The sequence below is a fragment of the Benincasa hispida genome, chromosome 6, assembly GCF_027475165.1.
Source record: "Benincasa hispida cultivar pf3 chromosome 6, pf3_genome.v1.1, whole genome shotgun sequence".
In the NCBI taxonomy this organism is placed as follows: domain Eukaryota; kingdom Viridiplantae; phylum Streptophyta; class Magnoliopsida; order Cucurbitales; family Cucurbitaceae; genus Benincasa; species Benincasa hispida.
In genome coordinates, this window is record NC_143483.1 from 43331086 (window position 1) to 43403174 (window position 72089).

Below are 72089 nucleotides of genomic sequence, written 5' to 3' on the forward strand. Positions count from 1 at the left end.
CCTTATTTTATTAAATATATAATTCGAATACAGTATGCAAACTACAAGAACTACGAGATTTATGACATCAACCCCAACAGTTATTAGTTTAGAATTTAAACTATTCTCTTAAAAATCATGGATTAAAACTTAAAACTCACATTTGAAAGTTCAAGGTCCAAATATGGACATGTTTGAAAGTTCCGGGACAAAATAGAATGAACTTGAAAGTTAAAAAATATATATATATATATATTCAAACCAAAATTTTAACATTGTTTAGATAAATTTTAAATGAAAAATACTTAGGTACATCATAGATAGCACCTATCTTTGTGTATCCTACCAAATTGTCCGATCATAACTTGTCATATGGTAAATTTTACTTTTTTGTTTTTTAGAATATTTTAATATTTTTTAATGTGAGTGGTGAGAGAAGGGATGCACCTAAGTGTTATCTAAATTGAATTCATATTGTGTCACAATCCATCGAAGAATGGGGGAGCAAAGTTATACTTTGTTTAAAACACTAATAATTTTGATTCATCTAAGCGCATATGTACTGTGTTTGCAATCTAGAAACAGGAGCCATAAAATGAATTGAGATATGAATTATTTGATTCCATGTTCATAGCCACCTCACAGTCACTGACGCAACCCATTGTCAGATCTTAGTTTCAAATCCCAAATGAATGCTTACATTTAGACATATATAAATCAGTTATCAATTGTGTAATGAATGTAAGGCAACTAGAACTTGAGCTTGAGAAGGAAAGGCATTTTGTCTGAGAAGGGTGGATCAGAATATTTCCCAGTGAGTATTTGTGATGACACATACTGATTTGCAGCTTCAGTGTAATGAATTCCATCCCAATTGATATACTCCGAGCTATCGTCACAGCCTTTTGCAGTGACCAACGTCCCATTCAACGTCTTCGTTTGTCCACAGACAATTCGACTGTCGTAGTTAAGAGGTGGACCTCCATAGCCACAGCAAGCCATTATAGGTTGTTCAAACCCTGCCATACAAACAAAATGGAACAAGTCATTAGATTCAACAGGATTAACAGAAAATTAGACTAATCTACAAAGAACAGCAAGATGGCCAACCCAGTCGTGAATAATTGGCAATAAGATTCGATTTTATCGAGTAGATATCAATGTATGTGATGTTGCCATCGGTATATTGGCCCTGCAGCTTTTTACAGAGAGCATGAAGCTGTAGATTGAAGAGCTTGGCTGCTTGGTTATGTGAACTGACGCATCCAAATTCATCAATCTTTGATGGGTCAGTTCCAAATTTAGCAACATTCTGAGCCAAGCATCCTAAGGGACCTGTGTTGTGTATCCAAAAATTCCTGGCCCCTTGGTCGTACAGTTTCTGAAAAATAGGCAAAGGGGATTATTATGGAATGACAAACAAAGAAAACAAAAAGCGTACATGTAGAAAGTAGACATACAAGTCTACAAGTGTACATGTAGAAGAGAGAGAGAACAGTTTATTATTAGAGAGAAAATATAAGATTAAAAATTCAAAGGCTCCTGTGCTTGGTCATTTGGAATGCTAGATAATAGATTCAAGGTATTCCAATAAGGATAATCAACATAAATGTAATATTTTGCAGCTATAAAGTCTTATCATATGATATAGAAAATGAAATTGAACTTTCACCGTCTCCTTGTTCTGTTTTCCCACATTTTACACATGGGGCAAGCAATACTTAAGTTTCAGCCTAACAGGTCAGATTTTATATTATATATGTTAGTGCCCGACCCCATTTATGTTCTCAACTAATCTCATAGAACAAGCACAAACTTTAGCTACCCTGAGGCCAATTAAGGATTAGTGGCTTAATATTTCTATAAAAGATGATTATTTCGACTAAAACCATCATCAACAGCCAAGCAATTATACAAAGTAACCTCCAAAAACACTAAAAATCAAGCTATAAAAATATCCAGATATAAAAAAAAGATACCTAAATCCAACACAAAATCAAGTAGTTTAAAAACACATCTAAAGTAAATTGCCATTGTGCAAAGATAACTTGAAAGAAAGCATTAAATCTAACCTGAACTCCACTCTCAAACTCAGCTAAAATGGTAGGTATTGAGGCAAGAATTTGGTCAAGAGTTTTGGAGTAAAATGCACCAGCAAGGTCATTCTGACCAATATCAAACATGTAAAGCCCCTTCTGGAAGTAATCTTCAGCTGGAAGATACTTATCAAGTTTCTTACCACCTAAAGAAAGCAACTGAAAAGATCTTTAAAAAAATTGTATGTTCTCTCCCGGATTTCAATCTTCATGTTCAACAAGATTACCAAAATACCTTTTCCTTCTCGAAGCTCAAGAACTCTAGCTTTGAAATGAAGAAACTGATTCACCTGAACCCCAAACGAAAAAGGGCTAACAGAGGTAGCAGTTGCTGGAAGAACAGTCGAGCCTGCCGCTGCATAGTTGCATCCCTTTCGAAAATTTGGCGCGCCAAGGGAATCAAGATACGGATTCAAATAAGGCATATCCATGGCATCCACTGCGGGAAATAAGATCGCAAAGAACATTGAAAAAGGTTAGCACACGATTGCAGAAAAAGCACAAGAATCTCTCGTATTGAAAAAGAGAGAACGGGGAAAACTTAAAAGAACAGAAAATTACTCGTGAAAATAACAAAACAGGGGAAGTGGGAGATGGGAGCGTTAAGAAGTGAAAAAAAAAAAAGAGAGAGAGAGAGAGAAAATCAACGAGAATCTAAGGCATCTAAAAAGGTGAAAAACAAGGGAAATACGAGATTGCAGAGACGAAAAACGAAAACCCAACTCGCAGAACAGAAAATTAAATGGAAAATCAACCACGGAACAGAAATTCCAGAGAAACCCAAGAATCAAAGTATCAGGAAAATGGGGAAGAAAAACAGGGGACATGTGAGATCGTAGAGTTGAAAACCGAAAAGGGTGGAAGCGAAACAGAAAATTACAGAGAAAATCAACGATGAGGCGGCCATCGCAGTATCTCCCAGAGGGATGTCCGAAGAAGCGGCGGCCATACGGGGGGTTAATGGTCTCAATGGCGGCACCCACAAGGCAGCCGGTGTCGGAGTTGGAGTCTCCGAAGTTGAAAACCGCCGGGCTTGAGAAAGGGTTGGATCTGGCAATGGGAAGGCAGAGGAGGAAGAAGGTGAGGATTTGGGTGAGAGCGGGCATGGCCGGCGGTGGAAGGGAGGAGGATTTGGGTGCGGCATTGATGTGGGGGTTGAATTTATATGGGAGAAGTGATGAGAACCCAGAAATGGAAGAAGAAAAGTGATGGCGTTGAAGGAATGGTTGGTAATGGTGGGTCAGTTCAGTGTGCAGTAAAAGCAAAAAGACGAAGGAAGGATGAGGAAGGGACAAAGCAATGGCAAGGGATACGGTTTTGTAGCGTAGCCGTAGGAATTTGCTGTGACTTGTGATTTTGGATGCCTAAAGCAGATGGAGCAATTTTATAAGCAGGGGACCCGCTTTAACATGTGAGAATTTTTGTCATGTGATGGAGTATTAATCATTATTTTTCAGTGTCGATTTCAAATATACAAATCAAAATATTTATAAATATAACCAAATTTCTTTACCTACAACAAATAGCCACAGATTATTATTTATATAAATATTTTCAGCTGTTTAGAATAGATAATTCAATAAATAGACCGTCATATTTTAATATTATTTATAAATATTTTCAAAAATTTTATCATTTAAAATAATTTTTCTATTTTTCATCTAAAAAAATAAGAAGTTAAATGATAGGAAGAATTAAATCTCAAACTTTAAAATAATAATAATAAATAAATTTAATTTATTGCTAGACTTAAACATACGTTTGTTGATGGAGTAGAAATTAGAAAACTTTAGGTTCTGTTTGGTAATCACTTTAATTTTATTTGGTTATTATTTCATTTTGGTTTATGGGTTTCTTAAAATAAAATATACTTTCTCTAAATTTCTTACCATTATTTGCATATTTCTTGAGGATAAGAGTTAATTGTTAGTCAAGTTCCAAAAATAAAAATAAAAACTAATGCTCCATTTGGTAACCATTTGGTTTTTTTGTTTTTGTTTTTTAAAATAAACCCTATCTCTCCACATTTTTTACCATGATTTGCATCTTTCTTAAGTACAATGGTTGAATTTTTAGCCAAATTCCAAATTCCAAAAACAATCTTTTGAAAGCTATTTTTTTAGTTCTCAAAATTTGGCTTGGTTTTTTAATCATTGTTGAAAAGTAGATAACAAATGAAGAAATTTGGAGATGGAAGTAGTATTCATAGACTTAATTTTTAAAAACAAAAACAAAAAATAAAATGGTTACCAAGCATGACCTTAATTTTTTTTAGTTTTCAAATTTTTGCTTGGTTTTTGAAAACATTAGTAAAATGTGGATAACAAAGCAATAAATTTAGACATAAAAATAGTTTTTATAGGTTTAATTTTCAAAAACTAAAAATAAAAAAATAAATGGTTATCAAATGGTAGGGGTGTTTAAAAAACTCGATGATCCAAAAAAATCGATCAACCCAATCCAACTGTGCGATTTGAGTTGGGTTATCAACCCATTTGAATTGGGTCGAATTCAAATAAATGATAATTTTGTAGATTGGATTGGTTCATAGATTCATCTAAAATAACCCAAACCAACCCAAACTTATTGTTAATTTTTTATTAAAAAAAAAATTTATGATACAATTATAGATACATATAATTATTTAAGTTTTTTTTATAAATAATTTATTATCTAATAACTTCTAAAAATAGTTTTTTAGTACTTTGGAAAGAAAAAAAATCATTATATAATTTGAAATTATGTTTAAATCTTAATTCAATATATAAAAATAATTAAATCAACTATTTTCATATTAACATCTTACTTTTTTTAAGAACATAAATTTAAATAAATAACCTTATTAACTCGAACCAACCCAATCCAAATGTTTTATGGCTTAGTTGGGTTGGGTTCATTGTTTTTAATAAGAGTCATCTAGGTTGAAGAAATTAATAACCGAACAATTGGATTGAGTCTAAAAAGCTTCAATCCAACCCAACCCACGAACACCCCTATCAAATGGGTCATTAGTTTTTTTATTTTTTATTTCTGAAAATTAAGTTTATAAACACTTCTTTCACCTCTAAATTTCTTGTTATGTTATCTTACTTTCTATTAGTGTTTTAAAAAATCAAGAACCAAAACCAAAATCAAATGGTACCAAATCAAAAACCAAAATTGAATTAATTTCCAAAAACCAAAATCAAATGGCTACCAAATGTGACTTTTTTCCTTCATATTTTCTAATAAACTATCTCCATTTTGCTAACTCAAATTTACATTGGTTTAGAAAATACTTTTGATCACTAAGGCATTCCTTGGTAAATATTTTTTTTAATTTTTAATTTTTAAAATTAAGCCTATAACCACCTATTCTACCCTTAAATTTATTGGTTTATTATCTACTTTTTACCAATACTTTCAAAAACTAAATTAAGTTATGAAAACTAAAAAATATATATATAGTTTTATTTTTGAAATTTTACTAAGAATTTAATTGAAATATGAAAAATTTTGTAAAATATTTTGAGAAAATATGTTTAATTTCAAGAAGAAGAAGAAGAATTAAATAGTTACGGGCCTAAACTTTTATAAATGCAATAAGTAAGTCATATAATTTAGATGGACAAAATACATATTTAGTTTTTGAGGTTTGAATTTGATATCTATCTAGCCCCTAACTTTTAAAAATGGCACCATAGTCTTCAAATTTTGAAAAATAATTCTACATGGTGTTTTGTGTATTTGTTGTGTAATGAAAAAGTATTTAGGCCCATTTGATAATATTTTGGTCTTTTGTTTAAATCTATTTCATCCACATTTCTTACAATGATTTGCATATTTCTTAATTATAATAATTAAATTCTTAATCAAATTTCAAAAATAAAAATAACTTTTTGAAAACTATTTTTTTTAGTTCTCAAAATATGACTTAGTTTTTTAAACCATTGATGAAAAGTAGATAACAAAAGAAGAAATTTAGGATTGGAAGTAATGTTCATAGGCTTAATTTTAAAAAACAAAAATAAAATGGTTATGAAACGGGGCCTTAATAATTAGGTTGATGATTATGTATCCCTGAGTTGGCAAATTTAGTAATTTACAACTATTTTTTTTTATTAGTGATTTAGCTCCTCTTTCTTTCATCTCCTCCTTCCTCTTTTCTTCTTCCTTTTCACTAATGAAGCTTGATGTTGTTGTCTGTTGCCCTCGCCCATCCCCGCTTCACACAACTGCAACTTCACTAAGCCCACAATGTAGCCAAAAACTTCCCATAACAGAGACACATTAAACAAAACCAATTTCGGGGACTAAATAGTAATTAGACAGCTCCTACTTTTAATTTTTGTAACAATTTCATCTTCAAACTTTAGTTTCTATCTATGCTTTTGAATGTGTAACTATTTAATCTCTTTGTGAAAATATTGTTCAAATTGATTCAACTTTCTTACCTATATAGATCAATAAATTAATTAGAAACGAAATATGTCTTTATGAACTACCAAGATTAAGTTGCTACAATATAGAAACAACACAAAGTTTTTCACTCCATAGGCCAAATTGTTTTTTTTTAAAAAATATATATATACTTTCATAAATATTGAAGGATCAAAAGTATTTTTTAATCTTTAATTTCTTAAAATTTAATACTAACATATATTTTTATATAGCGTATAAGTTGAAATGAAACAAACTTTAAAGTGTCATCTAAAAAAAAATAGAATTTAAATTAAGAAATCAATTTAATTTTGAAGATAATAAGGATGAATATTCCTCATTTCAATCCCATATTTGTTTCTAATTTCTAATCTATATGTGTGAGTAGAAAGTACTTTATTTAAGAAACAATGAACAACTTCGTAATTTAATTTTCTCTAAATTTTTGTTTAATATGCATTTTTAAAAATATATTATCATAGTGTGATTTAACTAATTTTATCTATCTAGAATTTCAAAACTCAAGGGATTAGATTGGAAATAAAGATTGAAAGATTGAGGATAGATAAGTATTTCAATTACCATTTTATCTTAATTGTTTTTTTCCTTAATTGTTAGATCAAAATATCGTAAGCAATTGAGTTATGTTTAGATTCACCGCATATTATCCTAATTGTTGTTGTTTTTTTTTTGTTCTTAATTTTTTTTTTAAATTATGACAACCAAATTGGAGATTTAAAGAAAATTTAAAACTAATGTCAAAATGGCTTGGAGGAGGGAAAATTATCTCTTCAGCCTCCGAATTTTAAAGAGTGTGTGTTTGGTCCTTAAGTTTTCAAAATCTAAATTTTGAGTGCTCGAGTTTCTATAAATAGGTCTAAAAGATCCATACCGTGATTTTTTATTATTTTAAATTAAAGAATAAAATGTTGAATTACCTCCTCTCTATTTTTTTTAACTTATTTTTTAATTCCAAATGTCATGTTTATTTAAATCTATAACAAAAAATTACTCTATGGACATTTTTTATATATAGAAAAGACTTTGTGAACCATTTAATTCTATTCTCAAAATTTAAGGGACTAAAAATGTATATTTTAAAAACTAAGGAACCAAATATACCTATTTTAAAAAATTCGAGACTAAAATGTATATTTTGAAAATGTATGGATCAAAGGCACCTATTTTTTTAAAATTCAAAGTTTTCCCTCAAAAGATAGAAAACCTTACTTAAACCCACAAGGCAATTCAATTCAAACATGAGGATCTTTTTATTAATAGTACAAAATATTAGTTTAACTATGTATATGGATGATTATTTTAATTTCAACACGAGAGTTACATACATAAACTTATCATTTGATCTCAAAAAAAAAAAAAAAAAATTCAAAACTCTTTTACGTCTAGATTTAACCTCAGAACAAGAACAATGATCATAAATTTTTGATACGTTGATAAAACTATGAAACAGCCTCAGACAAAATCAATGTTATCATCATTTTACTTCAAAATAATAATAATAATATTAAAATAATATTTTGATCCTTATTCTTTGAAATTATTTAATTTTAATTTATATATTTAGATAATGTACTTTAAATAAATCCTAAATTTAGTTCTCAAAATTAATTTTTATCAAAATTGATTAAATAGATATACAATTAAACACAATATGTGAATATGTTTTAAAATTTATAGTCGGATTGAAATTATAAAATAGAAATTTAATTAAATTGAAGGTTTATACAATAGAGACCATAATGATATTTTAATATCATAAAAAATCACGAAATTCAAGATTAACATGGAGAACGATAGAGCAGACACTAGAAATATATATAAAAGCGAGTGTCGAAAAACTTACTGAGAAAATCAACGATGAGGCGGCCATTGCAGAACCTTCCAGACGAAGATGTATTGAAGTAATTTTTTCCATACGGCAAATTCAGGCTAAATCCCTTGCCGGCGACGAGTTCGCCGGTGTCGGAGTTCGAATCGCCGAAGTTGAAGGCCGCCGGATAATCGTACGAACTTCCAACCCGGAAAACTGTCGAAAGCATGAGCGGAATCACGAAGGATTTGATGAAAGAAATCGCCATATTTGTCGTCCGATTATTCAGAAACAGAGTCGGAGGATTTTGATGTTCCGATGAGGAAGAATTATTCCGGCGGGGGAATTTATCGGCGGAGAAAGAAGGTTAGGGTTTAATTCAAGGGAAGGCAATGTGAAAGGTTGAAGCTAAGCTTTGTCTTGGCCGGAATATATACACTAACTCCCAACATTTTTGTAGTCAACAAGAAATTAAAAATTGGCTGTTTAACTAAGCCAGCAAATACTAACTAACTTGGATTTAAAAATTAATTTTAGACCTTTTTTCTTTATATTTTTATTAAGTTTTTATTTTTGAAAATTAAATTTACTTATACACACTATTATTACTTATACATTTGATTAATTGTTTTAAAATAAACTGTTAAATAGATTTGCGGTCTATTATTGATAGACAATATCATTTTGTCATATTTATAAAATGAACGAAATCAAACCAATTTTCAAAACTAAAAATTAAGTCTAGTATTTATGATTTTTTTTTTAGATTTTGAAAATTAAGTTTATAAACACTATCTTCACACATAAATTTTTATGTTTTTGTTATTCACTTCTTATTAATATTTTCGAAAATTAAACGGAGTTTTGATAACTAAAAAAATAAGTTTCACAAATTTGTTTTTATTTTTAAAATTTGACAAAGAACTAACGTGTTTCTTTAAAGATTGCGAATAGAAAAATTGAGAAGAAAGCAAGCATAATCTTCAAAAATAGAAAACTACAAATGAAATCGTTATCGCATGATGCCTAAGGCTCTAACTGTTTGGTAACCATTTGATTTTTAATTTTTTATTTTTGAAAATTAAGTCTATAAACACCACTTCCATCCATTGGTCTCTATGTTTTGTCATCTACATTTTAAGAGCATTTTCAAAGTCAAGATCCGAAAACTAAAAAAAAAAAAAATTAGCTTTCGAAAACTTGTTTTTTGGTTTTTGAAAATTGGCTACGATTTCAAATATTTACTTAGAAAATATGAAAACCATGAAAAAAAAATAGAGAGAAAATAAATATAAATTTCAAAAAAAAAAAAACCCCAATGATTATCAAACGAGACTTTAGTTTTCAAAAACTTATTTTTATTTTTTTAAATCTGATTAGAAATTCAAGCATTTCTTTAAGATAGATGAAAACCACGAAAGAAGAATGAAAAGACAACCATTTTAAATTTTAAATAATATATATTTATTTGGTATCTGAACTTTAAAAGAATGTTGTTGAATTGGGATATGTGAGCAGTACTTACTTTTATCACTCAATTTTTTGATTTCCTTCATTGCTGTTTAGGATTTCTTTTAAGATGTCACTTATCCATTAAGCTGAGTTAAAATAGTATGGCTAAGTAGTTAAACTTTAATAACTCAAGCATTGGTAAATAATGTGGCAAGTTATTAAAGAATATTTGGATTAGATTTTAACTTTAGGCCATTACTTTGGTCAGAAATTAAAGCAGAAAATATGGCTAAGAGACAATATCCATCAGATTTATATGTGTCATTTTTAGGCATAATCATATCTAATTTGTTAGATTGAGTTTTAATTAATCCTTGCCAATAAATTATAAGGGCTAAAAATGTAAACTGCAGTTAAAGTTACAATTAGTTACAAAAGACAAATATAATAAAATGAAACCAGATTTGATGGGAGAGCCCATTTTGCAATTACAAGTATATATAAATATATAAAGACAATATTGAAGTTAAAAGTTTTAAACAAAACTTTATTTATATATATATAAAAAAAGTATATGTATTTAAAGAAACTTTGCTAAGAAAAGAAAATTATCATTATGCAGTCAAGCAAAAAAGGGATGTTAAAAAATTTTCCTCTCTTTCATTCTCCATTGAGATACAAAATTTTAATTATTTTACACATTCCAAAGTGAGAAAAATCCTAATGGGAAAATTGTTTTACTTTAATTTAAGGGTCTTAAAAAGGAAGACAAAGAAAGAAGAGTGAACATGAAAACATTATATGGTATGTAATATGATTTTAATTTGAGAGAATTTCATAGGGTGAGAGGATATATATTTAAATCAAATTTCAATATTTGGTCGCTAATTTTTTTTTTAATATATATTTTAATTTTAATCTTAATATATTTTGAATAAAATTTACTAGATGTCTCTAACATTTATGAAATGCAACGAAATTGATTAGGGTTAGTGATATCGAAATAAGAAGTAAGATTGGACCAATTCCAATACTAAAAGGAAATTGATTAGAGTTAGTGATATCGAAATAAGGAAATTGATTAGAGTTAGTGATATTGAAATAAGAAGTAATTAAGGTCGATCAAATTCCAACTAAGATTTAATGTAATGTTGGTGTTAATGTTTAAAGATTTAGACATTTGGGGTGTTTTTTTTTCTTTTTTTGTGAGAAGTTATGTGGTCTGAATTAGATACTATAGCTTGTGTTTATTATAGTACATGGGTTATAATAGTCTATGTTTGAGGTGCAGATTATTTTAGTCTAGATTACAATTATAATAGTATGTATTTGGGGTACAGACTTGGATTATAATAGTGTGTGTTTAGGGTATAGACTATTTTAATTTGGATAAGAAATATTAAATATTGTAATAAAGAGGAAAAAAAAGAATATGAGTAAAAAAAATAGTAAAAACAATGTAACAATAATGGATTTGAAATGGTAATAATGTTGTTAATTGTAAGTTATAATAGTTGATAACATTAAATGTTCTAATTGGTAGGTGCCTCAAACATGGGGTTGACTATAATAGCTCACTCTACCAACTTCAAGTCGGTGACCCAAATACCCTTTAGAACGATAAGAGAGATGATTATGAAAAAAATAATATATATTTAATTAGGCAATACACCAATTAATAGGATTAATTTCCTATTGATTTTTTTATGTGGGTGTAATATTTTTTTATCATATTTAACATATGTTTGACTGATAATTTTTTAGCTATAAGTTGGAAGGTGTTTTTTTTTTTAAAAAAAATCTTTTTGAGTAATATAAGTTAGAATTTTAGGGTGGGTTTGGAGTTGTTTTGGGAGGGATATAAGTTATTATTATTTGTATTTTTTTTCTTGATAAAACATAATTAAATTGGTTAAACTCACTTTTAAAAACTCGTTAATTTTGCACCGATTTTAAAATCAGTTTCCTATTTTAAATTAATTTAAAATTTAAAATTTTTTTCATCTTCTAATTTTCATAAATTTGAATGCATCCACTTTTTAAAAAATTTACACTATATTGATTTTTTTTTAAATAAAACTATTTCCCTAGATATTAAAACTTAACCAACAACAAACAAAATATATCATCCTAAACCATAATTTAAAACTATAAATTATAATTTTTTTTAATAATAAGTATATTTTAGTTATTATATCTAAAAAAAATACTTTAGCATTTATTTATTATTTTATTTTACAGTTGATTTTTTTAAAAATACAGTTACCAACAATTATTTTAAAAGCCATGTATTAATTTAAGAAACAATTATTTTAAAAACTACAACCACCCCAAACTAAGTCTTAAGTAGGAGTTTCCTCTTGAATACTAGCGCATAAGGGCAATATTATTAGAGCTTCTTTTTTACCCAATTTAGTCTTACATTAGACATCCTTTACTTCAAAGCAAATTAAAAAAATAAAAATAAAAATTAAGGACTTTGATGATGTTTACTAAAATTAGTGCAAGAATATAATCTATTGGTAGGACTAACTGCTAATTTGAGAATTTCTACACACCATATGACCATAAGAATGGATAAAGCGAATGGCCAGAAATTAAAGCAGAAAAATGGTTGAAGCCTAACTAAGAGACAATGTCCAATTAGATTTATATTTATCATTTGTAGGTATTATCATATCTAGTTTGTTAGATTGAGTTTTTATTCATCCTTGCCAATAAAATATAAGAGCTAAAATGTAAATTGCAGTTAAAGTTACAAGTAATTATAAAAGACAAATAATAAAATGAAATCAGATTTGATGGGAGAGTCCAATAATTTTGTAATCACAAGTATGCACAAATATATAAATTAAAGACAATATTGAAGTTAAACAAAACTTTGCTTTCAGAAAAAGAAAAAAAAAATATATATATATATATAAAGAAAGTTTGCTAAGAAAAGAAAATGATCATTTTGTTTTCTAAAAAGAAAAAAAAGAGACCATTTTGCAATCAAGCAAAACTGGGTTGTTCGAAAATTTTCTTCTCTTTTTTCATTTTCCATTAAAATAAAATTTTAATTATTTTACCCATTCTTATTATTATGGGAACTTGTTTTACTTTAATTTAAGGGTCCTAAAAAGGAAGAGAAGGAAATAAGTATTAACATGAAAATATTATAGGGTATATAATATGTTTTGTTTTTGTTTTTGTTTTTGTTTTTTTTTTTTTCTAATTTGAGTGGATTTCATAGGGTGGAAATTTGAGAAGATATATACATAGACTTTATATAGTTGTATGAGTGTCTTGGAGAAATGTGTTATACTATATGTATACACAATTGTTATTGCTTTTTATTAGTTGTGTAAATTTTCCTTTATCGGTTGTTGGCCCTCATATCTTTGACATTTCGTTTGGATTGTTGTCCCGTTTTGACATTTTTCTCTTTTTGCCTTTCTTGGATATTGGTGTTTTTTTTTTCCTTTTGTAGTTCGTAGGTCTGTCTGGTGATTTGGGAGTGTTATTATTGCCCTTTTTAGTGCTACTATAAAAGGTGTTGTTTTGTATTGCCGCCGTGGTTTTTTGACCTTTATGTGTGTTCGTGCTAAAAAGAATATATTGAGGTGTTGGTGGTTTGGCTATTGATGTGTTTTTTTGACATTGTTATGGTATTGGTTCGTGTGGGTTATCTGAATGCTTTTGGCTTGGTAGTGGACATCTTGAAAATAAGAAGTATCAAGTTTAGGGGACCTAAACATACAAGATCTAACAGTAAGAAGCCTGAATTTCAGGGAAAGCTTGAACAGTACAAAGATCTTGAAACAATTATAAAAATATTTAGGAGGAGTCTAAACGTTTTATTTGTTTAGTTTATTATAACACAAGATAGTTCATCTATTCGATAAGGTTGTTTACTTGTAAACTTTTGATATTAGTGAATCTTCTTTTTAAATTGGGCTCTTAGCCCCCCACATGTAGGTGAAGTTACACCGAATTGGATTAACAATTCTTGTATTAATTCTTCTATCTTTTTGTTCGCATTGTTGGCAATTTTTCTCGTATCATTAGATCCAACAAGGTATCCCTTAGATTAATTTTCATTTTTCATTTGGTATTAGAGTGGGTTTCGTTGTTTATTACCTTGCTAGCTTCTCAGATGGAAACGTTTAAAGAAGGCGGATTCACTACCAGATCTTTAATGCTTGATGGGACTATCTACTTATATTGGAAAGCTAGAATGATTGTATTTCTTAAATCCATTGACGATAAGACTTGGAAAGTTGTTATGATAGGGTAGTCTCACCCTGTACTTACTGATAAAGATGGGAAAGAGTATCTCAAATACGAGAAAGACTGGATTGAAAATGAAGATGAGGCTACTCTGGGCAACTTTCATGCATTAAATGCTATTTTTAATGGAGTTGATAAGAATATTTTCAGACTCATCAATACTTGTGTGTCTACCAAAGAAGCTTGAAAAATTTTAAAGGTGGCGCATGAAGGAACCTCTAAAATAAAAATGTCACGATTGTAGATTCTCACTTCAAAATTTGGGTCCCTCGAGATGATGGAGGAAGAAACTATAGTTAACTTTAATGTTCTTCTAAACATTGCAAATGAGTCTTTTGCTCTCGGTGAAAAAATATTTGAAGAAAAGTTAGTTCAGAAGACCCTTCGGTCCTTACACGCTTTGATATGAAGGTAACAACTATTGAGAAAGCAAACGATATTTTCACAATGAAGATGGATGAGTTGTTTAGATCCTTGCAAACTTTTGAATTAACATTTGATGTAGAAGTTGATAAAAAGGGTAAAGACTTAGCCCTACATACAATTTACAATGTAGAAGCTTATCAGAACTTTTTCTCTGTTAACAAAGAAATTCAGTAAAGTTATGAAACGTTTAAACAAGTATTCTGATAATTATAATCCTCACATATCAGGGACATCAGTAACTCTTAGAATTAAAGTTACTAGTAGTTAGAAAAGACAAATAATAAAATGAAATCAGATTTGATAGGAGAGTCCAGTTTTGTAATTACAAGTATGTATAAATATTTGAAGACAATATTGAAGTTAAAATTTTAAACAAAACTTCATTTTCAAAAAAAGAAAAAATATATATATTTAAAGAAACTTTGCTAACAAAAGAGAAAAGGATCATTTTGCAATCAAGCAAAATTGGGTTGTTCGAAAATTTTCTTCTTCTTCTTCTTCTTCTTCATTTTTTTTTTCATTTTAATTAAAATATAAAATTGTAATTATTTTACACATTCTTAATTGGGAATCCTATTGGGAACTTGTTTCACTCTAATTTAATGGTCTTAAAAAGGAAGAGAAAGAAATAAGTGTTAACATGAAAACATTATATGATATATAATATGGTCTTTTTCTTCTAATTTGAGAGGATTTCACACGGTGGAAATTTGAGGAATATCTTACGACAAATATCCATTTATATCTCTAAATCTTGGGAGTTGTATAATTTAAACCTGATTAATAATTGTATTAATTTAAATCCTGAACTTTTATAAGTATATTAATTCAAACCTCAAAATAATAATTGTATCAATTTAAATTCTGAATCATAAATATATCAATTTAAACTCAAAACTTTTATAGGTATATCAATTTGAATCCTAAACTTTCACTATATCGAAATAAAATATAATGAAAGGTTTAAATTAATATACTTGTGAAACTTAAAGGTTTAAACTAATACATTTATGGAAGTTAAAGATTTAAATCGATACAACTGTTAATTTGGGGTTTGAATATAATTGATACACTCATGAAAATTTAAGGTTTAAATTGATATAATTATTAGGTTAAATTTTAAATTGATACAACCCTAAAGTTCATGGGAGTAAACTGATATTTTTTCAATACTTTATATAGTTATATCACATGAGTGTTGGATAAATGTGTTATACTATATGCATATATATAACTAAGTATATATTTAAATTAAAATATCAATATTTGATTCCTTAATTACATTTAATATATAATTTAATTTTAATTTTAATATATTTTGAATAAAGTTGATTAGACGTCTCTAACATTCATCAAATGGAAAAAAATGATTGGGATCAGTGACATCGAAATTCGAAGGTCGGACGAATTCCAACCCTGAATGTTATTTGGACTTTAAAAAAAATTTAATATAATGTTGGTCGATGTTGAAAGATTTGGCGAGTACTTTTCTTTTCTAATAGTGAAAATAAGTGTGGATGTCTTTTCCTTGAATAGACCAGGTTTAAAATATCGATGTTTTATTGAAATATCGAAGTCTTATTTATACGAAAATATTGATAGAAATATCAATAAATATTGATGTCGATGGATATTTTTAAAAGATTTATAAATTTAGCCATCTATTTTTGTCCGATCTTATTTAAAATAAATTTAATTAATAATTTAATTTTTCTTAATTTTGTTAATTTTAATTGGATGGTTTTCCACTTTTTTATGCTAATTTTTAGCTCTTTTTAACTTTTATTTTAGTTTGGTTGAAGTAACCAATTTAGTTAGGGTAAGAAAAAAAAAAACAAAGCAAATGTGGACAAATTTTGAATTTAGTTTTAATTGCCCAAAAGTTGTTCTTCTTATTTAAGAATTTGATAATTTTGATAAATTTCAAATTTGAAATAAGAATCAACAAAAAGAAAATAATATTTGGAGTAAGGTTTTTGGGTTTTATATATCCAACTTTCTCCGAAAAAATCAAAGCCACTATTTCATAGAAATCTCTTCTTTTCTCTTCGGAAAAAAAAAAAAAAAAAAAAAGAACTCTCATTCTTCTCTAGAAACCCTAGAGAGTCTCATCCATAACAACCCCAAAATCTTCCTTTTCTCTTCCAAAAAGAAACCTAGCAACTATACCCCAAATCTCCTCTTCTTTAGAAACCCTAGAGCCTCCATCCTTACCTACATAAAGGGAAAGTTCCACATAAAAAAAAACTATACAATGCCAAGAATCCAACACACGAGAAAAACTTAACTTAGTTTGGTAGGACTTTGGTCCCAAGGATCCATACTTCAGACAGTAAGAGAGTTTAGTGTTTTGGATTTCAAAATTTTTTTCTTGTTTTTCTTTTTTTCTTCAAACTCCCCTAAAAAAAAGGAAAAAAAAAAAACTAAGGGATCGTTTGGTTGGAGGGATTTCTGCATGAAAATTAGCACATGTATCCAAATCTCATGTTTGTTTCAAAGTTTTCAACAATTTGTCTGGCATAAGCTATTTTCAGACATTCTCATTTCCCAAAGACAAAGGTTTTCTATTTCATTCCAAAACTGTGAGTTTTCTCTTTTTCCTTCATCTATTTTTATTTTATATATAATTTCACTTTAAATCTAGTTAATTGGTTAAGTAATTAATATTAAGGGAAATTATTTCAAATGGTAAATCCGTTGAAAATATTTACAAGATATAGCAAAATTTTAGAACTATCAATGATAGACATTGATAGACACTGATAGATTCTATCAGTGTCTGTCACTGATAGACATTGATAGAAGTCCATCAGTGTCTATCAACATCTATCATTGATAGTTCTAAAGTTTTGTAATATTTTGATTCATTTTTCTATATTTAAAAACAGTCCTAATATTAATTTAATAAAAATAATATAAATATTTATTTTAATAAATCAATAATAGTCTATTAAAATATTTACTTAACTTATTGTTATAATAAAATTTTATTAAATGAATACAATTATTTTTTTTTACATAAATTAATAATTTATTAGCCAACAACTATTGGGTTTTATGTCCTAAACCTCGTGGTTAAACAATAAAACTTATTTTGAAAATTCAATAAGTTGTTATTGAGTATATGAAATTGTTTATTTCGTAAATTCAATAAACTAACAGATCCATGACTATTATATGAGAATTCGAACTTTATATGGAGACATAAAAGTGGATCAAGTTTAAGTAAATAGTCAAAATGGTCTATAGTATATGAATAGGGTTGGGTGCCTTATTCTGGTAATACTATCAGAAGCGACACACTCTGTAGTTGTTACAAGAAGTTGTAAAGTGCTATAGACGAAGTGATCCTAATTGTACATGTCATGACATGAGGAGTGGAGGCGTCCTGTGCAATGAGTTTGCACAAGATCGGACCACAAAACAAGTCACTCTTACTTTATAATGTTGTTTATTGTTTAAGACTGACTATTTCAAATCGATGACTTGGGTAACTTGACCTTAATCCAAAGCTAACTATGAACTCCTGTTTATTCGGGATTATCCTTAGATTTGCATAGTTGAGGGTTGACTCAACAGCATCGGCCAATAAACCTCCATTTCAGGGGGTAAGACCGGGTAGATAGCTGGGCACATAGAGTGCAAGATGGAATTCACTTCTTTCAGGGATAGTAGAGAGGTTGTTCCCTTAAGTGCTGACTTTGGATCTTGAATAAGGGACCCCATCCTCTCATTAGCCCGAGAAGGACTGAGTTTGATGATCGGATCAGAATTAGTAGGAATTAAGGAACAAGAGATAATCTCGGGGGGTAAACAGCCATTTGACCTAGCCATTATTACGAACAACCTGTGAATGGTTAACTTACTAATCATGTGGACATAATATATCTACAGTGAGGGGAGTGCAACTCTGGCTTTAGTGGAGCGACCCAGTAGTTAACGAATGGGGGTTAATTTAGTGTAAAGAGTTTAGCTAATTAATCTCGGATTGTTGGAGCCTATGATCTATAGGTCCACGAGGTCCTCTTACTAGCTCACAAATGGATTAGCCTTAGAGTAGCATGATAAGTTAATTTGAAACGTTCAAATTAGAATTAAGGGAATTAGTAATTATATGTGATATAATTACACGTTTAATTTTGAAATTAAACGAAATTAGAGAATCAATTAATATTTAAATATGATTTAAATATTAAATTCATGAATAGGGATTTATGGTAGTAGAATTGGTTATTAACTAATTTAATATTCGATATTAAATTAATTTAGAATTAATTAAATTGTTTAATTAATTAATTATTAATTTTATTAGAAAAATTAATTTTGAATTAATTTTTGTAAAAATAATATAATTTCAGTTTTAATTAATAAATAAAAATTTAATTTGAAAAATAATTTTAAATTAAAAAGAAAAAGAAGAAAATTGGAAAAATCCCAATTTCCCACTTTAAGCAAGAAGGTGAGTCACCTTCCTACTCACAATTCCATTAACAATTTAGTATGATCTTCAAGCTGGACCTTTAATTCATGCAACAATTACTTTGCATGAAAGTCATGCAATAAATACTGAAGATTGAAGTAGAATTCGGGCATGCAAAGGGTTGCATTTGACTGAAGAATTGCTATGAAGAAATGTTCTTCACACTGTCTTAAACCAGTGATCTTATTCTTCTTTTTTTTCCCCCTTAATCCAAACTTATTTTGAGTTCCACAACTCAATCTAAGACACCAAGAGTATAGTAGGGAAGGCCTTGAGATGGTTCACAAGCTGATTTGGAGAAGATTTGCAACTGAATTCGAGTTTCTAGTGTTTCTTCAAAGGTTTGTCATGAAACCCTCTTATTAATTTATGAGCATGCTTAATTTAAAGCCAAAATTAATGAATTAGAATGCTTAATGATCCATTTTTCTACCGTTGTGTGTTTTCTAACTCTAATAACAACAAGTGAGCCCTTTGGTAGACTTGAAGAAATTACATAATATCATAGTCAAACTTCACGACAAGTGAGCCCTTTGGATGACTTTGTTTCTACTCCGAGCATGCAAGCCTAAAAAGAGACTTTTAAAGATGTAGGTCATGGTAAAAGATTAAAATTTCTAGAAGAGTGATTGTCTGCAATAGAAGGCACTAATATTTATAGAGGCATTAAGGCAAGACAACTATATCTAGTCTCAGGCGTCATATTATCCTACCCAAGTTCAAGATGCCAAAATTTGAAAGGTATAATATGACAGTCGCTCCAAAAGCCATCTCGTCATGTGCTGCTGAAAGATGCCAGTCCATTCACATGATGACAAAATATCGATTCATCGTATTTGCAATGACCTAACTCGTATTATTTTATTTTGTGGTAATGAATTTATTCTCTATTGGGTATGGGGTATAATGATGGCGCTAAGAAGGTGCCAACCTAGTTGAGATGTTTTGATGCACCTACTGATCCCCCTTTCTCTTTAGTCATTTCTTCATAAAAAAAGATGGCCTAATTGGCTCAACTGCTTATTGGTATATGCAATTAGATAGCTCTCAAGTGCACGTATATTGAGACAATACAAGCATAGTATTAATTTGGTCTTAGATCATTTGAATCTCCATTATGTGGAAAAAGAAACAATAGAGACTTTGAAGGAATATGCTAAAAAATGTAGAAAAAATGGTCGCTCGGAGGCAACATCTATTAACTGATAAAGAAATATGGAAATGTCATAAATGTTTATAAGTTCTCTAAATATTCCATACTATGATAAAATTATAGAAAGAGCCTCAACAAAATTCTCTGACATTATAATGATATGAAAAAAAAAAATTAAGAGTGTAGTTAAAAGTGGAAAGATTACAAAATGATGTAGAAGTAGAAGTTAACACCATCAAAAGCATGATTCCACTAGAAGAAAAAGATGAAATACATGAGATCAACTTGGGGCAGAGCATTATTAGCCATCTGTCATCACCATCATTTATGAAGGAACCTGTGAAGACCCTGAGCGGAAACATGGATCGGTCCCAATTTCAATTTTACACAGAATGAAAATTACAGATCATGAATTATGCAACAACACAAAATTTACAGCATGCTATCAAAACTAAATAGAAAGAAAATTAGAGTTCAGAAACCTTACCCTTGAAGAACATTTCTTCATGTGATCCTCTTCTCCAAGAATGTTCATAAACAAAACGCAAACAAACCAAATTGGGCACCACCAATTGGAACCTCTTGTATTCTCTATTGGGATGAGAATCATAGAGAGAGCTTGTGTGCTTCTCTGATTTTTAAAAGAAGGGAAGAGAGAATTGGGAGGAGTAGTGAGAGTTTTTCTTGGGAATTTTACATAGCGATCACATAGATTGATTCTCTTGTCAAAACTCTTTTGTGAAGAAGAAGAAGATCACCACCCTCACACTACATAGATATTTGAGAGATATTAGGAGGAGGGAGTTAGAAAAATAACTCTCTCCATTTTAAATTCAAAATTTAAAATAAAAATAAAATAAAATAAATTAAAACTAATTTTAATTTATTTAATATATATAATTACATATTAACTAACTTAACATATGATATATAGTTACTATATGTTATATCCAATATAACATATAACCTATAGTTTATATTATATCAAATACAATATAACCTATAGTTTTTATTTCTCTCATTAATACATGGTATTTAATCTAAATCCCATTTATATTAAATTTAATTATGTGAACCCAATTCATATAATTAATATTTGAATCATATTCAAATATTTATTTTCTCTCAAATAAACTTTATATTATAATGTATCAAATACATTATAGTAATTATATCATATATAATTAAGTAAAATCAATTATATCACATATAATTAATTCCCTCAATTAATTTGAACAATTCAAATTAATCCAATTGATTCTCATTTAATCCCTGCTAAGCTATAGAGGGACCTCATGGACCTGTAGCTTGAAGCTGCAATGGTACTTGAATAATTAATTAAACTTCTTTAATTAATTATTCAACATCCATTAACCGTCGGGCACTCCATTGAAGACCAACAGTTGCACTCTTCGCACTACAGATATATTTCTGTATCTATTGGATATAACTAATTAACAGTACGATGAACTTTCACAAATTGCTCATAAGTACAACTAAGCCAAAATTACTGTTTTGCACCTATTGAATGAGAAATTTTGGACCAATCGCAAATCGCCATGTCATTCATTAAATTAATGGCGAAATCCCAAAATATTCAATTTGGGACTAATTAGGAGTTGAAATGTGTCCCGAATTGAAGTTGAAGATAAATTTCGATGACGCCACGTAGTTTCATCATGACCGTTGAATCAGATAAGATTAATTTGGCTCAATTTGATATAATTATTTGGGTTAAAGTCCAGTTGAGCCCAAAAATGAGCTTAATTTGGCCCAAAAATCAAAGTAGGTCAAAGTATAACCAATTGGGTCCAAGGGCCAGGTCCGTGGACCAACCAAGCCCATGAAGCCCACCTGAAAACTCTATAAATAGAGGAATTCTCTTTTGAGGGGGTCAAAAATTCTATATTCTAGAGAGCCCAGAGAGACTTCACCAACATGCAGAAGACTCCTAGACTCCTGAAGTTGCACACTCTTTGAAGACACAAGCCCTTTTGAAGGTACAAAGACTCTTCCAAGACTTATACTTCAAGAACGTTCGACGCTTCGCTTCTTCAACCCAAGCGCACTCATTTAGCTAAGAGAGAATCAGAGGATCAAGTGTTAGAGATTGAACCACAATGCATTAAATCAACATCTACATCAACACCAACTTAAGTCAACTCCACGAATTAAGTTTTTCCGAAAACCTCATATGAACAAATTGGCATGTCTAGTGGGACCATCTCTACCTCTCACCTCTCTCTCAGCACCAAAGCAAATCGATGACACCAAAGAAAGTCGCATTCAGAGCGTCCTCCGCAAGAAACTCTTACGCGGGACCTGTCACCTGCAGTCGTTCATAGAAAGTCACATAGGAGCAAGAACAAGGTTCCGTCATCGTGCACAACATCCTGAGGCAGATGATAGAGTCTCCGGAAGGCAGGATTTTCATCAAAGAGAATCCCTTGTTTGAAACTCTACTTTTGCCTCCAGCAAGTCGAAGAGGGAGTCACATTCAGATGTGATCTCTGTTATGATGGCAGATGTAACCATTGAAACGGCCATGGCAGATATGGAGAGGAAGATAAACTTTCTGATGAAAGCTGTCGAGGAGCGGGATCGATGCCTTAAAAGAACAAATGCAATCTCAAGAGGCTACTGAATTAAGTTGGGTGCCTGCTGTCAAAGCAACTGGCAAAGGGAAGACCATGTTGTAGGAACATTAGTTGCAACAATCAGCTTCGGTGACCTCTCTATCGGTGCAACAACTGTAGAATATGATCATGACCTCCATAAAGGCTCGTCTCAGGCCTCTTTAATGTATTCCAAGTCGTACACCTAGAGAATCGACAACCTGAGAATGCCAGGTGGGTACCAACCTTCGAAGTTCTAGCAATTCGATGGAAAGGGCAACCCAAAGCAACACATTGCCCACTTCGTGGAAATGTGCGAAAACGCAGGAACCAGGGGAGATCTGTTGGTTAAACAGTTTTTCAGAACCCTCAAAGGAAATGCTTTTAACTGGTACATAGACTTGGAGCTTGAGGTGATCGACAGCTGGGAGCAGCTTGAAAGGGAATTATTGAACTGCTTCTACAGCACTAGACACACTATCAGCATGATGGAGCTGATGAACGCCAAGAACCGAAAAGGGAAGCCAGTCATCGACTACATCAATCGATAGAGAGCTTTGAGTCTGGACTACAAAGACCGACTCACCGAATTGTATGTTGTAGAAATGTGCACCCAAGGTATGCACTAGGGACATCTCTATATTTTTCAAGGAATAAATCCCTGTACGTTCGAAGAATTGGCGACTTGTGCCATGACATGGAGCTGAGCATCGCTAATAGAGGAACAAAGGATTTCTTGATCCCTGAGGTGAGGAAGGATAAGAAAGAGGTAAAGGGCGCTGAGAAGGTTGTGAAGAGTGCCACGAAGGAAACTATGGTCTTAATGTAACCCTGCTGAAGTTTTCCTCGAAAGGGAAGAAGAAGAAGACTGAAAAGAAAGATGAGGGAGGCGAAATATGTCACCTAACTTTAAAAAAGAGGTAGGAAAAAACTACCCATTCCCTGACTCCAATGTTTTCGATATGCTTACGCAACTGTTCAAGAAACAGCTTATCCAGCTAGCTTAATGTAAATGATCGGAATAAGCAGGGAAGATAGATGACCCTAACTACTGCAAGTACCACAAGGTCATTAGCCACCCGATCGAAAAATGCTTCGTGCTAAACGAGCTGATCCTAAAGCTTTCTCGGGAGAGGAAGATCGAGCTAGACCTGGACGAGGTTGCTCAAACAAATCATGCCATAGTAGCAGTAACTCCAAGCTCACCAACATCGATCATATGTTATGAGGAAAGAGAGAGTTTGGTCCAATTTGGGACCCTCGAATCCTTGATTGTATAGTTTCAGCAAGAGATCCAAGTTGCATATTTTTGGAACAGAGAAGAGCACGTTGATATTGACGATGATGAAGGCTGGATCCTTGTGACGTGCTGAAAGAAGAAAAAGTCGAGTCTTGCTAAAAAAACTCACGCTTCAATCGAAGTTACAGAAGAGGGAGCAAGACCTAGAAAAGAAAGGGAATAAAGAGGACTCAGAAGCCCATGGCTATTGAGGAGGAAGATAAGGACTTTCATCGACCCAGACAACAGGTGACGTTAGCAGATTTCCTTCTGGAAAACTTCTATAGTCATGGCTCGGGAGAAACGCCCGAGATTGTTACATGTCACACTATAAGTACAACAGAAGAAAAATATATTCCTCTAAGTTCAATGAAATCGATAGAGGAATCAAATGACTTGTCATCGTTCAACATGGATGACCTCTTATCACTCCTTCAAGCAGCTAAAATGACCCTCATCGACGCATTGTGAGAATCCAACGCATCCAGTGTGCCAACCTCTGCAGCGTACGTTCATGCCTCGTGTTGTACATCTATAGGTTTCTCTGATGAAGATCTAGTGTTGGGATCCAAGCTGCATAACAGGCATTTGTACGTCTTGGGATGCATTCAAGAACAGAGAGTCAATCGAATTCTCATCGATAATGGATCAGACGTCAACATAATGCCTAAGATGACTATGAAACAATTGAGCATCCACATGGAAGAATTATAGAATAGCAAATTAGTGATTCAAGGTTTCAACCAAGGCAGCCAAAGGGCGATAGGCATGATACGTTTAGAACTCCTCATTGGCAACCTGAAGGTTGATGCGTTGTTCCATGTTATAGATTCAAAGACCATATATAAGTTATTATGGGATGCCCTTGGATTCATGGAAATGGCGTGATAATGACATCATTACAACAATGTTTCAATTTCTATTAGGACAGGGTTAAGAAGGTTGAAGCAGACGCTAATCCATTTTCAGAAGATGAATTTCACTTCGCAGATGCAAAGTTTTATTTGAAGAGTGAGAGTGGTGGTGAAGCAATGCCCACGGAGACCTCGCTAATAAGGAAAGAAGGTGAATCCAGATCAAAGTCACCAGTAGACGTCGGGAAAGAAACTGACAGCAAGGCTCGGGCCTCCAACTCAAAAGGAAATGAGGCGTCCACCAATATTGGAAAGACACCTATTTTAAGGAATGAAAAGGCTCCAAGCCCTCTAGTTTTGCACTACGTCCCTTTGTTAAGACACAAGAAGGGTGAGTCACCTTTTACAGAATGCTCGAAAGGTTTGCAGGTCGGTGATATTGAAATCCTAAAGGAGAGTTTCGTCACACCACTCATGCAATAACGAAGTAGGAAATCCGCAAACCAAAATCAGACTTGACAAAGGTAAATTTGCCCGAAAAGTGAACAGAAGATGGGTTCGGTCCTAAGGCTTACAAACTATTTGCGAAGGCGGGTTATGACTTCATAACTCACACTTAGTTTAAGAGCTTGAAGATTTATGAGTGACCCAAGCTTTCTTCAACCCAAAAAAGGATTTTGCAAGAAGGGCATGCTATACCGGCATCGAAGAGGGGACTTGGATATAAGTCATCAGAGCCAGTTCGCATAACCAGAAAGGCGAAGGAAAAGGTGGCCAACAACAATCACATAACTGCAAAAGAAGTCGATGGTACAGGAGAAAAAGAAGGCAAGGATAAAAGAACCTCAGCCTTCGACTGTATTAATCCATCTGCCACACGTGCTTTGGTCTTGGAGAGATTGAGCATGATGGAAGAAGAGAGAGAAAATCTATGCATGACCCTCAGACCTATTCGATGCTCAATGTTTTGAAGGTTGACTTTGCCTGACGAAGGAGAAGAGGAAACCGTTTGTCAATCTCAGGTAGTGGCGCGACTATTAGCCTTCGAGAGATTAGGTGCAGTTTCAAGGAAAAGCAAAAAAAATCCTCCAAAAGCAAAACCATGTGCACCCGTTTTTTATCGCCTTAAGCACGAACGGGTTGAAGATCACTTCAACGGACATATCTCTAGTGAGATAAAGGACAAAGGAGAAGCTCACAGTGACATCTCTAGTATAACCATAAGAAAGAGGGAGTCAGTACCTCGCACGTAAATTTGGCGACGCCTCAACCATAGGGGTACTGAGAGGCCATCGAATGAGAAACCATATGGTGAGGCAAGAAATGACAAAGAAATTCGTAGTACCATTCCTTCACGAATGAAGAGAAAGACCTTCGTTACTCTAAACACAAGCGAAAGTTCAATCAAGGTGAAGAGGTGTGACGTTGTTTTCACTAACCTCTAGAATGGAGACTCGCTTAGATCGGGAAGAAGGTGAAACTTTATGTCACCACATTACCATCATCGAAGAGTCCGAAGATGATATAACCGAAGAGGAAGTGGAAGATGCTTCACTAGGTCTGAAGAATGGTGGTCAATCCACGGTAGACGAACTCAAAGAGGTGAATCTGAGAACAATGGAGGAACCATTCTCGACTTTCATCATCACATCCCTTTCTGAAGAGGAAAAGGGAAAATATATGAGTTTACTCACTGAATACAGGGATGTTTTCGCTTGGTCATACAAAGAAATGTCGGGATTGGATTCGAAGGTAGCAGTCCACCATCTCGCAATCAAACAAGGGTGTCGACTTGTTAAGCAAGCTCAATGACGCTTTCAACCAGAGCTTATTCCCCCGATTGAAGCTGAAGTCAAAAATTTGATTAAATCAGGGTTTATCCGTGAAGTCAAATACCCAACATGGATAGCTAACATTGTCTCGATTAGAAAAAAGAACAGACAACTTCGTGTCTGCATGGACTTTTGTGATTTAAACAGTGTGTGCTCGAAAGACGAGTTTCCATTACCCATCACAGAGATCATGGTTGATGCGATAATAAGACATGAGGCCTTATCCTTCATGGATGGATTGTCCGGGTATAACCTAATATGAATGGCCCTTACTGATGAGGAAGTGATGACCTTTTGAACCCCAAAGGGAATATATTGCTACAAGGTAATGCCCTTCGGATTAAAGAATGCTGACACTACTTACAACGCCCCATGCAGAAGGTGTTTGACGACATGCTGCATATATAGAATGTTATATGGATGACCTCGTGGTCAAATCCAAGAAGTGCCAAGACCATTTGAAGGATCTGAGAGTTGTGTTTGATTGCCTGTGAAAGTACCAGTTGAAGATGAACCCTCTCAAGTGCGCGTTCGGTGTAACCTCGGGGAAGTTTCTTGGTTTCGTGGTAAGGCATTAAAGGATTGAGATAGATCAATCCAAGATCGATGCCATCTATAAAATGCCGAGACCAAAGAATTTACACGAGTTAAGAAGTCTTCAGGGGCGTTAGGCCTACATTCAAAGGTTTATCTCTAACTTGGTGGGTTGATGTCAACCTTTTCAGAAACTGATGAGAAAAGGAGAAAAATTCGAATGAAAAGAAGCCTGCTAGGATGCTTTTGGCAACATAGAAAGGTACTTGCTTAGTCCTTCTGTCCTAGGTGCGCCTGTGACAGGCAAGCCATTGATATTGTACATTGCTGTGCAAGAAAGATCGATGGGGGCATTGTTGGCACAAGAGGGAGAGAAGGGAAAAGAATGTGCCCTCTACTACCTAAGCATGTCTTTAAACGGGGTTGAAGTTAATTACTCTTCTGTTGAGAAGACATGCCTTGCACCCTTCTTTTCTATCTATAAGCTGAGACACTATATTCACAGTTCATCTAATTGCAAAAGTCAATCCCATCAAATACGTTCGATCTGGGCCAATCATCTCGGGGTGTTTGGCCAAATGGGAAATCATACTCTAGTAATACGACATTGTTTATGTGCCGCAAAAGGCGATTAAAGAACAAGTATTGGCCGACTTCTTGGCAAATCACCCGATTCCATCAGATTGGAAGTTAAGTGAAGACTTGTCCGACGATGAAGTTCTCTTTATAGAAATTATGGGGCCTTGGATCATGTTTTTCGATGGTGCGGCCTAGAGAAGTGGTGCGGGGGTATGCATTTGATGGCGTTGATGCCCTAAATCTCGTAGGGTTCTATAGTTTGTAAACCTTGTATGAACAAATGTTTATGTGATTAATAATATTTGATATTTTATTCACTTTGTCTATGAAATATACGATATTTTAGTTGTATTAACCACAAACCAATAAACTAACATCCATAGTTATCGTTGTAACTTAAACATGTATGTGGAGACATATAGGTGGATCATGTTTAAGTGATAACCTAAATGGTCTGTAGTATATGGATAAGGCTGGGTACCTTATCCTGGTGACACTACGAGCATGGCCTGATTATTCATGTATTAGATATGCGAGCGGAGATATTCTATAAAAAAGAGTTTGTATAAGACCAGACCACAAAATGTTTAGTCTCATTATATAACGTCATTCATGATAGAGACTTTCATTTCACTAGGATGAATATAGGTAACATGACATTAATCCTGAGTGAGTTGTGAACTCTTGCCTATGAGAGCGGTCCTTTGATTTGTATGGGTGAGAGTGGCCATATCGTCGACTCAACAAGCCTACCATTTTGGGGATTTGTCTGATTAGAAAGCTGGAAACTCAGCTAGACAAGATGAAATTCACTCCTTCCCTGAAGCAAGGGTAAGTAGATAAATTGCTCTCTTAAGGGCTGATTCCGAGTTTTGAACAATGTGGCACCACACCCTCTCTTGGCCAGAGAGAGGTTTAGTCATAGTGGGACTATGATCTATTGTTCATTAGAAGGATTGGTGGTACTTAAGGAGTTAGATGTAACTACAGAGACAAAAATGGTAATTTTGGCCCAGCTGTACTTATGAGCAATTTGTGAAGAGTCATCGTACTATTGATTGGTTATTTCCATCGGACACAAAAATTATATCTGTAGTGCGAAGAGTGCAGTTGTCGATCATTAGTGAGTGCCCGACAGATAACGAATGGTGAATAATATGATTAAAGAGTTTAATTAGTTATTCACGTACCGTTGGAGCTTCAAGCTACAGGTCCATGAGATCCTCTTGGTAGCTCAAAATGATTTAGTTAAGAATTTGTTTTTGGGTTAATTTGAAATGTTCAAATTAATAAAGGGGAATTTAATTATATATGATACAATTAAATTAATTAAATTATATATGATATAATTGATATAATTGAAGGAACTCTTATACAAGAGTACCTATGAGCGGAAGCCGATCTTTCCAAAGACATTGTGACAGAATTACCACATTTATATTCAAACATACAGATATGCATCATACTATGAATTACCGGCATACTTTAAGATTAAATTACAAGAGAACAAGAAAACTTACCAGTTGAAGAACTTTTCTCCTCGACAAATCTCGCTCTCGTTGGAATGTCAAGCAATCGTTCAGCAACACCACCGATCGTTTGCCACAAACAACCTCCACACGAATAGAAGGAAGATGGGGACGACACCACCTCTTGGAACCCTCGGTATTCTTGATGTGAGAATCCAAAGAGTGGGCTCTGTTGGGATTTTGTAGAGGGGAGGAGGATATGAGGATCGTATACAACGATCAAGTAAGTGGGAGAAGGCTGCGTCTATCGTATAGACAAAATGCTTGATCATTTAGGTGAAGTACACGATCGTTTAGGAAATAAGCAACGATCGTCTATATGATCGTTTAGTAAATGCTCAGCGCTAGATGATCATTTAGAAGAAGCGCACACGAGTGTGCGATTGTGTAGTAAATTTGAGCTATCGTATAGTCTCTGATTTTACTAAACGATAGGTAACACACTAGTCTTGAGCGAATTTCGTGATCTCTAGCAAAATGAAAACGATTTTCATTTTATTCTTTAGTTACAAAAACTGATTGGAATTTTCCACTAACACACGGTTACGGAGAAAATAGCGGCCAATTATCCCATAATTGTCCAATTAATAATAACAAATATAATCATATTATATTCATTAACCTATAGTTTAATATCACATATAAACCATAGTGTTTTCTCCTCTACTAGATATAGATCATATTTATATCCAATTTCCTCCATTAATGTTTCTCATACATAAAGTCAATCTTATCAAATATAATTAACCAATTCAATCATATCATATATAATCGAACTCCCTCTTGTCAATTTGAACATTTCAAACTGACCCAAAAACTGATTCTCAACTTGAATCCATTGAGCTACCAAGGGGACCTTATGGACCTATGGCTCGAAGCTCCAGCGGTACGTGAATAGCTAACTAAACTCTTTAACCACGAGATCCACCATCCATTAACTGCCAGACATTCCACTAAAGACCGACAGCTGAAATCTCGTTACTATAGATATATTTCTGTGTCCATCAGATATACCCAATCAACAGTACGATAACCATTCATAGATGCTCATAAGTACAGCTGTGCCAATTTACCGTTTTGCCCCTATAGTTACATCTAACTCTTTAAGTACCACTGATCCCTCTAATGAACAAGACAACATAGTCCTACTATGTGCAGACACCTCTCGAGCCACGAGAAGATGTGTGGCGCTACATCGTTCAAGCCCCGGGATTAGCCCTTAAGGGAGCAATCTATCTATTTACCCATGCTTCGGGGAAGGAGTGAATTCCATCTTGTGTAGCTGGATTCCCAGCTTCCAAATCAGACGAATTCTCAAAGTGGTAGGTTTGAGTTGGCGACCTAGCCACTCGTACCCATGCAAATCAAAGGACCCGCCCTCAAAGGCAGAAGTTCCCAACTCACTCAGGATTGAGGTCATGTTACCTATGGTCATCATAGTGAAGTGAAGTCTCTGTCATGAATAACGTTATATAACGAGACGTTAACACTTCGTGGTCAGGTCTTATACAATATTTTTGTATAGGACGCCCCCGCTTGCACGTCTCCACATGATTGATCAGGATCAAACCATCTGTAGCAAGTTACAACACTTGTAACTATTCGGAAAAGCGGGCCACATCCGTAGCGTTACTAGGATAAGGTTTCCCTCCTATATCTATATACTACAAACCATTTTGGTTATCACTTAAGACATGATCCACTTGTATGTCACCACATATATGCTTAAGTTACATAATTACAACCAAGGATTTTAGTTTATTGGTTTGTGGTAAAGCAAATAAAATATCCAATGTTCAAAGACAAGTAGTGAAGAAAATATCATATATTATACATCACAAGCGTTCATTCAAAACTATGTTTACAAACTATAGGACACTAGAGTTTAGGGCATCATCCCCACAATAATGTATTTGATACATTATAGTTTAATTGGAGGAATAAACATTTGAATATGATTCAAATATATTTTCTATGAATAAGATTCATAGTTGTTAAATTTAATATAAATATGATTTATATTAAATGTCATAAAATAGAGAAAAAGAACTATAGTGTATATGAGGCAATATTAAAATTATAGGTTATAAATATAATATGATAAATTAGTTGTCATATTTATTTATAATTATTAATTATTTGATAATTATTCCAATTTTCTCTCTAACCACCTTAGTAGGAAGCTGATGTTTTTTTTTTTTTTTTTTTTTTTTTTTTTTTTTTTATGGAAAATGGAATAAAAAGAAAAACAGTTTTCTTCTTCTTCCTAAGTCTTCTACACAAAAACAGAGCCTATGCGATAGCCTCACTAAGACGAAACAATTGAAGAAAACTCTATGTGATAGTGTTGCTTCTTCCTTCAATCTTCCTCCTCCTCTAAATCTCACAAACTCCCTTCTAACCAAAATAGTTAGAGCCCACCACTCCTGGGTTCTCACATGGAGAATACCAAGGTCACCAAGTGGTAGTGTTCTCTTCCTTTAGTTCAAGTTTGGTTGCTATTCGAGGAGTTCAGTTGGTGTTCGAAGTGTTCGTGTAAGTACGAGGGATTTACTTGAAAAAGAGTTCTTCAAAGGTATAATTTCTTGAACCTTGTTTCTTATTCAAAAGCATGTTGTAATTTAAGTTATGATGCATAAGTTGTACTGTTTTACTGTAAATGTTTGTTTCAATCAAAATGGGATTTGGACGATTCGCTTCCGCTCATAGGTTTTTTGTAAAACGAGTTCCTTCAATTGGTATCAGAGCCAGGTTGTGTTCTGATTTCCAAATTCCATTTATGCTTGAAATCGTTTACAGTTTGGTGGGTTTTACTTTTGCATTGTGTTTAATGGTTAAATGTATGTGGATGTTTGTTGATGGATAATTTCGGGATAGTTGTCTCTGTTTATGGCTTTCTTTTTAAAGTTACAAAAGTTAATTTGTAAGAGCCCCTGCATTTTTAGGCATAAATCTTGCAATTGAGTCTGTATTCGTTTTGTTTGTTGAATCGTTCGTGAAGCTTCAGACACAAAGGTTACAGTTCGTTTCAATGGAGAAGATGAAACGGTGGTCGCATCGTGTAGCTTGAGCTAGACGATCGTTTAGATTTGGCTATGCATTCGTGTAGACTTCACGTTGTGTAGCATATGTTAAACGACTGCATAGCTAGTGCTACGTGATCATGTAGAGTTGTCTACTTGATCGTGTTGCGTTGGTTGCATGATCGTGTAGGCACTCGAGGAGACAATCGTGTGGTATTTGACTCAATGCAAGGCATGCGTGTTAAACAATCGTGTAGGCTATCATGCTCATCGCATAGTATACGATACTCAACGCAGACTATTAGATCATGTAAACTATCATGCTCATCGCATAGTCTTTAGCTATACGATCACATGGTATGCGTTGCTCGACGCATGCTGCATGATCGCGTGGACTTTCATGCTCATTGCATAGTCCAAATCTACGCGATCGTTGCTACATGATCATTTATACTTGACGCTCGTTGCTCGGCGATGAAGGGATTTGCTACACGATCAAGCTGCAAGGCTTCAAGGCGAGCAGTTCAAGACCTGGTTCACCTCTTCCGAACCATAAGACTCAAAATTTTGTAATAGATTAGCTTTTTATTTTCCAGTTTTGAGATATACTATCCCAGTCCATCAACTTTATTTAAATATGCATCTGATGTATGTTTATTATATATACCATAATGTATGTCATACAGTAGGAGTAGCTTCTTATTTTATGGCTTTAATTTGAGCTTCAGATCCTGAATCTCTATAAATGGGTATGACTGGTTAAGGTGACTTGCTTTCTTAGTGTGGAAACCAAACAGGTACTACGAGCCCTCTGTCCCACGCATCTAACTCGCTTGTTGGTTCACTGACCCCTTGTCTTGAAAGAATTCACATGCGGCCACTAGCTTTCCCAAAATAAATAAGGGAAGATCCACTGTTTACTGTTCACGGAAACATAAACCCCCCATTACTGGACTAATCCTCTGTGAAAAGTCATAAATTCTGTATATTTTGACCGGGGTGATTCAGAATCATAGGATTGGTGGAATCGAAAAGGCCGGGGTACTTTAGTCGATGGAAACGTCGCACCCTTACCTGGGAACCTACTTGGAAAGGTGAATTAGATAGATTTGTTACATGTATGCAAATTTGATGAAAGACTATTAAAGAGTTTAATAAGACTTGAATCAAAGTTTTTTAATCATCAAAAGCAAGTGTTGCTTTTGAGAAAATTAAACAAACCACTCAGTTAAAACCAGTAGACGAATTTTCTATGTTAACCCTAGGTACAACATTCAGTGGGAGGTAAATGGGATATATGATACTTCAATATAACCTGTACATGTTTCTCCCTAAAAGTTCACACCATGAGATCTATCCTCGGCCTCGAGGCACCATGGGAGTGTCCCCTTATGGGTGGCGTTTGAGTAGATCAATACCAAGGTGAATGGAGAGAATGTTCATGGTAAGTGGGACCGGGTCGTGTGACAACATATCCCTTGGTCTCTCTCATTAATTTGGATAAAGTTTTTGTGCATCGCCTCGTGGCATCGTGGGTGTTCCCCTAAAGGATGACAATTTTGCACAACTCTTTATTTGATCTCTAGAAATGGATAAGGTTACTTTAGTCTCTTGTTCTAATCGGCTTTTCCCTAAGGTTGGCTCATTAGGGCGGGATTTTAGGCCTAAAATTAGAGGTTACACTTACCCAAAATTGTTAAGGATGTTAACAAATTCTGGACCGAACAATGGTGACTATTAGATTAAGTTATAAGGAGTTGTTTCTGTCTAATGGTTGAGATTGTCTCATTTTAGTGAAGGGGCACTTGATCACCCTACGGTGACTTTTGTCCTACCTCACTAAAGCATCATTGCAAAATATATGTCACTTAGGGTACACTATACTATTTTGCTAAAACTTGATTAGTTTTCTAAAAGTGGTTTAATGCAAGTAGACTTAATTAAGTTTGTTCATTTTTTAGCAATTTTAATATGGCTACTGCTACACTTTCTTTGCTTGCTACTGATAAACTGACTAGCGAAAATTACGCTAGTTGGAAAAACACCATTAACATGATATTGATCATTGATGATCTTAGGTTTGTCCTTACAGGGAGTGTCCTTCTATTCCACCTCCTACCGTAGCTCGAAACGTTCGGGAAGCATATGAGCGCTGGACACGGGCGAACAAAAAGACCCAAGCGTATATCTCGACTAGCCTTAACGAAGTTTTGGCCAAGAAGCATGAGATCGTGGACATTACATGCGAGATCATAGAGTCCCTGAGGGGAATTTTCGGACAATCGTCTGCACAACTAAGGCACGATGCTCTAAAGTACATCTTTAATTCCCGGATGAAGGAAGGAACATCTATTCGGGAACATGTTCTCAATATGATGGTCCACTTCAACTTGGCGGAGATGAACGGGTTGAGTATCGATGAGGCCAGCCAGGTTAGCATTATTCTGGAGTCCTTATCAGAAAGCTTCCTTCACTTCGTTAGCAACGCTGTTCTGAATAGGGTTGACTACAACCTTACAACTCTAATCAATGAGTCGTAGACTTTCCAATCTTTGCTGAAAAGAAAGGAGAAGAAGGTTAGTGAAGCAAATGTTGCTTCATCATCCAAAAAGTTCCACAAAGGTTCGACCTTTGGAACTAAATTTGTACCTTCTTCCTTCGGCACTAGAAAGTGGAAGAAGAAGAAGGGTGGTAAGGGGAAGGTGGCTGCTAACCCATAACCTGCTGCTTCAAGGGGTAGGTAACCAATGCGGGTTGACAAAGTAAAATGTTTCCATTGCAACCAGGACTTGCACTGGAAACATAACTACCCTAGATATTTGATAGAGAAGAAGAAGGCCAAACAAGATAAATGTGATTTACTAGTTTTGGAAACTTGTTTAGTGGAGAATGATGATTCTGCCTGGATTATTGACTCTGAGGCCACTAACCATGTTTGTTCTTCATTTCAGGGAATTAGCTCCTAGTGGCAGCTTGGTACTGGTGAGATGACGATGCGAGTTGGAACCAGGCACGTCATCTCAGCTGTGGCAGTAGGAGGTCTCCAGTTGACTTTACAGAATAAATTTCTCATTTTGAATGGTGTATATGTAGTTCCTGATTTAAAGAGGAACTTAATTTCTGTAAAGTGTCTGCTTGAATCTAAATATAAACTCTTTTTCTTATTTAAGAAAGTGTTTATTACGAAAAATGGTGTTGATATTTGTTTAGCACAACTGGAAAGTAATTTGTATGTGCTAAGGTCGTTGGCAACAAATGCCCTCCAAAACATAGAGATGTTTAAAACCGTCGTAACTAAACGTAAAAGACTTAAAATTTCTCCTAAAGAAAATGTCCAACTTTGGCACCTAAGATTATTGAGAGAGTGGTGAAGAATGGACTTCTAAGCTAGTTAGAAGAAAATTCTTTACCTGTGTGTGAGTCATGCCTGAAGGCAAAATGACTAAAAGGCCTTTTACTGGAAAAGGTTATAGGGCCAAAGAGCCTCTAGAGCTAGTGCATTCAGATCTTTGCGGTCCTATGAATGTGAGAGCCGTGGGAGGTTATGAATATTTCATCACTTTCATTGATGATTATTCAAGGTATGGGTACGTTTATTTAATGTAACATAAGTCTGAATCCTTTGAAAAGTTCAAAGTGTTCAAGGCTGAAGTTGAAAACGCATTAAATAGAACGATTAAAACACTTCGATCTGATCGAGGTGGAGAGTTTTTGGATTCATCATTCTAGAACTATATGATAGAACATGGAATAGTTTCCCAACTCTTAGAACCTGCTACCCCTCAGCAGAATGGTGTATCAGAAAGGAGAAATCAAACCCTATTGAACATCGGTCTATGATGAGTTATGCTTCCTTACTAACTCGTTTTGGGGTTATGCAGTGGAGACTGCTCCTTATATCGTGAACTATGTTCCCTCCAAGAGTGTTGCCAGAACACCTTTGAAGTATGGAATGGTCATAAAGCTAGTTTACGTCATTTCAGTATATGAGGTTGCCTAGCACACGTGCTTGATGCTAATCCTAAGAAATTGGAACCATATTCGAGGTTATGCCTATTTGTAGGCTACACCAATAGAACGAGGGGAGGTTATTTTTATGATCCTAAAGAAAACAAAGTATTTGTATTGACAAATGCTACTTTTCTTGAGGAATCATATAAGGGAGAACAGATCTAGAAGCAAAATCATGTTGAATGAGCTTTCCAAAGAAAGTACTGAATCTTCAACAAGAGTTATTGAAGAGTCTATTACCTCAATAAGAGTTGTTGAAATAGGTTCATCTAGAAGGTCAAATCCACCTCAAGTGTTGAAGAAACCTCAACATAGTGGGAGGGTTGCAAACCCACCTATTTGCTATATGGGTTTAACTGAAATCCTAGCTATGGTAGCCGATGGCAAGATTCAGGATCCATTATCTTACAAGAAGGAAATGAAGGATGTTGACAGAGATGAATAGATCAAAGCCATGGATCTAGAAATGGAGTCAATGTACTTCAATTCAGTTTGAGATCTTGTAGATGAACCTGATGGGGTTAAACCTATAGGTTATAAATGGATATACAAGAGGAAATGGGGTGCTGATGGGAAGGTGTAAACCTTCAAGGCTAGGCTGGTGGAAAAAGGTTATACCCAGGTAGAAGGAGTCGACTATGAGGAGACTTGCTCTCCTATTGCCATGCTAAAGTCTATCTGAATCCTCCTATCCATTGCCTCATATTATGACTATGAGATATGATAAATGGATGTCAAGACTATTTTTCTGAATGGTAATCTTGAGAAGACCATTTATATGGTGCAGCCCGAGGGATTCATAGTCCAAGGACAAAAGCAAATGGTTTGCAAGCTGAATTGGTCCATTTATGGATTGAAACAGGCATCTCGTGAAGGAAATCGTGCACGAGGATTTCCATGAGCAGCGGAAAGATCATTCCAAATTACAATCATGTATGAACTTTATAATTACAGTCATAAATAGAAACATACGGTTATGCATTCAATATTACAACATGATATAACAACTAATCAAGGAGAAAATCTACAAACATTTGTAGACTCATCGCCAAGCTCCTTGGATAGAACACTCGAACACAGCAACCTCAAACGCTCGTCCAATACGACTGCTACACAGCACAAACACTGCGCACTCGAACTCAGCTATTGTCTCGGTCACGAACACCCCAACAGCACGAACGGCCTCCACAGAACCTCGACGGTGTCAAGTTGAGTATGACACCACCAAAAAGGCTACCTTGATATTCTTGGTGTGAGAATCCAGAGGGTGGGCTCTGTGTGGACTTGGTTTGAGGTAGAAAATGGAGGAAACAACGATCGTGTAAATGATTGAGCAAGTGGAAGATGGCTGAACCTATCGTATAGGTCAATGCCCAATCGTCTAGCAAAAGCTAAGCAATCGTCTAGCAAAAGCTAAGTGATTGTTTAGCTCATCACTTAGCTGCGTGTCTGTCGCCTACAAACACTACTCGATCATTTAACTCGCTCTAAGTTGTCGCTTAAAAAACTTCAGTGAGATTATTTTTTCGAGAGAGAAAATCTCAAGCTTACAAAACTTACCAAAATTAGGAAAACAATTTTTCTTTTATCTCACGATTACCATGAAACCAGCAATAACCTCCCACTCAAATGGTTATTAGAGAAAAAGATTTAATTATCCAATAATTATTATTATTATAAATATAAATGATAACCAACTTAATATACTATATTTATAACTTATAGTTTAATATTTCATCTCATGAATAAACCATAACTCTTTTTCTATTCTATGGTACTTAATGTAAATCTTATTTACATTAATCCTCCACTAGATGTATCTCATACATCATACCGATCATATCATATATAATCGAATTACCTCTTGTCAATTTGAACATTTCAAATCAACACCAAAAACTGATCCTCAACTAAATCCATTGAGCTACCAAGGGGACCTTATGGATCTGTAGCTTGAAGCTCCAACAGTACGTGAATAACTGACTAAACTCCTTAGTCACGGGATCCACCATCTGTTAACTGCCATGCACTCCACTAAAGATCGACAACTGAACTCTTCTTATCACAGATATATTATATGTCCATCTTAACCAATCAACAGTGTGACAACCCTTCACAGATTGCTCATAAGTACAGCTCGGCCAATAACTGTTATGCCCCTATAGTTACATCTAACTCCTTAAGTACCATTGATCCCTCTAATGAACATAAGTCATAGTCTTACTATGACTGAGTTCTCTCTTCCAAAGAGAAGCTGTGGCCACTATGTTCAAGCCCCAGAATCAGCCTTTAATGGAGCAATCTCTCTACTTATCCCTACTTTGGGAAAGAAGTGAATTCCATCTTGTGGATTGAGTTCTCGGCTCCCAAATCAGAATAGTCCCCAAAAAGGTAGGCATGATGAGTTGGCAATCTGGCCACTCTCACCCATACTAATCAAAGGACCGTCCTCAAAGTCAGGAGTTCCCAAAACACTCAGGATTGAGGTCGTGTCACCTATGGTCGTTTAGGTGTGATGTAAGTCTCTAGTATCAACGATGTTATATACAGAGTCTAGTCATCTCGTGGTCCGATCTTATACAAACTCTTTGTATAGGACACCCCTGCTCGCACGTCTCCACATGAATGGTCAGGATCTACCATCTCTAGTAGTTTACAACACTTGTAAACTTCTACAAAGCAGGCCGTATCCGTAGTGTCACCAGGATTCAGGTATCCAACCTTAATCCTTATACTACATACCTATTTAGGTTATCACTTAAGGCATGATCTGCTTGTATGTAACATTTATTTTATTCATCAAACAATGTGTTTCAATACAAACAACGAGACTCCGAGAGAATTAGGACACCAATCCCAAGATCTCGATCTTGGAATATAAGGTTTGATACTGCGATTAAGTCTTATGGCTTTGATCAGAACGTTGATGAGCCTTATGTCTACAAGAAGATCATTAACAGTTCAGTAGTTTTCCTAGTGTTATATGTAGATGATATCCTACTCATTGGGAATGATGTAGGCTTACTGACTATAGTTAAGAATTGGCTTGGGACCCAATTCCAAATGAAAGATTTGGGAGAGGCTCAGTTTGTTCTTGGTATTCAGATCTTTCGGGATCGAAGGAACAAAATCATAGTACTATCTCAAGCATCGTATATTGACAAGATGTTGATCAAATATTCGATGCATAACTCCAAGAGGGGCCGATTTCCTTTCAGGCACGGAATTATTTTGTCTAAGGAATAGTGTCCTAAGACACCTCAAGAGGTTGAGGAAATGAAACAGGTCCTCTATGCATCTATTGTGCCCAGTTTGATGTATGCGATGTTATGTACTAGACCTGACATCTGCTATGCAGTGCGGATAGTCAGTAGATATCAATCTAGTGCAATAAATGTAACTCAAGATACTTGAGGATGCTTTAATGCCGGTCTAGTGATATAATCCTGGATTAGATTAATATTTACTGACTATCTCCATTGCATAGTAGATGCCAGGTCTAGTACATAACATTGCATACATCAGACTGCCAACAACCGATGCATAGGGGATTTGTCTTATTTCCTCAACTTCTTGAGGTGTCTTAGGACATTGTTCCTTAGACAATGTAACTTCGTGCCTAAAAGGCAATAAGCCCCTCTTGAAGTTATGCATCGAATATTTGACTAGCATCTTGTCAATATATGACTCTTGAGACAGAGCTAGCATTTTGTTCTTTCGATCTCTAAAGATCTATATACCTATAAAAAATTGAGCCTTTCTCAAATCTTTCATTTGGAATTGGGTCGCTAGCCATTTCTTAACCTCAATCAGTAAATCTACATAATTCCCAATGAGTAGGATATCATCTACATATAATACTAGAAAAATTATTGAATTATTGATGATTTTCTTGTATATACAAGGCTCATAAATGTTTTGATCAAAGCCATAAGATTTGATCGCAATATCAAACCTTATGTTCCAGAATCGAGAAGCTTGCTTCAGTCTATAAATGGACTGATTAAGCTTGCAAACCTTTTTCTCTTGACCTTAGGTTATGAATCTCTCAGGCTGCTCCATGTAAATGGTCTCCTCAAGATTGCCATTCAGAAAGGCAGTCTTGACGTCCATCTATCAAATCTCATAGTCATATTATAAGGCAACAAACAAGAGTATTATGATAGATTTAAGATGGGCAACTTGTGGGAAATAGTCAACTCTCTCAACCTGGGTATAACCCTTTGCCACTAATCTAGCTTTGAAGGTTTACACCTTCTCATCAGCACCCTGTTTCCTCTTGTAGATCCATTTAAAACCTATAGGCTTAACCCCATAAGGTTGATCTAAAAGATCCCATACGGAACTGAATACATAGACTCCATTTTAAGATCCACCTCTTTGATCCATTCATCTTTGTCAACATCCTCCATTTCCTTCTTGTAAGACAATGGATTCTCAAGTTCACCATCAGCTACCATAGCCAAGATTTCTATTAAACCCATATAGCGAATAAGTGGTTTCGAAACTCTCCCACTACGTCGAGGTTTCCTCAACACTTAAGGTGGATTTGACCTATTGGATGATCCTGTTGGGGTTGATGCCCTAAACTCTCGTTGGGTCCTATGGTTTGTAAACACCTGTATTGAACAAATGCTTGTGATGTAATAATATGCGACATTTTCTTCACTGTTGTCTATGAAACATCAGATGTTTTATTTGCTTTACCACAAACCAATAAACTATGATCCCTAGTTGTCGTTGTAACTTAAGCATGTATGTGGAGACATATAGGTGAGTCATCCCTTAAGTGATAACCAAAATGGTCTGTAGTATATGGATAAAGGAGGGAAATTTTATCCTGGTGACACTACGAATGCGGCCCGCTTTGTAGATAGTTACAAATATTGTGGTGTGCTATAAATAGTCTGATCCTGATCATTCATGTAGAGACATGCGAGTGAGAGTGTCCTATACAAAGGAGTTTGTATAAGATTGGACCACGAAGTGTTTAGTCTCGTTATATAATGTCGTTCATGATAGAGACTTCACTTCATTAGGATGACCATAGGTAACATGATCTTAATCTTGAGTGAGTTGAGAACTTCTGCCTTTGAGGGCGGTCCTTTGATTTGCATGGGTTCGAGTGGCCAGATTGCCGACTCAAACCTACCACTTTGAAGATTTGTCTAATTGAGGAGCTGGAAACTCAGCTACACAAGATGGAATTCACTTCTTCCTTAAAGAAGAGGTAAGTAGATAGATTGCTCCCTTAAGAGCTGACTCCAGGGCTTGAACGATGTGATGCCACATACCTTCTCATGGCTCGAGAGGTGTCCACACATAGTAGGACTATGTTGTATTATTCATTAGAGGGATCAGTGGTACTTAAGAAGTTAGATGTAACTATAGGGGCAAAATGGTAAATTGGGCCAGCTATACTTACGAGCATCTGTGAAGGGTTATCGTACTGTTGATTGGTTATATTCGATGGACACAGAAATATATTTATGGTGAGAAGAGTGCAGCTGTTGGTCTTTAGTGGAGTGTCTGATAGTTAACAGATGGTGGATCTTGTGACTAAATATTTTAATCAGCTATTCACGTACCGTTGAAGCTTCAAGCTACAGGTCCATAAGGTCCCCTTGGTAGCTCAATGGATTCATTGTGACAGAATTACAAGCATTCATAAACAAACAAATAAGTTATGCATTCTAGAAAAAATTACGGTATGGTATGATAAATTAAATACAAAGGAACGAGAGATATACCTTTGAAGAACTGTTCTTTTGTCTTTCTCTCGCTCTCGTTTGGATCAGCACCTCTCACCATCGCTGCAATCATCTATCCAAATCTCTTGTTGTCGCTTAGCACAAGAATAATCTTATCCACGAACAAGTAGCCTCTCGGACACCATCACTCAGTGACCTTGGTATTTTCGGAGTGAGAATCCAGGAGGTGTGGGCTCTATTGGATTTGGTAGAGGGAAGGAGGAAACAACGATCACACTCAACGACCAAGCAAGTAGGAGGTTTTATTCAGTTTTCATAACTGAAAGATAAAATGAAAAATGTTTTCATTTTGGAAGAGAATCGGAGAATCACATCTTCTGAGTACACTGCCTATCGTTTAGCTCATGAGAGACTACATGATAGCTCAAAATGTTTGTCTAAACGATCGTGTACACGCGCATTTGTCAAACGATCGTATAGCTTTTAGTAAGCGATCGCGCGCCTTAGCGAGATTCTCTAAACAATCAAGCTTCTTTTCCTAAATGATCATGTACCTTTTCTAAACAATGAAGCACAAATCTATACGATAGACACAGACCTCTCCCAATTGCTTGGTCGTTGAGTGCAATCGTTGTTTCTTTCTTCCCTCTACCAAATCCAACAGAGCTTTTACCTCCTGGATTCTCACTTCGAGAATACCAAGGTCACTGAGTGGTAGTGTTCGAGAGGCTGCTTGTTCATTGAGAAGATTGTTCGTGTGCTAAGTGTTAGCGAAAGATTTAGGTAGACGATTACAATGATAGCGAGAGGTACTGATTCAAATGAGAGTGAGAGAAAGACAGAAGAAGAGTTCTTCAAAGGTATGTCTCTTGTTCCTTTGTATTTTATTTATCATAGCATGTCATAATTTTTTCTAAAATGTATAACTTGTTTGTATGTTTGTGAATACTTGTAATTCTGTCATAATGAATTTGGAATGATCTTGCTTCCGCTCATATGTTCTCTTTGATAAGAGTTCCTTTAGATCCTACTTCAATAACTCTTGTTAAGGTACTAGATTCTTCAGCAACTCTTGTTGAATATTCAGTAGTTTCTTTGGAAATTTCATTTAACACAATTTTACTTTGGGCCTTATGCTCCCTTATATGGTCTTCTTCAAGAAAAGTACCGTTTGTCGATACAAACAATTTGTTTTTTTAAGGATCGAAGAAGTAACATCCTCTTGTTCCTTTGGGGTAGCCTACAAATAGGCATACTTTTAAACGTGGTTCCAATTTCTTAGGATTAGCCTCTAGCACATGTGCTGGGCAACCCCTGATTTTGAAATGGCGTAAATTAGATTTACGACCATTCCATAACTTCAAAGGTGTTCTAGCAACATTCTTGGATGAAACACAGTTTAGGATGTATGTTGAAGTCTCTACTGCATAACCCCAAAACTAGTCAGGTAAGGAAGTGTAACTCATCATATACCGAACCATGTCCAACAGGGTTCAATTTCTCCTTTCTGATACACCATTCTGCTGAGGTGTATCAGTTGCTGAGAGTTGGGATATGATAACGGGCAGACATGCACGCTATCATAGTGCTAAGTTCTTAAACAATGTTGTATTGCGTTGATGAAATATGTTAACTTGCGTCCATTAAGCATCATTTTCGTAATATTGCGGCCGCATGCATTCATCGCATTAGAACTGTTGATTTTTGTATTTTTGTGCAGAATATGCGTTAATGCAATGCAAGAATTGCAATCATAGGAAATCATTGGTCGAGCGCAACTTCATCGCAAGGCTTTGCATTGATCGTGCTCGCAAAAATTCGCCCGAGAAGGATCGCCGCAACTTGGTTAGTAGAACATGGCAAGCGCATTCGGATGAAAGGCTAATTAAGCGCGATGGGACAGAAAGCTGATCCAAATTAAGTTGACAACTATTAGCGGTCACAAAGTACATGCAGCTTTTTGGTGACAATTAGCCGGCGCAGCAGTCAGGAGTTAAAGCCGTCGCATATGTACAACCACGAGAGAGAAGCCGCCTTTCACCATGGATGCTCTATAAATACCAAAGGCATTCTTTAGAAGAGGGGTTAACTGTTTTTACAATATTTTGCTCCACAAGTTCATGCCTCTGTCCATAATTTTCCTTTTCATTTTAAGGCGGAGCAAAGGAAGAGTGGTGACACCGATGATCGCTCAGGGCAACTCGAGAGAGAACCTTGAGGCGATATTATCTTTTGAACATGAGTAGAAAGACAGTGTAAAAGCCTAGGAAGTAAGAGATTGCTACCAGGCTCTTTATTCTATCATTGCATTTTTTTTTGTACTTCATCGTTATATTTATACAATGGAAGTTCTTATTCTACATCTGTTCACTCTCTTAGTATGCATGAGTAGTTGAACCAGTCAAATGGGTTGAAAAGAACTAAGCTAACATGACCTAGGATCTTCAACGCATGCGATTGTCTTGTTTTATGTTATGCCCAACACCCCTTTAGAATAACTTGAGAGAGAGCCTATAAAAAGAACCTAATGACTCGAGAGAGCTAGGTTAGAATCTGGACTCGAGAGAGCAAGATTAAAACTGTATAAACAAGAGATAGGGACTTAGAGATAAGCTCTGTTTGTCAACCTGCATTGCATGCATCCTAGAGATGGGAATGATATTATATGGTGACCTTATTTGTGTGTGTGTCATTTCATCATTGAATAAATAAGAATAAAGGCTTATGTGTAGGTCCTATAAACTTAGCGCATATATATATCGCACGCGTTCTAACCTTAGAAGCCGTGGCATTCGCACCGATAGGTGGTTTACTGTTGTATGCATGTTGCATGATCGCATAGCATGAACGCATCCTAGGAAGTGTTGGCTGAAACTTTTCTCAACCCGTTCACCACAAACTCATCGCATCTCCCGTTTACCAACTCTTTTCAGACTCCACCACATTTATTTATTTTTCATCAATGCAAACAACAAACCCAACACTTTATTTATTTACTCGGTTACCGTAAAGTTTCATAAAAATTATCAACGCAAATTGTTTTCACAAGTCCATGTGATCGACCCTGGACTTACCAGGAAACTCAGAGGAATTTACACTTGAATTCCGCTGGGAAAACTTGAGTGTACAACACAATTCCATCAACGCATATCATCCACATTTCCACAGAGGTCTGAATGTATTAGCTCGAGAGGTTCTTTGGCCCTGTGACCTTTTCCAGTAAAAGGTCTTTTAGTCATTTTGCCTTCAAGGCAAGACTCACTCACAGGTAAAGAATTTTCCTTTAACTCACTTAGAATTCCATTCTTCACCAATCTTTCAATCCTATTGAGATTTATGCATCCTAGTCTTAGATGCCAAAGATGGACATTTTCTTTAGGAGGGCATAAACATTTATGTGTTATGGAGGGCATAAGTTGCTAATGGTCTTAGCACATGAAGATTGGTTTTCAGTTTTGCAAAACAAAAATCAACACCATTCTTAGAAATAAACACTTTATTCAAAAGAAAGTTGATATTATAACATTGTTAGGTTCCTTTTTAAATCAGGAACTACAAATACATTCTCCAAAATAAGAAATTTGTTCTGTAAAGTCAACTAGAGACCTCCCATTGCCATAGCTGAGACAACATGCCCAGTTCCAACCCGCATCGTCATCGTCTAGCATTTAATTGCTGCAAGGAACTAATTCCTTGAAATAAAGAACAAACGTGGTTAGTGGCCCCAGAATTTATAATCCAGGCAGAATCATCATTCTCCACTAAGTAAGTTTCCCAAACAAGTAAATCAGATTTACCTTGCTTGGCCTTCTTCTTTCTACCAAGTATTTGGGGCAGATTCTTTTCCAATGCCCATCTTGGTTGCAATGGAAACAAATTCCCTTTACAGCTTTGATCAGTTTTCTACCCCTTTGAGCAACAACTACAGGGTTAGCTTTCCCCTTTCCGCCCTTCTTCTTCTTCCACTTTTTGATGTTGGAGGAAGAAGGTACAGACTTAGTCCCAGAGGTAGAACCTCTGTGGAACTTCTTAGAAGATGAAGCAACATTTGATTCACCCTTCTGTTCCTTGCTTTTCATCAAGGATTGAAAGGTCTATAGTTCATTGAGCAGAGTGATCAAGTTGTAGTCAATTTTGTTCAAAACAACGTTGCTATGGAAATGTAAGAAACTTTCAGCAAAAGATTCCAAAATGAAGCTAACCTGTTTGGCTTCATCAATGCTTGACCCATTCATCTCTGCCATGTTGAAGTGGACCATCATGTCGAGAAGATGTTCTCGATCAGATGCCCCTTCTTGCATACGAGCATTGAAGATGTGTTACAGAGTGTCATGCCTGAGATGTGTGGACGGTTGTCCGAACATTCCCCTCAGGACTCCATGATCTCACGAGCTGTGAGCATGGGCTCATGCTTCTTGGCCAATACTTCGTTAAGACTTGCCAAGATATACACTCGGGCCTTATCGTTTGCCCATGTCCAACGCTTATAAGCTTCCTGAACATTTCGAGGAGCATTAGGAGCTGGAATGGTGGGACAATTCTCCATGAGAAAAAACGAAGATCATCGATGATCAATATTGTGTTGATAGTGTTTTTCCAACTAGCATAATTTTCACCCATTAATTTATCAGTTGCAAGTAAATTTAATGTAGTGGTAGCCATAATAAAATAATTGCTGAAAATTGAACAAACTATTTATAATTAGTTTACTTTGCATTAAACCACTCATACAACCAATCAGTTTTAGCAAAATTCTAATGTACCCTAAGTGTCATCTAATTTTGCAACGATGTTTCAATGAGATAGAACAAAAGTCACCGTAGGGTGATCAGGTGTCCTTTCACTGAAATGAGACATTCTCAACCATTAGACAGAAACAACACCTTGTTACTGTGACTAACAGTCACCATTGTTTGGTTCAGAATTGGTTAACTTGCTTAACAATTCTTATAAGTGTAACCTCTCATTTTAGGTTCTAGAGTTCCACCCCAATGAGTCAACCGTAGGGAAAAATCGATTGGGACATGAAACTAAAGCAAAACTATCCATTTCTGGAGATTGAATAAAGCGTACTGCCATCCTTTAGGGGGATACCCACGATGCTACGAGGCGATGCATGAAACTTTATTTTAACCTAATGAAAGAGATCGAGGAATGTGCTGTCATACGTCCCGCTCCAACTTACTATAAACACTCTCTCTATTCACCTTGATACCCAAATGCCACCCATAGGGGGGCACCCATGATGCTTCGAGGTCGAGTGTAGATCTCACGGTGTGAATTTACAAGGGGAAACGTGTAGAGGATAAACTGAAGTATCATATACCACATTTTTCTCTCACTGAGTGTTTTGCCTAGGGTTAATTAACTTAGGAAAAACCCAACTACTGATTTTAACTAAGTGAATGTTTAATTTTCTAAAAAACAACTCTTGTCTTTGATGATTAAACAATTTTGATTGAAGTTAATCATAACATTTATAATTTAACTTAAGGTAGTGTCATGCTTCATGCAATTTCAATTCATTACTAACATATATATAACAATTATATAACATGGTAATGAATCATACTATAATATATATTCATACACTTCTTCAACCATATATTATAACAATTATAATATAAAAGATGCATGGATATGCTATAAATGCATGCATACATATACTATAACAAGTATACTATATGATGCATGAGCATGCTAATTTTAGTTCATGCATATACATATATTATAACACTTATAATATAAAATGATGCATAAATATACTATAAATGCATAACCTATAGTGAGATTTTTAAATATATATGACATACAATATGGCATATAAATTAATAAAAAAACATACATCACATGTATATAAAAAACAATAAAAGTTGATGGACCGGGATAGGACTCTTAAAGGAATTAAAAATCTAACTTATTACAAGAATAAGAATCAATCGATTCAAATACAAGCGAATCGGGCCTTAAACTGCTCGAACCAAGCACCAGCCACCGAATCGAATCGAAACCACCTAAAAGGACTTAACCACGGCCGAACCAGGTGAACAGTGAACCAAACCGGACCAAAACCTATTATTTCTTTCCGCATCGAACTGTTGCAATGCTGTGCCTAACATTGCAATGCTACGGAAAGAACACAACGTTGTTCTTCCTCGCAGCGTTGCAATGCTAGGGCACAACATTGCACGCTGTGCTTCTAGACAGCAACGAACTCGATCGAAAAAACGTAAAAAAAAACCCCAAAATCTACAGATCCGCTTTGAAGAGGCCACAAACGACTCAAGGACTCAAATTACAGGCTCCATTTTTTAAAAAAATGCCCAAAAAAGGGCCTTTACATACCAAAATTTAAACAATAAAGCCATAAACCAAGCTCTATCCCGAAAACATCCATCAGCGTAAAACCACATTCATCCAAAGCCATTCATCATATGAGTTTTAAGCAGAATGCAGAACAAAATACCTATCACCACTGTAAAACTAATTAATTAAAAAAAAGGAATTGGGATCTAAAAACTGTGCTCTGATACCAATTAAAAGGATTCGTTGAAGTAAACTTTGAGCGGAAGTGGGTCGTCCCAATTCCCATTTTTTACAAAATCAAATTTTACAGAAACAAAATAAGAAATTATGCATTTACAAAATTAATTCAGCATGCTTTTAGAAACAAAAAAAACATAGGATTTAAACCCTTACCTTCGTAGACTTGTATTCTAGAATCCCTTGATCAGTAACAGGCACTACCACGACAGAAACCTCGATATCCCCAGGTAGAGAACCCATAACTGGTGGGGCTCTAACTATTTTGGAAGGAGAGGGGTAGGATTGTGAGAGGAGAGGAAGGGAAGAAAATTTCTCTAGAGATCACACACACAGAGAGCACTGATTGTTTTTCTTTTCTCTGTATCGTTTTTCTTTTTTCTTTTTTTTTTGCAAGATGATCATATTGATCCAGGAGATGGTCTCCCAAAATAATAACCAATCAAAAACAAAAACCATCCACTTACGTGGGTGGAGAAAAAAGAGGGGAGGGAGTTGTAACTCCCACCTTAATTAATTAAATTGATTTTAATAGACAAAATTAATTTATTTTAAAAATATTTACTACATATATTTAGATATGATAACTAATTTATCATATTATATATAAATTAAACTATATGTTATATAAAATATAACATATAACCTATAGTTTTAACATTATATCATATTCAATATACCTATAGTTTATTTCTCTCGTATATGGCATTTAATATAAATCACATTTATATTAACTTTAACAAATATGAATCCAATTCATATAATTAATATTTGAATCATATTCAAATATTTTTCTCCTCTCACAAATGTATCAAATAAATATTAATTATATCACATATAATTAAAATAACTTAATTATTTCATATATAATTAAATCTCTCATTTAATTTGAACAATTCAAATTAATCCAAAATTTGATTCTCATTTAATCTTATTGAGCTACCAAGGGGACCTCATGGACCTGTAGCTTGAAGCTCCAACGGTACATGAATAATTAATCAAACTCTTTAATTATATTATTCACCATCCGTTAACTGTCGGGTAGTCCACTAAAGACCGACAACTATACTCTTCACACTACAGATATATTTCTGTACCCATTGGATACAACCAATCAACAATACGATGACCTTTCACAAATTGCTCGTAAGTACAACTAGGCCAAAAATACTATTTTGCCTATGTAGTTACATCTAACTCCTTAAGTACCACTGGTTCCTCTAATGAACAATAAATCATAGTCCAACTATGACTAAACCAATCTCGGGCCAATAGAAGGTGTGGCGCCACATTGTTCAAGTCCTGGAACCAGCCCTTAAGGGAGTAAATTATCTACTTACCTCGACCTCGGGAAAGGAGTGAATTCCATCTTGTGTAGTTGCGTTCTCAGCTCCCCAATCAAACGAATCCCCAAAATTGAAAGCTTGTTGAGTCGGCGATCTGGCCACTCTCACCCATACAAATCAAAGGACCGCCCTTATAGGCAGGAGTTCACAACTCACTCAGGATTCAAGTTATGTTACCTATGGTCATCCTAGTGAAATGTAAGTCTCTATTATGAACGGCATTATATAATGAGACTAGACTTTTCGTGATCCGATCTTATACAAACTCTTTTGTATAGAATATCCCTGCTCACATGTCGATACATAAATGATCAAGATCAAATCATTTGTAGCACTTTACAACAATTGTAATACCAACAAAGTGGGCCATACTCGTAGTGTCACCAGGATAAGGTACTTAGTGTTATCCATCCACTACAAACCTTTTAGGTTATCACTTAAACATGATCCACCTGTATGTCTCTACATACATGTTTAAGCTACAAGATAACCTTGGGTGTTAGTTTATTGGTTTGTGGTTAATGCAACAAAAAAAAAATCATATATTTTATTAAATAAACAATGAGTTTGTATAAAACATTTACAAACTAGGACCTTACGAGATTTAGGGCATTAACCCAAATAGGTTCGAGTTGGTTTGGTCCGACTCGATGATCTCTCTAGTAGTGACCATGGTTTCATGCTTTTTGGTCAATACGTCAGATATGTTTGCCAAAATATAAGCTCTGGCTTTTTCATTAGGCCAGACCCATTTATCATAGATATCTCGAGCATTTTGGGTTATATTGGGATTGGGAAGAGGAGTACGCTCCTCTGTTAAAACAAGATCATCAACTACTAGTATTGTGTTTATGTTTGGCTTCCAATTTGAATAACCCTTTCCATTGAACTTATCGGAGGCTGAGAGTTGTATATTGAGTTTGAAATGCTGAAATGTAAACAAATTCTATGAGAAAATTGCATCTAAATCCAATTTTAGCAAAAGTAATAAAGTACCCATATTTTTTTTATTTATTTGCAACGATACTCTAGTGAGTCAGAATAGATGCTACCGAGGGGCAGTCAAATAATTCTTCACTAAAGCGAGACATTCTTGACCGAACTCTTATTCCTATAGTGATTTAGTTACCATTTTTGGTCAAGAACTTACTAACACTTAGTAACTCTTGTAAGTGTGTGATGACGGGTAGAAATACACGTTATTACAGCTCAAATAAGTAAAATAATGAGAGAATGCGACGGTAAAAATAAGCAATATCATGTCCAAAAGCACTAAACTGAAGAAATTGTGATCGCATGCACCCATCATGTAAAAGTAGTTAATTTACTTATTTTGTGAAGGAAAAATGCAATGGCGCAAGTAAAATTGCGATCCAAAGAAATTAGGTGTCAGTGCACTTGAAGATTGCGATCGCAAAGTCATGCGATCATATGCGATCGTGAGAAGTTGCTCAAAAAGGTGGCCGCATAAAGAATATGCATCAAGGTGACAGCACAATAATTAACTTTGGGCTTCAATCAAACCAAGTATTTTGAAGATAACAAACTCAGATTTTTTGTACTAATATTTTCAGTGTTTCGGAAAGACAATTCCAACGCAATTTGAATCGCTCAAATCGGAGTTCAAACGAGAAAGTTATAAGCAAAAGAAGATTGGAGAGGAAATCTACCGTGGCAGTGACACGTGGCACCTTGCTGACGTGGCGGAAGACGTGGCACACAAACGATCAATATTGATGATGTGGCAGCTAACATGGCAAATAACGTGACGCTCAAACCGTTACTTTTTGTTGACGTGGTGATGACGTGGCGCATGATGTGGTAGTGACGTGGCGACCGTGGACGAATGAGATAATGACAAGTGGCGATTACCCAGCTTCATGCACGGACGTGCGCGTGCGCCGTACGTGCCTGCGGTTTCTTCACAGAATGTGGCGCGTGACGCTCAGTCTCCTCCCCTGTGCGCGTGGTGGTCATATCATCTAGCTATTTTTTATTTTTTTATTTTCCTTTAATTTCCTGATCCAATTTTCTCCAAATTCTCACAAAATTTCAGCCTTTTCAAATTTGATTTCCTTCCTAAATTTTCATCCTTCAAATCCTTTTTATTCTCCAAATTTCAATAATTCTAGTCTTTCAAAATTCCTTTTCAAATCCTTTCCTTTTCTATTTTTATTCAATCTCCACCCTTCATTTGCAATCATATCCAATGGCCAAAATTTATCCCCCTCGCCTATAAATTCGACTTGATTTTACTCTTCATGGACACCAAAAGCCATCAAGTCTTAAGCTCTCAATTCTCTCTACTCTCAAATTCTTGTCCTCCTTGCTCCTAAATTGGCCTAGAGTTATTTTTGTGAGTTTTTTTTTTTTTTTTTTTTTCTGAGTGCTCAACTTGTGTATTTAGCCTTCAAGAGGTAATATTGTGAGGTTTTCTTTTAATTTTTGGGAATTGTATTAAGGTGTGGGTACACCTTGGGTTGTGAGAAAAAGAAATTGGTTTGATCCTGAACCAATAAAAAAGATCTTGGGTTTCTCTTTAGCCTAGGAAAAAGAGGGTCGTGTGTCGGTTTGGTCCTCATCTGCAAGAGGATCACTTAGTGAAATACCTAAGGAGTCTTGGAGAGTGGAGTAGGCAATTTGCCGAACTACTATAATTCTCGGTGTTTTCTCTTCCTCTCTCTCTTTTATTTCTTGTTTTTAAATTTTTTGCTTCTTGTCTTAGTTATTTTTTTAATCTTTCCAAATTGCATGATTTAATTTTTAGTGTGTTATTTAAATTTATCCTTGATTAAATTGTCTTTAAATTTGAAGTTATCATAGCTTGCATGATTTAAGTTTTGTTTGCATAAATTTTCTTTAATCAAATTAGTGGGTTAACTTTATTGAGTATTGTTTGAAGATAAAATTATTTTTTTAAACAAAATCGGTAGTCAACCCTATTCACCCCCCCTCTAGTGTTGCCTTTAGATCCTACAGCAAGTACACTCAACTTTCAGTGACCATTAATCGGCACATCAGAGCAATAGATTTAATGACCGCCCATCATTGCAATCATTGGAGAGAAAGGCTACTTTACCGTGAGCTCTATAAATACTGAAGGCCACCATTGTAACGATATAGATCAATATATATATATATATATCAAGATATACAAGTTAGAGAGCCGTTAGTCTATTCGCATACGTATACTTAGAGGACGAAGACGAGCAAGGCGACAAGGAAGCCGAGAGATCATTCCCCGACAGATCGAGAGACTGTCGGAGAATGTTCAAAGGAGAGAGGGTCAACACTTGCGAGAGCAAAATTATTCATCTGGACAGAGTTAGAGTGAAAAGGAACAGTGTAAAACCACTTGGAGCAAGACATTGCTACCAGGTTATCTCTAAATTCCATTTGCTATTCTGTATTCAGTACTTTATTTATAGAAAATGAAAATCTCATTCCAATATATGTTTAATCTCTCCATACTTTGCATGAGTAGTTAAATTTATGAATGAGTTGAAAAGTACTTAGCTAGCATGACTTAAGATTTACACTTTATGCAATCATCTTGTCTTATGTACGCGTCAGTCACCCTTTAGAGATACTTGAGAGAGTAGTCTAAAGATAGAATCAAGACTTAAGAGAGTCAGATTAGAATCTAGGCTTGAGACAGTCAGATTAGAACCGCATAAGTAAGACATAGAAACTTAGACATAAGTTATATCGCTATTTACACATCGCATGCACCCTAGAAATAGGATATGATAGTATGCGGTCACCTTGTTTTATGTGTGCAATATTCATCATCACATAGACAAGAATAGAGGCTTAGACATAAGTCCTATTGACTTTTTTGTATACATCACATACGTCCTAGAAATAGAAATTATGGCATTTGCATTGAAAGATGACGTGCTGTTATTTGTGTGTAGCATGATCGCATAATCTGTGCATAATCTTAGGAAGTGTTAGCTAAACCCCTTCTCAACCCCTTGTCGCATACTCATTATATCTCTCGATTTCATCAACTCCGCGTTCAAACTCCGTTGCATAGGAAATATTCTTAATCAAAACACCATCCAACTTATTTGTTTTCACCACCGCAAGAGAATCAAAGTAATTGTCGCATATTTACTCAGTAGTCCCTGTGTTCGACTTTGGACTTACCAGGAAACCTAGTAAGGCTTATACTTGGGTCTTATTAGGAAAACTTGCATGTTCACCGCATAACACATCACCGCAAACGCACACCATAATCGCATCACAACTCACACGCATCAGTGTAACCCTCAATTTTTAGATTTCATAGAATGGTATGAATATTCCCCCGAATAGGAAGACAATGTTCAAGCCGAAACTAAGAAACCTTATTCATTTCTCTAGTTTAGGTTGTTTCGAATCCTATGTTACAACCCTTCGAGCGGATCACTGTAAAAATGACTAGCTAGTGCCGCCTAAAAACGACAGCAGACGCAATATAGGAATCTCACAGTTCAAAATAATGGAAGAGACTATAGGAGATGCTGACACATTTTCTGCACCCATTTACTATGAACTACTTCCCCTATTCACCTTGATATTGACTCATGCAAACACTTTCCAAATGGAGTAGTCGCGGTAAAAAGGACATGAAGCCGAGCATGGATCTCATGGTGTGAACTCTTAGGATCGTGAGAGCTAAAAATAATATATTGTATATTGTTAGGTTCTTAAAGGATGCATATTTTCTATGTTATTTCCCCCAAATATGTGTTGATTATTTGTTTTAGATGCTTATTTTTTAGGTAAAACGGTCCTCGAAGCATTTAGGGTTCATTAAGAGAAGATCGGGCCAAAAAGGATCCAAAATAGCCAAGAAATTCAACAATTTGAAGAGAATTGAGTAAATTACCAAAATGCCATCGAGAATGCAACGTCACGATCCTAGAAGAGGCATTACGCAACACCTTGCATTGACAAGTGTTCAGAGAGTAGCATTGCAATGCAAGCCCAATGCTTCGAGGCTTTTCAGCGATTTAGTGTTGCAATGGTACCTCAACATCGTGACGCTAGCCTTTGTATTATAAAAGACTTTTCTTTCATTTTTGCAAGGGGCAGGAAGAAAAATCATGGAGGCTGGGTTCTCTCTCCGAGTTGTTTCACTTCTTTGGTAATTCTTGCTCCAATTTAGGTTGGATTTTATATTTTTGTTGAAATGTAAACGAATCTCTTGTAATTCTTCATACAATTTGTCAATAAATTTTTGAAGTTGATTGAATCTTGTTTCTTTTTCAAGGGTTCATGTAATTCTTTTGAGTTTTCTATTTTCTTTATCAATTGAAATCTGAATTATGCCCTCTTGAATCTGATATTAATTCTTGAAGCATGTTGAATGATCTAAATCTTGAACATGTATAGCCTAGATGCTTGGTTCTATCTCAATCGTTGTTGAATATGTTGCTTTCAATGTGTTCGATGGAATGTCTAGCCAAGATCTACAAGAGGCAATAGTAGTTGTGTATTTGATGGCTATGCTTAGATGCACTAATTACTAGATTTGGAGAAATTTTGGTTGATTGAGTAAGCTATCTTAACAATTAATCAGCGTAATTGAATCTTAGAATCTAATGTGCATATTTTCTATTCTATATGGCCGCTATCAAACCCAATAGAAGTAGGGGCATGTAGGTTGATTAGGGTTTGGCCTATCCAACCTTAATCAATGATTAGGATGCTCTCTTGACTAGGTTATTGCTAGTTGTCAGCCTTTGTAGAGGCTAACTTGATCGAGTTGAGCGAGTATTTGTGAGCATAATCCAATTGTCAATAAACTTTTAGAATTCGATGATAGGAATTGCATTGAACGTTTAACTTGAATTAGAAGCAAGATCATTTCTTACTTGTTTACATTCATCTTTTATCTTTTTATTTCTAGTACTTTTTGTTCAATTTATCAACCCCCTATTTTATTGCTTTAATAGTCAAGGTTAGTTAAGAAAGGATAAGAATTAAAACCTTCCCTGTGGATCGATCTCTTACTTCCACTTTAATTACGAGTTCGTTAGGTTGTTGTTCGACCTTTATAAATATTGTTTGTTTCGGGTTAGGTAGAATTAACGACACCTACTTAACTACCAAACATATATATTATTAATCTTCTACTGAAGTATTCTAATTATTTGGGTATCTCTTGTACTTAGGTATATTTCGGCTAAAAAACATCCTGAGTTTATGTGGTTTATCCAAGTATAACATTTATATTTGGATTTAACCTATGATGTCTAAGTGATAAAACCATTTTATTACCTCACACCATTCATGCATACTCATAAAACTGGTTAACAATGCTCAGTAATTCGGCTAAAATCCCCAAGTAGGAGGTGTTATGTAAACTGTCAACTTAGGTACCTCTAGCCTTAGATAAGATTATAGATCGATTGAATTTGTAACCGTGTTTTATAAGATAACGATCTATTTTAACGATTAAAACAAGTTTTTATTAAACATAAGTGAGCATGCATCTTTGTTATAGATTTTAAATGTCTAATTCATCTTATAACTTTTATAAAATTATAGACATGTTATAACATATACTTAAGAATTCCACACATTAATATAACAATTATATTAATCTTATGAAACCATGCATACTATATACATTATAACCAATTACATATATTAATGCATGAAACATGCTTTCCTATAATAGGAATAAAATCTACATTGCATACAATATACACATACATGTTTAAAATAAATATAACATACATCACATGCATAAAATATTTAAACAATACTGATATGAACCAACTTTGACATCGTAAGCAAGCATTAAGTTAATTTATTACATAACTAATTAAAAAACAGCTTGAGGAAGCCTCTAGACCACTTGAATCGACTTGAACCAGACCCAAACCGTCCGAACTGACCCTCCAAAGCACCATTTGAGACTGAACCGATCCAAAGTAGGCTGAACTGGACCTCATGCCACCGAACCGGTCAAACCGAACTGCTCATGCGAACTAATTCACATGCATGTATTTCTAGGTTAGGATGAGCAGCATTGCAAAGCTCCACTCCAGCATTGCAACGCCTCGGGCTTCAGAAAGAATAACGTTGCAACGCTGTATGATTACGATCTAATTTCAACTTTATTGACTCTAATAAAATTACAGACTCTCAAGCACACACTTAAGCTCTTTAATCAAGAGCCAACTACAAATTTAACAACTGAATCAAAGAGCATTCTAATGCCAAAGTTGAATTAAAACCATATCAGTCACCCAAACATACATTGCTAGAATTTCACCCACCAAACTCAAATTAACGTTAATTAAGTGCTTAAAGATGCTCTGATGTTAATCGAAAGAGTAAAGATGCATAAAACGGAAGCTAACAAAATTATTAAGCACTCTAATTACACTTAATTTGAGTCAAAAGTATGCTAAAACAAGTTTTTAATAGAAAAAGGGTTTAAATGTGTATACCATTATAGATTTCCACTTGCTCCTTGCTTAATCTGTGAAATTGGATCTCCAAATTACCAGTAGACCACTAAGAGGATCTTCTCTACTATTCTCAGCCTTGGATTGAGTGGTGGAAACTCTGAATTGAGAGGAATTTAGGTGGATTTTGGAGAACTTGGGAGCAAAACAGTTTTGCTGAAAAATTTTCAAAAATCAGAATGCATGTACTTCATATCTCTAGAAAATGAAGTATTTAACAAGTTGAAGCATGGAAGCAGTCATTCATTCAGCTAATTGGCACTTCAATTAGTACTAAGTGAATGAGCAAGGTTTTGAAATGTGGAAAAATCCACTAAAAACTCAAAGTTTGGATTTTTCCACTCAACTTCAAAAATTCCATTTTTTTTTTCTAATTTTCATTATATTTAATTTAAAATAAATTAAACATAATTTTTTAAATTCAATTTTCCAAAAATTTTCTTAAAAAAATGAATTTAATTGAATTTAATTAATAAAAAAACTTAATTAATTAAATAATAATTTAATATCAAATATTAAATTGATAAAACACCTAATGCAAACATGAATCCCTATTCATGTAATCAATATTTAAATCAATATTTAAATATTTAAACTCACCAATTACGTTTAATTTTGATAAATTTAAATGTTGATTATATCAAATATAATTATCCATACCTAAATTGAAATTTGAACATTTCAAATTCCAAACCTTAATTTCGTATTGGAATGTTTCAAATTCGCTCAATATTCTAATCCAAGTTTTAATCTTTTACGAGCTAGTAGAGGGATCTTATGAACCTACAAATCATGAGCTTCAACGATTTGAGATTAATCAGTTAAACTCTTTAAACTGAATTAATCAATATTCGTTAATTATCGAGACATACCACTATAGCTCGACAGTTGCACTCTCCTCACTATAGATTAATTTCTGTTTAATTTAACCATAATCAATAAGTCGATCCTTCACAGGTCGTTCGTATTTACAACTAGGTCAAAATTACCGTTTTACCCCTATAAATACATCTTACTCCTTAAGCTCCCATTGATCATCTATTGAACAATTGGTTTATAGTCCAACTAATAACCCATGTTCCTCTCGGCCATGAGAGGGTGGAGCCCCTTTTCTCAAGACTAGGAATCAGTACTTAAGAGAAAAACTAATCTGTTAATCGAAAATGGGTAGGGGCGAATTCCATCTTGCAGGATTGTCTCCCTAACTATTTATCTGATCTTATCTTCAAAATGGGAGGCTTGTTGAGTAGTGTTATTGAACTACTCTCACTTATGCAGGTCAAAGGATATCCTGTAGTTTATTGGGGTTGATGCCCTAAAGTCTCGTGTTCTATAGCTTGTAAACAGTTTGTACGAACGCTTGTGTTGTATAATATATGATATTTACTTCACATCTTGTAATTTGGCCCAGTTGTACATACAACATCTATGAAGGGTCATCGTACTCATAATTGATTATATTCGATGGACACAAAAATATATTTATGGTAAGAAGAGTTTAACTGTTGGTCTTTAGTGAAATGTCTGTCAGTTAACCGATGGTGGATCTCGTGGCTAAAGAATTTAGTCAGTTATTCACGGATCGTTGGAGCTTCGAGCCATAGATCCATTAGGTCTACTGGGTAGCTTGCATAAAGTAGAGAATCAGTGTTTGGGTTAATTTGAAATGTTCAAATTGACAAGAGGACGGTCGATTATATATGATATAATTGGACTAGTTAATTATATATGATATAATTGGCTAAATGTATGAGATCCATTATTTTGGAGAAAATTAGATATAAATATGATTTATATCAAGAAGAGGAGAAAATACTATAGTATATATGTGATATCAAACTATAGGGTAAAAATATAATATGATTATATTTATTAATATTTTAATTGGTTAATTATATAATAATTAATCCAAAAATCGCATTCAGAGGTGCGTTAATGGGGCAGCGTCGGTTATTGTAAGTGGTGAATTAAAATGAAAATTGTTTTCATTTTGAATCGATTGTCCGGAAAAAGATAGAGAGCGCGCGTTGGTGAATCGAAAACGATCGCTTAAGTAAATCGAGAGCCTATACGATAGTCGCTCTGTGCTTAGACGATCGTCCACCTCGCGTCTAAATGATCGCACGCTAGTTCCTACATGATCGGATAGCTTACCTAAACGATCGTATTGTGTGCCGAGTTTGCTAAACGATCGTATACCATTTCCTAAACGATCGTTCATTAAAACCTACAAGATTGTGTAGATTCTCCTAAATGATAAGCATCGTGCTATACGATAGCACCTTTTTCCCTCCCACTTGCATATCGCTTACACGATCTGGTCTTCCTTCTTCCTCTACCAAAGACCACGCTTTGGGTTCTCACTCCGAGAATACCTGGGGCTCTTTTCTGCTGGCGTCGTCCCCGCGACGTTCGTGTTCGTGCGGTTGTTCGGACATTGGTTGATCGGGTAGAGTTTTCCGTTGCATTTAGTTTCGAAGTTTGAAGAACGTCTTCAACTGGTATGGCAACTCTCTCCCTCATTTATTTTTTTCAAAGCATGCCTTTAATTGACTGTATGTTTGCATAACTGTGCGTTTGAATGTATAATGTGTATTTCGGTCATGGTGACATCGGAGCGATCTGAACGTGCTCATGGAACTCTTCGGTAAGAAATTCTTCAATTGGTATCAGAGCCAGGTTCTAATACTCCGATTTCATATGTTGCAATGAAATGATATTTACGTTCTTGGTGGGTGCATTTCTACACTGTTTAATGGTTAAATTTGTTGTGGATATGCTAGATTAATGGATGTTTTCGTGGATGGTCGCCTCGATTTGATTTATATTTTTTACATTTGCGGTTAATGTAAAGGCCCCTGCATTTTTGGGCATTAATAATCGTTATCGAGTATGTATTCAAAGTTTGTTTGAAATTTTGAGTCGTTCGAAGAAGCAGATCTGTGCAAGCATTGCGGTTCTTCGAGGAAGGAGGCGATCTAAGGTTGATCACATCGTGCAGAAGATGTGGTACACGATTGCTGTTGATCGCATTGTAAAGATGATGGAGTACGCGATTGCTGTTGAACGCAACAGTTAAATGATGGGGTATGCGATCAAAAGTTGATCGTATCGTATTGATGATTGGGTACGCGATGCTGAGTATCGGGTCGTGTAGACGAAGAGATGCTCGTGTATCGTTTAACGTGCTCACACACTGGATGATCGTTTAGGTCAGCAAGCTTCATCACTTAGTAACTGACTAAACGATCGCTTAGTAACGCAAGGTAAATCGTTTACCTGCCATCGCACTAAGCGATTGATAAGCGATCAGGCTTCACAGCCTCGTCGTCGTCTACCCGATCATTTAATTATGCTTCTATCGTCTAGTGCGCGTTGAACAATCGTCTACCTACGACGTTTACTACACGATGGAGTCGTCCTGGTGGTTCAAGACCCGGTTTGCCTGTGAACCGGTTTGCTCTATGAAAAATGTATTAGATAGGGTTATTTCATACCAAATTTTTGTAAAGGCTCATCCCGGTCCATTAATTCTTTATTTATTACATGCGATGTATGTTTTTTATATGTCATATGTTATGCACATATAGTAAATCCCACCTTAGGTTATGCAATGGTCATGCATCATCTCTTTATTGTAATTGTTATAATTTAGAGAAGCATGATTTAATTATGTAAGCGGATGCTCATGCATCATATAATATAAAAGTTATATTTATGCATTCATAAAAAGCATTGACATGCATCATCTTTATATTATGATTGTCATAATATAAGGGTGAATGATAACATGTTTTCTTGGTTATTACGCGTTATATAAAAGTTATATATAGTAAAGATTGGAAACTTCATGAAGCATGACACATAGGTTACTTTATAAATGTTATAAACACCTTGTTGTGCGCAATGGTTTTAGTTGTTTCTTTTTAAAAGTTAAAGAGAAATTAGAATTGAAAAAAATAAGAAAGACATGCATGCTCACTTAGGTTTAATTCATGGTTTTAAAGTGTTTAAAACTTAGATCACTTAGACCTAAGATCACGATTCTAATACGATTAGCAACCCTAAGGCTTTAATCTTATAATCAGTTTCATGGGATTAAATTGGCTAATAAAAGGTTAAAGTGGAGCAAATCTATCTATAAGGGATATTTTGTCTAAGGCGGGTTCTGTCTAGGCTGGGGTATTTAAGTTAACGAAAACGTAGATTTGATAGATTTGATGCATGCATGCAAGTTAAGGAAAGTCCATTAAAGTGTTTAAATGTGACTACTTGAACTTGTTCATATTTCATAGACAAACGTTGTTTATGAGTAGAGTTTAAAAAGACGACTTAGACTAAAATCAATAGCTGGATTGTCTAGGTTAATGAACTCTAGGTAGAACATTCAGTGGGAGGTACTTGAGGCATAAGATGCTTCACTTAAACCTTTCACGTTTCTCCTAAATAGTCCATATCGTGAGATCTACCCTCGGCCTCGCGACACCTTTGGTGTGTCCCCCTAACGGATGGTATTTGGGTAGGCCAATATCAAGGTGGATGAAGAGAGTGTTCATAGTAAGTGGGAGCAGGAAGTGCCACAGCATATCCCTCGGTCTCCCTCGTTAGGTTGAATAAAGTTACTACGCATCGCCTCGAGGCACCCTGGGAGTGTCCCCATAAAGGATGGCAGTTTTGCACGTTTCTTTATTTGATCTCCTATAAGAGGATAAGGTAACTTGGTCTCTTGTTCTAATCTGCTTCTTTCCTATGGTGGGCTCATTAGGGCAGGACTCTGGAACCAAAAGCGAGGGGTCACACTTACACGGAATTGTTAAAGGTTAACAGTTCTGGACAAAAAAATGGTGGCTGTTAGGTTTAGTTCCAAGAGTTGGTTCTACTTAATGGTTGAGAATGTCTCATCCCAGCGAAGGGGCAACTGATCATCCCACCGATGACGTTTGTCCTGCCTCACTGGGGCATCATTGCAAAATAGAAGTCTATAACTTAGGGTACTTGAAACTGTTTTGCAAAACTAATTGGTTTAAAAGTGGTTTAGCAAAATCTCATAAAGTTTTGTTCGTATTTTCAGCAACTTTTTCAAAATGTAACAGCCACGTTGGCATTGTTAAGCGTCGGAAAATTACTGGCGATAATTTCGCAACATGGAAACACATGATCACGACAATCCTGATCATCGAGTATCTCATGTTCGCTCTCACGGAGGCTTGTCCTCATATTGCAACTTCTAATGTCTCTTGAAATGTTCGGGAGGCATACGAGAGATGAACAAGGGCGAATGAAAAGGCCCGAGCCTACATCTTGGCAAGTCTTTCTAAACTCTTGGCCAAGAAGCATGAGCCTATGGTCTCAGTGCATGAGATCATGGAGTCCCTGTGGGGGATGTTTGGACAACCGTTTGAACAGCTTATGCATGAGATTCTTAAATACATATTCAGCACCTAAATGAAAGAAGGCACCTCTGTTCGTGAACATGTGCTTAACATGATGGTCCACTTTAATGTGGTAGAGTTGAATGGGTCTACTATCGATGAGGGCAGCCAGGTTAGCATAATCCTGCATTCTTTGCTGGAAAGCTTTCTACACTTTGTTAGTAATGTGATTCTTAACAAAGTGAAATATAACCTTACAACTCTCCTCAACGAGTTGTAGACCTACCAATCTTTACTGAAAAGTAAGGAGAGGCAGAAGAGTGAGGCAAATGTTGCTTCATCCTCTAGGGCGTTCCATAGAGGTTCGACCTCAGGAATGAAGTTTTCACCTTCTACTTCTAACTATGAAAAGGGGAAGAAGAAGAAGGGTGGTAAGGGAAAAGGGAAGGCACCTGCTATCCCACCGCCTGTCGCCCCAAAGAGGCATACACAGGTTGCTAAGGGAAAGTGTTTCCACTACAACCAGGATGGACACTAGAAGAGGAACTATCCTCAGTATCTGAAAGAGAAGAAAGCAACCAAGGCTAAGGCCAAGGCCGATAAAGGTAAATGTGATTTACTTGTTCTTGAAACTTGTTTAGTGGAGAATGATGATTTTTCTTGGATAATTGATTCGGGCGTCACTAACCATGTTTGTTCTTCTTTTCAGGGGATTAGATTTTGGTGACAGCAGGAGGCTGGTGAGATGACAATGCGAGTAGGCACCGGGCATGTCGTCTCAGCTATGGTAGTGGTAGGACTCCAGTTAGCTTTACAGAATAGGTTTCTTATTTTAAATGATGTATATATTGTTTCAGAACCAAAAAAGAACTTCATTTTTGTAAAGTGTTTATTGCAAGGTAAATATACTATCTCGTTTAATGTGGATAAAGTGTTTATTCATAAATATGGTGTTTTTATTTGCATAACAAATCTGGAATCAAATTTATATGTGCTAAGGCCATTAGCCATTAATTCCCTCCATAACACTGAATTGTTTAGAACTACCGTAACTCAATCAAAACGTCGACGTATTTCTCCAAAAGAAAATGCCCAACTTTGGCATCTTTGTTTAGGGCACATCAATCTCAATAGGATTGAGAGATTGGTGAAGAATGGACTTCTAAGTGAGTTAGAAGAAAATTCTTTACCAGTGTGCGAATCTTGCCTTGAGGGTAAGATGACTAAATGAAATTTTACTGGAAAAGGTTATAGAGCTAAGGAGCCTTTTGAGTTAGTACATTCTAACCTTTGTGGTCCTATGAATGTGCGAGCTCGAGGTGGCTATAAGTATTTTATCAGTTTCATTGATGATTACTCCAGGTACGAGTATGTTTATCTTATGCAACGGAAGTCTGAATCCTTTGAAAAGTTCAAAGAGCTTAAGGATGAAATTAAAACCACATTAGATAGACGCATTAAAACACATCGATCGGATCGAGGTAGAGAGTTTTTGGACTCGGCATTCCAGGACTATTTGATAAAACATGAAATCATTTCCCAACTCTGAGCACCGGGTACACCTTAGAAGATTAGTGTAGCAGAGAGGAGAAATAGGACCTTGTTAGACATGGTTCGCTCGATGATGAGCTACGCTTCCTTACCGAACTCGTTTTGGGGTTTCTTAGTAGAGACTGCAGTATACATACTCAATTTTGTTCCCTCTAAGAGTGTTGCGAGAACACCTATGGAATGGTGGAACGGTGTAAAGCTAGTTTACGTCACTTCCGCATTTGGGGTTGCCCTACACATGTGCTTGAGGCTAATCCCAAGAAGTTAAAACCACGGTCGAGGTTATGCCTCTTTGTAGGCTACCCTAAAGGTACACGCGGGGGTTATTTTTATGATCCGATGGAAAATATGGTGTTTGTTTCAACAAATGCTACTTTTCTGGAAAAGGATCATATATAGGAACACAGTCCACGAAGTAAAGTCGTGTTGCGTGAGCTTTCCAATGAAACTACTAAAACTTTAACAAGAGTTATTGAAGAGCCTGCTACATTAGCAAGAGTGTTTGATGGGAGTTCATCCAGTAGGTTAGTTCCACCTCAAGAGTTGAGGGAACCTCGACGTAGTGGAAGTGTTGCGAACCTGCCCGTTTGCTATCTGGGTTTCATGGAAATCCTTGCTATGGTAGCAGATGGTGACGTTGAGGATCTGTTGTCTTATAAGAAGGCAATGGAAGATGTTTTCCAAGATGAATGGGTCAAGGCCATGGATCTCGAGATGGAGTCGATGTACTTCAACTCAGTATGGGATCTTGTAGATCAGCCTGCTGGGGTAAGATCTATAGGTTGTAAATGGATCTACTAGTGTAAACGGGGTACTGATGGGAAGATACAAACCTTCAAGGCTCGACTTGTGGCAAAGGGTTATACCCAAGTAGAGGGAGTCAATTATGAGGAGACTTTCTACCTATTTCCATGTTAAAGTTGATCTGCATCCTCCTGTCCATTGCAGCTTATTATAATTATGAGATCTGGCAAATGGACATCAAGACAGCCTTTTTGAATGGAAATCTTGAGGAGACCATTTACATGGTGCAATCCGAGGAATTCATAGCCCAAGGTTAAGAGCAAAAGGTTTGCAAACTGAATTGGTCCATTTATAGACTGAAACATATGCATCTCGATCTTGGAACATACAGTTTGATACTGCGATCAAGTCGTATGGCTTTGACCAAAACGTTGATGAATCTTGTGTCTACAAGAAGATCATCAATGCTTTAGTAGTCTTCTTAATGTTGTACGTAGACGATATCCTACTCATTGGGAATGATGTAGGTCTACTGACTGCAGTTAAGAACTGGCTAGCGACCCAATTCCAAATGAAAGGTTTGGGAGAGGTTCTATTTGTTCTAGGTATATAGATCTTTCAGGATCGTAAGAACAAAGTGCTAACACTGTCTCAAGTATCGTACATTGACAAGATGTTTCTCAAGTACGCGATGCATGACTTCAAAAGGGGCCTACTGTCGTTCAGGTATAGAATCACTTTGTCTAAGTACATGTGTCCTAAGACGCCTCGAGAGGTTGAGGAGATGAGATGGGTCCCATATGCGTCTGCCGTTAGCAGTTTGATGTACGCGATGCTCTGTACTCATCCAGACATCTGCTACGCTATAGGCATAATCAGTAGGTATCAGTCTAACCTAGGACATTTTAATGTTGCTGACTCGTTTACGAAGGCTCTCACGGCTACAATGTTTGGGGGTCACCTATAGAGCATGGGTTTACAGGATCGCCTGCAGCTGGACTAGGGCAAGTGGGAGATTCTCTTGTACTGGGCTTTTATGTCCTAGTTTATTGTTTTGTACTAGTTTATTTTACACCCCACTTCGCTTTAGGACAAGTGGGAGATTGTTAGGGTTGATGCCCTAAAGTCTCGTGTCCTGTAGTTTGTAAACAGTTTGTACGAACGCGTGTATTTACTTCCAATCTTGTATTTTGCTCAGTTGCTTGTTATATTTGCTTTACCACAAACCAATAAACATAAAATCCCTAGTTATCTGTATGTGACTCAAGCATGTATGTGGTGACATACAAGTGGATCATGTCTTGAGTGATAACCAAAATGGTCTGTAGTATATGGATATAGGAGGGAATCCTTATCCTGGTAATGCTACGAATTCGGCTCGCTTTGTGGAATGGTCACAAGTGTTGTGACTTGTCACAGATGGTCTGATCTTGATCATTCGTGTTAGAGACATGCGAGCAGGGGCGTTCTATACAAAGAGTTTGTATAAGACCTGACCACGAAGTGTTAACGTCTCGTTATATAATACCGTTCATGATAGAGACTTTATTTCACTAGGATGACCATAGGTAACATGACCTCAATCCTGAGTGAGTTGGGAACTCCTGCCATTGAGGGTAGTTCTTTTATTTGTATGGGTGTGAGTGGCCAGGTCGCTGATTCAAACCTACCATTTTGGGGATTTGTCTGATTTGGGAGCTCGGAACTCAGCTACACACGATGAAATTCACTCCTTCCCCGAGGTAGGGATAAGTAGATAGATAGCTCCCTTAAGGGTTGAATCTGGGGCTTGAACGATGTGGCGGCACACACCTTCTCTTGGCCCGAGAGGTGTTCACACATAGTTGGACAATGTTGTATTGTTCATTAGAGGAATCAGTGGTACTTAAAGAGTGAAATGTAACTACAGGGGCAAAACGATAATTTGGCCCAGCTGTACTTACGAGTATCTGTGAAGGGTCATCGTACTCATGATTGGTTATATTCGATAGACACAGAAATATATTTGTGGTAATAAGAGTTCACCTGTTGGTCTTTAGTGGAATGCTTGACAGTTAACCGATGGTGGATCTCATGGCTAAAGAGTTTAGTCAACTATTCACGGATCGTTGGAGCTTCGAGTCACAGGTGCATTAGATCCCCTAGGTAGTTTGGAAAGTAAAGAATCGGTATTTGGGTTAATTTGAAATGTTCAAATTGACAATAGGAAGTTTGATTATATATGATATAATTGGACTCGTTAATTATATATGATATAATTGGCTAAATGTATGAGATACATTATTTTGGAGGAAATTAGATATAAATATGATTTATATTAATAGGAGGAGAAAATACTATAGTAGATATGTGATATCAAACTATAGGGTAAAAATATAATATGATTATATTTAATACGAGGGGCTGATTCCTCGAATGTCCGCCAAGGTCCATCCTAAGGCCTTTGCGTTATTTCTTAGTATCTGTATGAGTGAATCTTCTTTCTTCTTACTCAGTGATACGGAAATGATAACTGGTAATGTGTTGTTACTTCCTAAGTAAGCATACTTAAGATGCACGGGCAACGACTTTAACTCTAGCACAGGTGGCTCTTCCAAAGATGGCTTAATGCGTTGTGATGTCCGTTCAGATAACTTGAGCGGTTCAAAATTTCAATCCACAAGAATCGCATCGCAGTCCTCCTCCAATATTGCGCCAATTCCAAGATCTTCTTCCTCCAGCTCCTTTAGGGGTTCGTGCCAACTTTCTTCCCGCTGTTCCTCAATATATTGGTTGTTTTCCATGTCACCTGGGTACTTCAACGCATTGAACACGTTGAATTTCACTTCCTGATCGTCGACCCTGATGGTCAATTCCCCTTTCTACACATCAATCAGTGCTCGCCCTGTTGTAAGAAATGGTCGACCCAGGATGATAAGGACTTCTCTTTCAGCTTCGTAATCCAATATGAGAAAATCTGTCGAAAATATAAACTTGTCCACTTGCACGAGTACATCCTTTATCTTACCCTCAGGATGCTTTATTGATCTATCGGCCAATTGTAATGTGATCGTGGTTGGTCTTGCATTGCCGATATCCAGCTTCCTAAAAATCGACAAGGGCATTAGATTTATGCTTACCCCTAAATCGCACAGCGCGTTCCCGACCATCTTCCCTCCTATCATGCAGGGCAATGTAAAACTCCCAGGATCCTTCATTTTAGTGGGGATATTGTTTTGAAACAACGCGCTGCATTCATACATTAACGCAACTATTTCATTTTCCCCAATTTTTCTTTTATTGGCTAGGATATCCTTGAGAAATTTTACATAACTCGGCATTTGCTCTAGTGCTTCTATTCAGGGAATGTTAATGTGTAGCTGTCGGAGAACATCCAGAAACCTCTGAAAGTTAATGGACGGGAAAGGTGGAGGATCCCACCTTTCTCCTTGTTTAGTTAGCTGCTTGCTGAGGTCTTGTTCTTGCTATGTTTCATTATCTGGAAGTTTCATTGATTGAGAATTCAAGTCTTGAGGAGCTTCATCTTTTGTAGGTGAACTTGCTTCTGAACTGGTAATTTTTCCACTATTAGTTGATTTATCATCATCTAAAGTCAAATCTACTAGTGTTATTATCCCATCTGGCATTGATGGCATAGGGGCTGTTATTCTACCACTTCTCAATGTTACTGCGTGACATTATTCTTTACCTCGCTGCCCCGATGCTCCTGAGTTGCTGTGCCGCATACCAGGCGCATTCTTCTTTAATTCCCTCATAAGCTGATCTATCTGCTCTTCCAGTTCTTTAAGGGAGTCAGCTTGTGATTGTCTCATTGCCTCGCTCTTTTCAATGTAATGTTTTAACGATGATTCCAAAGACGAGGTGCTGCAAGAGGTATCATATAAGAACGGTTGGTCGCAGGGTGGTATACCTTGAGAATTACCTGGGTTACAGTCCGGAGTAATGAAGACCGGAGGGTTGCCTCTATCCCCTTGATAACTGTTCTGATGGAAACTATGACTCTCCTGGCTGTGATTCTCGTCCCAACTTGAAGTTGGGTTGTTTTTGAACATTTGTTGTTGTGTTTTTTATTGTTCATGTTCGATGTTTTTGGAGAGAAAATCGTGAAGAGACTCATCTTCAAACGTACATTTTTCGAATCTTTTCTTCTTCTTAATTTCTATATATATTTGTATGTTTAATTATCATGTGCATTCTGTTTCCGTCACATATATTCTTTGCCTATTATGTAAAATTAAAATTAGAATACAATCTTTTCCCCAATTTAATTGGTTAATTATATGATAATTAATCCAAAAATAACATTCGGACGTGCGTTAGTGGGGCAGCGTCGGTTATTGTAACCGATGAATTAAAATGAAAATTGTTTTCATTTTGAATCGATCGTCCAAAAAAGCATAGAGAGCGTGCGTTGGTGAATCGAAAATGATTGCTTAAGTAAATTGAGAGCCTATACGATAGTCGCTTTGCGCTTAGACGATCATCCACGTCGCGTCTAAACGATCGCACTTTAGTTCCTACACGATCGGATAGCTTATCTAAATGATCGTATTGTGTGCCGAGTTTGCTAAATGATCGTATACCATTTCCTAAACGATCGTTCAGTAAAACCTACACGATCATGTAGTTTCTCCTAAACGATAAGCATCGTGCTATACGATAGCGCCTTTTTCCCTCCCACTTACTTATCGTTTACATGATCTGGTCTTCCTCCTTCCTCTACCAAATTCACCAAAGACCACGCTTTAGGTTCTCACTCCGAGAATACCTGGGGCTCTTTTCTGGCGGTGTCGTCCTCGCGGCGTTCGTGTTCGTGCAGTTGTTTGGTATTGGTTGATCGGATAGAGTTTTCCGCTGCATTGAGTTCCAAAGTTTAAAAAACGTGTTCAACTGGTATGGCAACTCTCTCCCTCATTTATTTTGTTCAAAGCATGCCTTTAATTGACTGTATGTTTGCATAACTCTGCGTTTGAATGTATAATGTGTATTTCGATCACGGTGAGATCAGAACGATCCGAACGTGCTCATGGAACTCTTCGGTAAGAGATCCTTCATAATTTTGGTGATATATTAGACACACTATTTGGAGGAATTAATGTAAATATGACTTACATTATATACCATAAAATAGAAAAAGAACTATGGTTTATATGTTTCATATGATGAAATATTAAAACTATAGGTTACAAATATAATATGATAATTTGGTTATCATATTTATTTATAATATATTAATTATATGATAATTTATTCTTTTTCTCTAATAACCGATTGATGGGAGGTTATTGAAAGTTTTATGGTAATCGTGAGATAAAAGGAAAATTGTTTTCCTAAAATTAGGAGTTGAATTCATTCGACAAATTCTCAGGAAAAAAGCTATCAAGTAAAATTGTTTTACTAAGCGATAGCGTTGACAGAGACTAAACGATCGTCTCGAGTTGACTATATGGTAGTCACTCAGTTGATCGTTGCTACACGATCGAGTAGCAAAATCTATGCGATAGGCTTCATTTTACTAAACGATCGAGTACATCGTCTATGCAATAGACAGTGTTTCATCTCCCACTTACTCGATCGTCTACTCAATCACGTACCTCCTCTCTTCCTCAAGCCAAGATCATATAGAGCTCACAACTTCTGGATTCTCATATCGAGAATACTAAGGTAACACTTGTGGTAGTGTCGCTGTTCGTGGATCGAGTTGGACTCAATTGGGATCGAGGCTTAATCAGACGATCGTTGTGTTCGTGTACGTTATGTGTGTTGTTCGTTGCATTCGAGTGTTGTTGTGGTCGCATTGAAGACTGATCGAGGGATTCTTGAAGAATGATTCTTCATAGGTACGCATACTCTATCCCTTGAATCACATGTAGCATGCTGTAATTTATATTTATGCATGACCTGTTTATTTTTGTTTAAGATTGTAATTGTTTGCATTCAATTTGAATAGAATTTTGAACAATCCCTTTCGTTGCTCATGGAAATCCTCGTTTATGATTTCCTTTGATAACATAATCCAATTTAGTAACACTTTTATTGAATAAATTCTTCAACAATATTTTTATTGATAAATAGAATATGTTTTCAAAATTACGAATTGCGAGTTTTAGAACATTCTCAACAGTATAAATGTATATATTTAAATCTACTAAAATTTTAGTCCAAGTGGAAGTTTGTTGGAAATGTCCTAAAATTTGCAGTTTGTAAAACATTAAACCTATTCTATTCATAATAAAGATATTACTGAAAATTCTTTCGATAAAGATGTTATTATTGAATTGCATTTATTACTAAAATCCAATAAACTAACCCATGGCTATAAAATGAATTCTTAAACTTTATGTAGAGACATAAAAGAGGATCAAGTTTTAGTATGTAGCCAAAAAGGTCTATAAGTATATGCATAAGCTTGGGTATCTTATCTTAGGGACACTATGGATACGACTTGCTTTGTCTATTGATACAAACAATGTGATGCCAAAATCGTTCATGTGGAGATATATGAGTGGGGGCATCCTATGCAAAAGATGTTTGCATAAGACCGAACCACGAAATAGTCACTTTTCTTTATAACGATCGTTTACTGTTAAAACTGACTATTTCAATTCGATGACCTAAGGTAACTCGATCTTAATCTTGAGCTAACTATGAACTCTTGTTTATTCGGGACTATCCTTTAATCTACATAGGTGAGAGTGGTTCAACATCACCGCTTAATAAGTTTTCAATTTTAAGGATAAGATCGGATAGACAGCTGGGGATATAGTTTGTAAGATAGAATTCACTCTTTCCCGTTTTAGGGTTAGCAGATAGGTTATTCCCTTAAGTACTGCTTCCTGGACTTGTATAAAGGGGCTCCACCCTCTCATGGCTAAGAGAGTTTTGGTTTATTGGTTGGACCATAAACCAATTGTTCAATAGAGGATCGGTGGAGACTTAAGGAGCAAGATGTGATACAGGGGTAAAATGATAATTTTGACCTAGTTGTA

The 72089-nt window shown here is 35.4% G+C and overlaps 1 protein-coding gene across 2 annotated transcripts; it reads right to left on the reverse strand.

Moving 5' to 3' along the window:
* Positions 1-570: 570 nt before the first annotated feature.
* LOC120069986 (GDSL esterase/lipase At1g54790-like) lies at positions 571-8783 on the reverse strand. 2 transcript variants are annotated; one of them, XM_090314495.1, is made up of 5 exons: positions 8359-8783; positions 2311-2514; positions 2052-2221; positions 1090-1360; positions 571-998 (listed from the first exon to the last, which is right to left on the reverse strand). In XM_090314495.1, exons 1-5 carry the CDS (start codon positions 8591-8593, stop codon positions 730-732), a joined length of 1149 nt encoding a protein of 382 aa, XP_090170621.1. In that variant the 5' UTR covers positions 8594-8783; the 3' UTR covers positions 571-729. The 2 variants fall into 2 exon arrangements, with proteins under 2 accessions (XP_090170621.1, XP_038877762.1); XM_039021834.2 differs by lacking the exon at positions 8359-8783 and adding an exon at positions 2956-3375.
* Positions 8784-72089: the final 63306 nt, after the last annotated feature.

Coding starts and splice junctions, on each gene's coding strand:
- LOC120069986 (XM_090314495.1), bottom strand. CDS start 8,593: ATGGCGATTTCTTTCATCAAATCCTTCGTGATTCCGCTCATGCTTTCG. Junction 2,515..8,358: donor CCTCATCGTTGATTTTCTCA/GTAAGTTTTTCG, acceptor TATTTCCCGCAG/TGGATGCCATGGATATGCCT. Junction 1,361..2,051: donor AGTTTGAGAGTGGAGTTCAG/GTTAGATTTAAT, acceptor CCTATTTTTCAG/AAACTGTACGACCAAGGGGC.